We start from the raw sequence: 72,089 nt of genomic DNA, 5'->3' as shown, positions 1-72,089 counted from the left end.
TCACCCAAAGCTTATTGTAAATCAAGATTAAAATGCATGGCTCCACAGAGAAAATCAAAGGCCCATTCTGTGTCGTCTCATGTTAAATCACTGATCTAGAACAAGAGTGAACATAATCCCTAAACTGCTGACTTGTGCCTGCAGATATGGAGAAAATGAACTATGAAACAATTCTCTGCATCAGATGAGTGAATCCATAGCTGTTATTGATGTATCTACTAAAATGGTATGCTTAAGTGTCACATTATAGACTCTTTCATCTATCTATAGGTTATATTTTTTCTCTTTTCAATTAGCTAAGATGGATTTCAATTCTTTCTTCTTACATTAGACTTTATAAAAGAAAATAAAAAGAATGCGTGTGTGTATATCTGTATTCAATCCAGCAATTTCATAGTACTGAGCTTTTGGAGATGGATTTTTTTATGTAAACAAGTCAAAATCATCTTTATATTCACTTAGGCATTGTTGAGAATTTGTTAATATGCAATTAAATGAGAGTCCTGGGATCTTCCTCTATAGCAAATGGGATACAGACATCACTAGAAAAAGACATGCCATGGAAGCTTTTACTGAAGCTTCATGTATACTTATGAACATAGCTTGATTTCCTGGTCTAGTTTGATTTTAAAAAAGGAAATATTAGGGATAATTTCCATTGTGTTTATGCTAATATTAATGAACTAAGTATATCAAATGAATTCTTAAAATTATTAAGAGATTTGGAAAATCAAGACATCTTATCTGATAGTCACTGTTTTTTTAATTGTGTTTTCTCCCATTAAATGAAAAAAAAACATAAGTTTGGATAAAATAAAATTTGAATTTTTAAAATGCATTTGCTTCATTACAGGCCAAAACGAACGAGATTGGTGTGTATGTGTGTACATGTGCGCATGTATATGTTTGTAGGGAAAACATTAAAACACACACTCATACATGCCCTGAGGGGGGATGCAAAATTCGTGCCAGCTCTAGCTTTTTTAAAAATGATGATCTAATAAAATGCAGACATATTGTATTTTACTTATTTTTCATTCATCCACTTAATTTTGAGTATCCAGATAGGTGATTTCATCAGTTTAGTGATCTTCCAAAATGTAAACTCCCCTGTCCCTTTGCAAATTGGTCATTTGATCACACATATTTTGTGTTAGAGGTGGGACTGGAACTCAAATCTTCATGACTCCAAAGTAGGTTCTTTATCTACCACTCTATAGGTACTTCATCACTTCCTATTTAAGCAGAGAATGATGACTGCATGAGCTTACTGTGAAGTTACTTTTCGCTCAGAAAGTGATATGGTGTGCTTAAAAGAATTGACCAACAATGTTGAGAAATTTGGTTTCGAATCCAAGGTCTGCTAGAATTTAGGTATGACCAGTGGAAAGTTCATATTTCTTCATCTGCAAAATGAGTAGGTTGGACAAGAAATCTTTAAAATCATTCCAGATCTAAAATTTTATTGTCTATGACCTAAGTGGACTATGCTTTACTACTTGACTGTAGCCAGAGGACAGGTGATGAAATGTCACAGAAAGATATTTTGCCAGGCTCTTCAGCAGTATGTGAGACCCACCTCTGGGCAACTCCCTCCTAGTACTTACTCTCCTTTGAACAGAGATAGGCTGATTCCAAATGATTGAGAAAGGAAGGAAGGAAGGAATGATGGGAGGGAAGAAGGAAAAGAGAGAGGAAAGAAAAAAAGAAAGAAGAGGGCGTAGATTTAAGATGGCAGAGTAGAAACAGGACTTCCAGGTGGCTCCAGGTGGAACCCAATTCATGTAAATTCATGTAAAAAATGACTCTAGCAAGATGGCAGAGTAGAAACAGGACTTCCACAGGGCTCTGGCTTCCACCTCCCCCAATTCATTTAAAAGCGGACTCTGAACAAACTTTGCAGCTACAGAACCCACAAAATGACACAAAGAAAGTAACCTTCTGCTGAGGACAGCCCAGCAGGCCAGCAGGAATCGGCCAGCAACAGCAATGGTTTTAGCCCTAGGTTTTAGAGGTTTTATCTCCAGGGTGGGCCTGACCAACCACAGGCTGGAGGGACTTCAGATCACTAGCAGTTGGGGCAGTTTCCAGAATTATCAGAACATAGATGCTAAGGACAAAGTACGAGGTCAGTTCAGTGTGGACTTTGGGATCTAGTAGTTAGGAGTGCACTGGCTTTTGCCCCTGGGGCAAGAAGCCACTGAGGAGCCGTGGTCATGCAGCCTCTGCCAGTGGCAGCTTCAGTTTCTGGCCTGCAGTGTAGGGGGAACAAGCAACCAGTCTGAGGGGTAATTACTCTTGATTTAACCTGGTTGGATATGGATTGCAGCCTAGGGTGGAGGTCCTGGGGTATGCGACCAGCTTATCAGAGTGTGTGGAGGCTTCAGAGAGGGCACCCAACTAATACCTTTGGCAGCTTAGAAAACTCCAGTATTTGGGACAAACCTCCCCTGTCTAGTGGCAGAGTCCTACTGTGGCAAAGAGCCCAGGGGTCAAGTGACTGAGTGATGACATGAGCAGAAAAAGGAAGCAAAATAAAGAGTAACCCAACTTTCCTCTCCTATTTTGGTGACAAAAAGTATCAAAATATGGAACAGGAGGAAGACAGTGAAGTCAGAACTCCTGCACAAAAGCTTCAAAGAAAAATAAATTGATTACAGGCCATAGAGGACCTAAGAATCAAATAAGAGAAGTGGAAGAAAAATTGGGAAGAGAAATGAGAACGATGAAAGAAAATTATGAAATGAGAGTCAACAGCCCAACTGAGGAAAATAACACCTTAAAAATAGACTAACTCAAATGGCAAAAGAGTCTCAAAAAGGCAATGAGGACAAGAATGCTGTAAAAAGATGAATTTACCAGATGGAAAAAGAATCACAAAAGCTCAATGAGGAGAATCATTGCTTCAGAATTAGATGGGAGCAAATGGAAGCTAGTGACATTATGAGAAATCAAGATGCTGTTAAACAGATCCAAACAAATAAAAGAGTAGAAGGCAATGTGAAATATCTCATTGGGAAAACCACTGACCTGGAAAATAGATCCAGGAGAGATAATTTAAAAATTATTGGTCTACCTGAAAGCCATGATTAAAGAAAGAACCTAGAAATCATCCTCCAAGAAATTCTCAAGGAAAACTTCCCTGATATTTTAGAACCAGAGGGCAAAATAGAGGTTGAAAGAATCCACTGATCAGCTCCTGAAAAAGATCCCAAAAAGAAAACTCCTAGGAATATTATAGCCAGCTTCTGAAATACCCAAATCAAGGAGAGAATATTACAAGCAGCTAGGAAGGAACAATTTGAATATTGTGGAAAAACAATCAGGATAACACAGGATCTGGCAGCTTCTAAAGTGAGGGATCAAAAGGCTTGGAATATGACATTCTGGAGGGCAAAGGATCTGGGATTAAAACCAAGTATTGTCTACCCAGCAAAACTGAGTATCATGTTTCAGGGGAAAATATGGTCATTGAGTGGAATAGAGGACTTTCAAGTATTCTTGGTGAAAAAACCAGAGTTGAATAGAAAATTTGACATCAGATACAAGAAGCATGAGAATCTAAACAGGGAAAAGAAATCATAAGGAACTTATGAAAGTTGAACTATTTACATTCCTACCTGGAAAAACAATAATTGTAACTGATGAAACTTTTCTCAATATGAGAATAGTTGAAGGGAATAAAATTGTATATATAAATATAAATATGTATGTATATATGTATAGATACATATATATGTCTATATAGGAGGGTATATGGGCATATGAATACATATGTGAGTGTGTGTATATATGTGTACAGGTATACATAGATAGAGGGCACAGGACCAATTGAATAGGAAGGGATGATACTTAAAAGGTGAAATTAAGAGGTGAGAGAGGAATATACTGAGAGGAGATGGGGAGAGACATAATGGGGTAAACTATCTCATAGAGAAGAGGCAAGGCAAAACTGTTACAATGGAGGGGAAGAATAGGAAGGTAAAAGGGAATAGATCAACCTTATTCTCATTGAGTTTGGCTTAGGGAGGGAATGACATACACACTAAATAGGGTATCTCACCCTACAGGAGAGTAGGGGGGAAAGGAATGAGAAGGGAGATAATGTAAGGGAGGGCAGGCTGTCAGGGAGGGAAATTGGAAGCACTCACTTTTGGAAAGGGACCGGATCAAAGCAGAGAATAGAACAAATAGGAAGTGGGATAGGATGCAGGGAAATACAGTCAATCGTTTATAATATATCCACTATGGCAATGTTTTGCATGTACAACCTATATTGAATTGCTTATCTTCCCAGTAAGGGTGGGTGACAAGGTAGGAAGGGAATGAATCTGGATTTCAAAGTTTTAAAATCAAATGTTTAATATATACATATATACTATTATTAATATTATTTTACTTGCAACTGGTAAATAAGATTGCAGCACTGGGGAATAGAGATCCATCGTGCCCTACTGGAAAATTGGAGGAGGGAAGAAATGGGAGATAGCAGATTAGAGGTGGTGATATCCAGTGGCATTGCTATTTTGGGGTGGTAGGTAGGGGAAATTGGGGAGAAAATGTGTAATTCAAAATCTTGAGGAAATGAATAATGTAAAAAACATAATGTTGAAAAATGTTTCTATATGTAATTGGGGAAAAATAAAATACTAAGCACAAAAAAAGAAAAAAAGGAAAGAAGAAAGGGAAGAAGATTGGATGGAAGCATTTATTTTTCATTACCTATATGCTCTCTACTGTGCTAGGTAGTTTTTAAATATCTTTTTTGATCCTTTCAAAAGTCCTGTGAGGAGGAAGGTATTATTATCATCATCCTATTTTATAATTGAGGACACTGAAGTAGACAGAGGTTAAATGACTTGGCTAGGGTCACAAATGTCTCTCTGAGACCAGATTTGAACTACAGTGTTGCTCGCTTCAGACCTAATACTCTTCTAGTTTTACCACCTAGCTGTCCAAGGGATGAAGGAGGGGGTAAAGAAATGTTACTGCAAGTATTATGTAGGGATATTTTAACTCATTCTGAGGCAAGTCAGAATCCTCCCTTGAAGAATGAAATATGCAGCATTAATAGACATCTTCTAGGTGTTAAAGATTACATAGAGCTACATCAAAGATGAATTAGATTCTAAGAGCAAATAGATGAAATGAACGTATTCCTTGAAGCTTATCCTGCAAGGAGATAGTCTGACCAAGAACCAAACAAATTTCAGTGGCAGAAAAGGAGTTTGCTGATAATGTACCTTAAAACAATAAATCTAGGATTTTTAGCATAAGTAAACAGCCTAACCCGTGAATCCCAGAAAGTAACAATATTAGTTTACAAGAAGATAGGCATAGTGTCCAGGACCAAGGAATCAGAATTTAAAGAACTTTTGGATTTTTAACCTGGAGGAGGGGGATGGAGTGCTTGATGATGATAAATTTCTTCAACTTTTTCAAAGGTTGTCCTGGAGAAGAGGGATTAGACTTGTTCTACTTGGACTAGGAAAACACAAATAGGAACAATGGAGGGGGAACAGTTAAATAAATGTTGACTTGATGGCGTAAGAGGAGTGGTAACCAGGAGAGTAAAGAAATCACACCTACTGGAGCTATGAAAAAATGAAATGAGCTTCTGTATAATTCCAGCTCACTGACTGTCTTCAAGTAGCACCTAGACATTCATTTTGGAATGTTGTAGAGGGAATTCTTATTCAATTTTGAAGTTACTGGGATTATTTTAAATCCCTAGATTACCCAGAAGTCTATTGTAGTTATTTAAAGTGTCTAGGGCTATGATTTCTACCATCAGAGAACAAATATTTTGGAAGGGCTAATTGGTCAACAGACACTGAGCAGTAGAGAGATAATCTGCTCAGTTGTGAGTGTGGCTGGTATGGTATTCTGTTGTTGTTTTATAATTTATTTTTATCCTAGTTAAAACATTTACTATTTCAATACTATCCCTTGCCCCTAGGACTTTTAGCATGGTTAGTGATTAAATTAAATGAATCAGTGGCCTAAATTAACTATAAATGTTCCCAGTTTGTTTATTTGTTGCTATTGAAATTGCATGAGGGCAAAGAAATCTAAAGAGATAAATTTGTTATGCAAAATCAACAGGATATAAATTACTGTTTCTATGGGTTCAGTTCATTTATCAATTAAGAAGGTGTAGTTGGAAGTCATTTTCAGATATTTTAAAGACTTGATCGGGGCAGCCAGGTAGCACAGCAAGTAACAGCACCGGCTCCAGTGTTGAGAAGACCTGGAGATCGAATCCGGGGATCAGACACTTAGCACCCACCCAGAAACACCTGGCGCTGTAACCTTGAGCAAGTTACTTAACCTCAATTGCTTAGGGGCGGCCAGGTGGCTCAGCGAGTAAGAGCACCGGCTCCAGTGTCAGGATGACCTGGATCAAATCAGATACTCAGCACCACACCCAGAAATAATAACTGGCCGTGTAACCTTGACCAAGTTACTTAACCCCAATTGCTTTTAAAAAAAAAAAAAAAGACTTGATCAGCTATTTTTAAGTGATATGATAGACTTGGAAAGTCAGTTGTTTCAGAAGGACTACTAGTCAATAACATGAATTAGTAAATAAAAGAATTGAAGAAATTGTTTTTTATCATTCATTCAATGGTAGCTAGAAGCATAATTTCACTTAGTAATGCTATATTTCAGTAATCATGGTCAGCATTTGCCAAAAGCCAACATGAAAACAATTGAAACGTACCAAATGCTATTTCAGAGAATTAAAGAGCTAATTTTTTAATGACAAAGCTCTTTTATATCAAATCATCATCTCTGAAACTGCAATCTCATTGCAAAGGGTGACTATGGAAAACTATGTTGGGGAATATTACTAAAGAAAAGGGAAAGAGAGAGATCAAAGACATATAGTCCACACTGAAGTGTCAAACTTAAACATCAATATTCTTCCTAATGTAGCATAAGATCTGGGGATCCTGATCCTAAATCTTGCACTGATAAGTCAGATTTTACCAGATCAAATCTGGCATTTATGTGCCCTCAATTTTCTAGAAGTCTTCCTGAGGACCTTGAACTGTATCTTCCTTATATCATGAATTCTCCCAGTGATCAGCACCCCAGTATCATTTATCTAGTGAATGTTAATAGACCTTTTTACAAATGGACATTTACTTAGAAGGTATAGTAAGAATAGAAGCACAAAATATTCCTCAGTACCACTGACACATTCTCCCCTACATTATCCTGATCCCCAGAGGAAACAGATGCACATAAAGCAATTGCTACAAAGTATCCATAGCAGTAACTTCATTTGCAAATATAGCAAGAGAGATGGATGAAATTGCTCTCTTGGTCTTAGAACCTGGCATCAACCAACTGTAGCTCTCCTTTCTGGTTGCTTTTCTGGACTATTCTGGCATCTATCCTGGCTCAACTGGTGTGAACTCTGGAATAGATTCCATCATTCAATGACCAACACTTATATTTTTTGAAGTTTACAATGTAATAACCAACTTTAATATGCTTTCATATAAGTTCAGGGAAGAATAAATGCAAGAGCAAAGGGGCCACATATTCATGAGTCACATGTGAGCCTGGTGGAGAGAGCCTGCAGAACTCTCGCCATTCAGAATCTTACATCATATAATACACCACTTGTTGCCACAAAATAAAGAATAAATCACTTTTGCCAATTAGTGCATTGTGAATGTGCACCAGTTCTTTGTCAGCAGCCTATCAAAAATTATTCTCTTAACCATATGGTTAGCAGACAAGAACTAGTCAGAGAAAACATGAATATGCTTGTGGAGACTGTATCATCTTATTACGCTGATCATTCTTGTAAGTGCTGGGTGCTCTGTGGCCCCTTTTATGTTAAAAAGGAACCTGGAGGTACTGAACATAGCAAGTGCAAAATAAATAGATATAGTAAAGAGAAACAGTCCATTTCTCAGAGTATGGAAGTGAAAGATCAAAAACATTATCACATTATAGAGAGAAGCAGTATAGGATAACATAAGTTTAAAGAAAACAATGAGAAACATAACCAATTTAAGTCAACTTGAGGATATTTTAAGAATAATATTGAAAAGAAGGCAAAAATACATGAAAAGTGATAAGTAATCTCTCTAGTGAATGGCCATTTGGTGTAGAGGAGAGTATACCAGACGGGAGAGTAAGGAGGATTTGCATTCAAATCCTGCTTTCAGACACTTATTAGCTATGTAACTGGGAGCAAATCACTTAACCTTTATCAATCTCAATTTCCTCCTCTGAAAATGGGGATCATAAGAAGTTATACCTCACAAGACTGTTACATGGATCAAATGAGATCAAGTTTATAAAGCTCTTTATAAATCTTAAAGCTTTGCACAAAATTTGACTTTATGGAAAAGATTAACAAATTAAACAAATACAATTTCTATTCCCCATTTAAGGATAGCTTAGTCCCCACCTTTGAACTTTCATATCACAGTCCCTAGAGTACTACAGAAGTAGTAGAAATGGAATTGAAAAATATAAAGGCAGAAAAAGCACTTGGACAAGATCAAAAATATGTAGAGGGGGTCAATACAGGAGGTGACACTAGATTAAGAGTGCTGAGGGATTGATTCTCAAGGTATTGGACAGAGAAATAATAGGTATGAAACATCTTGATCCTTATTATTATAAAAATTATGACCAAGAATATATACTGAATATATGTTGAAAAATGTTTACCTTCCTGTCTGCGTAAAATTTTATGGAGTATATGTATAAATATATGTATATGTATGAGTGTATGTATATACACATACACACACATATATAGATGATAGATTTAGGTGTGTGAAGGTATAAGGTGGGATCAGATAGGTTAAAAACTAGATTCTATCACAGAATATATCTTCACACTCATACATTTGATTGAAAGGTTTTTAACAATACCAGGTTCAATCTATGTATTGTTTATTTTTTATTTCACAAAAGCAAAACAAAACTCACACTTGATTTGGTAAAGTGAAATACTATCTCAAAGATGCTACCTTGAATTTAACAAGATGTTTCCTATACATTTATCAAAATCACATAGTATTTTTAGAGTATAACATGTAGCAGCAAGCACCCCAGCGTTCCCACGGTGGCTGCTAGCACAGGTTCTTGGGTCTGCTTTGTTAAAGGAAAGCAACTCAAAATGGGTTAACAAGCTTACTTTAATCAGTCAGACATATATCATTTACCTTGTTCAGGAGAAAAGGTCAGCACCCCGAACTTCAAAGTACACAGACAGAATTATCAAGACAGAAACAGATCAAGTAGACAGATTTCCAAACTGTCCAGCCATTACATCCATACCCAGTCAACATCTGGGTTTCCACATCTGGGTTTTTCAAAGCCAGGGGGGCCCTGGACAATGGCTTCCCAGAATACAGATCAAATCACAGAACACTTCTCAAAGTGAGCCCCCAAAACAAAGCTACACATCAGGGCTTATATAGCCTTCTCCTGGCTCAGAGAATGTAACAACCTTTTGGACCCACTGGCCAATCAAAAAGTATCTACTGAAAAACAAGCCTCCCACCCCAGGCTTCAGGTGCACTTTAGCCTAGGGGCAGGGAAGACCTTCCAAATTTGCATTCCCATTACAAACAACAGGTAGCATATTATTCAGTGTCACTTATTAGTATAAACAGGACATGAAGTAGGAAGACATATGTTCACCAAAGTTGTCTGATACAGTATTAGTAGATATCTGACATAGTTCTTTTGGCACACCCAAGTTTCACCCTGAAACAAAGACCCATCTTTTTTACATTAACATTTTTTCAGGGATGTGTTATGGCTACATGTCATGGAATGCTAGAATCTCTGAAGAATAGAAGTTGAGGTGTACCTCAAACTAAAACAACAATAGAAAGATGCACAGTAAGTATACACATGCTAGAAACAGACTATAAATACAGAATTATTTGGGAAAAGCAGGGTAAATTATGTCAAAGCAAAATACTTAAGTAGGAAAATGGATGGGTTAGCCATATGCAGAAAGCATAAGATCATAGATAAGTCCTTTTGGTATCCATGTAACGTCAAGAGAATAAAACAGCCCAGAGAACATTGGGTAGAATCCTAATGGAGGATTTACAGGATCATATGGACAAATTTCACACATATTCTCAATCTACAACTTTTAGATTCATGTTATATCATTTAGATACAGCTCTAGATCCATTTGAGGATAGGAATATATATTAATTAACTCCCAACTCTGGGATATTTATTATATATAAAAGAAGTCATCACAACTGAAAAAAAACTTTGTCAGCCAAAATAGATATGCACAAACTTTGCCAGAGTGGAATAGAACTGATGGAGAATCAAACACAGAGTGAAGGAGGCCTTGTTCATGTCTTGTCTCTGTTTCATCCTCGCTGTTCAAACCTAAGTTGCCAAAGGTCACCTCTGGGTGGTGGTCTAGGCAACTCTCAAAGACTGTTTCTCCACTGATATGGGCATGGAATTTCCCACAGAGCTCATTCTCTTTAAGTGCCTAATAACTGCCAGAAAAAAAAAATGACCTCTCATTATTCTCTCAAGTAAAGAATTAAAGGCTTTATCTTTCTTTCCCCTTTCCTTCTCCCCAAACTTGGGGTTCTAAATATGAAATAGTAACTCAGATTTCAGGAGAATTTAAAATAATAAACTTCTAGTTCACAAAGGTGCTAACAAAGACTTTATTAATATAAATATGCAGTAAATATATGTGCATACTTACATTCATGCAATCTGTAGAAATACTTATTTTAACTTCTGAACATGATTTGATTCAATTCAATATGCTCTTATTATGTGTCTATTATGTTCAAGGCACTGTTCTAAATGGTAGAGATGCAAATAAGAAAAAGAAATATAGTCCCTTTCCTCAAGGACCTTACAAACTAACGAGGAAAGAAAACAGACAAAAAGAATCTGGAAGGCGGTGGCAAGAAATGGGATGACACCAGAAGGTACCTATGAAATTCAAACCAAGCATAGGCTTAGATGGAAAGTGAAGAGTGAGCTGACAAGTCCAGATCACTGGCTTCTATAAAGGAAAGTTTGGCAGGAGTTTAATGTTCTACCTCTGGGGGAGAGGAGGAGGTGAGGAGGCTGAGGAAGTTGGGAAGGAGTTAAATATTCAAGGCTTAGTTAAACAGCATGATGAGAAGATTTCAGAAGATCAGGACAGACCTTGAAGTAACAAAATTTTGTGAATTTTGTTATATGCTTTAATTTAAAAAAATTTAATCATATATTTTAATTTATATACTTAATTTTATATACTTTAATTTAAAGAAAAAGTCATAGAAATCACAAACCAGACACTGAAAAGAAAGCCTCCCTGTAGACCTTGTTGCTGAGGAAATAAAGGCACTATCTACTATCGTGTCAACTTTGTTCTTGATTGTACTCTGTCCAACCTTGTTCCCTGATTCAAGTGATCAGGTTTTTTATTTGCTCTTCATAATACAATCCTGACTTTTGTATCCAATTTGCATTTATTGAGTTCCTGTCTGACAAAATTGGCATCCCAGAATACTTTAGCTTCCACTTCAATACCCTAGTGCTTCCAAAATTATTTTATTTCTCATTCCTCCAGTCCTGACCCAAAATACTGGTGATAAGACTATCAATCAGACCAGAACTGGCCTCTAACCTTTAGGTGAGCAGTCAAACAAAACAGGCAAGAGTCAGGAGAGTCAAGAATAAAACAGAAGTTTAACTTCAAAGTGAAGGAAACAGTTGGCAAGCAAGCACAACTGTGCTGGAGTCCTGCCCTTAGTGGGAAAGGGAAACCCACTTTAGTGTGACTCAATCTCAATACTTTTTGTATGGCTACTCAGTGAGCTGTAACCCTGACAATGATGGGTAACAACAAAAATCAAACAAATCTGATTCATAGCAGTGTTTCATGACCAGAAACAATTATGGGATTTTGTTGTGGCTAAGATCATCCAGTGGGTAAAGATGAAGGATTGTTTTTACACCAAGTTCAGAACACTACTTGCTTACTGGGCCTTAGTTCTGAAAAACAGTGTCTCCTAATATTTTGACAAGACTGGTTTCCATATATCTGCTTTCAGACCTCCTTAATGCTAGACCAACCTCGATTTCTGTCTGTTTCCTACTACAAATCTCCTCCAGTATCACCATAAGACCACCTATTTCTATATATCCTTGATGCCTATTACCCAAATGTCTAGACTTTGTCAGGCTTCCTTTTCTTCAGTGTGTCTAGTTTCTGAATTTTGGTCATTCCTAGGCTTATCCCAACACATTTTATCTCATTGTCCATAGCTGTTGTCAATTGTTACTTTACAATCTTATGGCTATTTTACACCACACTGCTATGTAAAGCCAAGCAAGAGCAACTCTCCAGAGTACTGTTGCTATGAATAGCTTTAAGGCTCTGATCACAGAGTATAGTGAACTCTCTATTTATTCAGTAATAAACTAAGACAAAATTCACAGAAACCGAAGTACAGCATTCCCAATGTCATAACATAAAAATAAATAAATAAATAAATAAACTTTTCGCTAAGGTGGCCACATAGTTTTCACCAAAGTGGCCACATTGTTTCAAGCAAAAGATATCATTCAGTAAGACCCTAACTCAATCATCCTTAAGGAGCAATCTTCCTTAAGTGACACAAAGTACAAAGGTCAAAGTTCTCCACCCCTAGGTCACATTGTCTTAATCTCTCAGTTAAAAAGTCTTCTTTCTTCTTGACTGGAGATTAGTTTCCAATCATCCTTAACTCAATCATCCTTAAGAGGTACAAAGTACAGAGTACAAAGTTCTCCCACCCCTAGGCCACAGTAAATCATGATCTTCTCAATCAGCATTAAGTACTCAAGGAGAAGTCTTTTCATCTTGACTTGAGGCTGGCTCTCAGATTCCATGGTTCCTCTTTCATGGGTCCAGCTCTTACCTAAATCTACCCAACTGTCACCTGGATTCAAAGGCAGGTAGCTCTCAGCTCCTCGTCCAGTTGCTCCTCCAATTCCATATTGAAGTTCACAGTGTCCAATCCACCTCAAGTCCTTTGCAGTTTCTGTTTCTGGGATGACAAAGCTTAACAGAGCCAAAACAACACTTATACACATTGCCAGTACCACCATCAATTCCCTATCTGCCTGGGAAATCAGCAGAGACCCACAAACAAGGTTCCAGAAGTCAACACAAATCATCAGTGTAGAAATCAACACAGACCCACAAACAAGGTCCAAGAGCTCAACACAAACCATCAGTGAAGTCCTATGACCTTCAAAACCCTTCTCCAGGACTTCTGTAAACAGACAACAATAAAAGCTTCTTTCAGGGCTTCCAGTGAGGTACCAGGGCTTCTGTATTACATTGTATTTCATTACAAACACAAATCAACACAGACAGAACACACAGAGTGCCAGGATACCACAAGTTTTTGCCTTCTCAACTTTGCTACCACAAGAGTTCCCTCCTAAGTTCTGCTCTCTCCCGGCTTGTGCTCAGCTTTTTATCTGGTCATTAGCTCCTCCCCATTCCACCCTCCTCTTACATCCTTCTTGTTCCTGTCTTTGGCAAGTCCATCCCACTGTGGGTTTCACAAGCTCTGTTTCTTAACAAAGTCTTGATATAATCATGGACAAGGCTCAAAAGAAACTTGAACTGAAACAAGGTGTGCTAAATAATTAAATAGTTGAAACAAGGCACTAGGTACTTCTTTGCTTGCCATTACATGCTAGTGCCTCAAGCAAGTACATAATAACAGCTGATTAGTAATTATTAACTGTTAGTAATAGCTATTGATTGTTTCATTTAATGCTTTAGAATAGCCTCATTTTGATATGTTCTGCTGGCTTTATATGAATTAATAACTTTGCTTTCCTTGTAATAGCTGATATTTGCAAAAGAATCTTATTTCTCTTTGCAGGTTCATCATCTCTTAAACCCATCTCCTATAATTTATTCCTTTTTATCATGCTGCTTTTTATCATCAAATCCTAAAGGAAAAACCTCAACAACACTCAATTTTTTCAATGGTTATTACGGTTTCAGTTTCTTCAACCTCTTAACCTTCAGTTTCTAAATATTATATAATCAAAAATCAAACATAATGCAACAAAAGTAAATATTTTAGTAAAATAAAGCCCAGGCAATTGTGGGGCACTGGCAGATATGTGAGTGGCTATTGGCATATATGCAGAATCTGAATGAGAAGAGAGAATATAAATGTCTCCTAACTTTTTCTTTGTCCGTTTTGATGTGTATATTACTATAATTGAAAAATTCATTATTCAAATAAACTCACAATTTCTCAGTGTGACTCTCTGTCAGGGACAAACTATTTCTCGAAAGGACTTCTTCACTTTCTCAACTACTAAAACTTTTTTGAACACAATTATCTTTTTTTTCAGTAAATTGGCATCACTTTCTTGACTTTCTATTCACATGTATATTTATTTTTGCCTTTAATTAAACATATAGCATTTTATATTATTTTCAGCATGTGCTTTCAAAACATAGTTTATAGTTCAATGTATTTGGGCTAAAATCAAATTGCCTCTGCTCAAGTAGAAGTGAAGCTCTGAGGCTTTTTTGGCTGGTAAGGATCTCAGACACCTGCATGAGTTCTTTTTCTTTCTTTTTTTTTTTTAGCAGTCACTGGCAGGGCTTTGGAGGAAAGATCCGACAAAAATTTTCCGAAATCCAAATCCGAAATCCACACATATTTATTTTAAATATGATTAAAATTTTTGTCCCTTTCTCCAAAATTTTCTGTAAGGCAATCCTTCAAAAAGTAATGAAATTGATCAGTTTGAACTTTATTTTGTTCTCTATCCTACTATGTGTTCCTGGAATTAATGAACAAGAAACTGTCCATGGACCAATATTGCCACAAACAAAGGCAAAGAATTAAGTTATTAATTATCTCCAAAATGAATGAACTTAAATGATTAATATATATATATATATATACACACACATATATATATATATTGTTAGATTTTTCAGGCTGGATCACATTTTTATATAAAAGTATTTGCTCCTCTTTTCTGGTTCAGATTCTGTCCATATCCTAGAAATCAACCACTCATCTGCCAGTGCTTTATAATTTCTCAGGATTTGTCTTCACACAATTTTAATCAATTCAAATAATTTGATTTTTCTGCAGAAATAATGACATTCAAAGATCAAGTATTTCAGACAACTCTAGCTAATTCCTATATCATGAAAATTCCCCTAGTTCCTCCCTTGCTCTTTGAAGGTGCGGAGAGCTAATGAGTCAACAGAGGGAGAGGAAATAGTAAGGGAGGATCACTCAGTAAACCACTGAGCTTTAATTCCAACTGAACCTGTGCAACAATCTGAAAATATTTTAAACAGAAGAAAATATGTTGTTAAGGATAAATTGCAGAAGTCATAACTGTTCTAGTGATCAAATGAGTGAATGAGTACTGATTATGCTGGGTTGGCAGGTCAGTCAGCGCAGTTTTGATTATTATTATTTTACAACGGGTAAGTTTAGCAATAATGTGATGTTCAATTGCTTTTTATTTATAATTCTCTAATGTTTGAGTATAAGAATTGCTTTGGTGCCCTGAACATTCTGCCAAGATTCACAGCCTCATTTACATGTTGACTCAACCTGGGTTGGCATTTGTGATAATGATCCAGAAATCTTTATAGGCTTTACAAAGGAGACTGATATTACACTGGCATTTTGTTTGTTTGCTACTCTTTCCTGTTTATGGTATTTTAATGTTGGTAGATTATAATTGCCATTTTAATGGCTTGTGGGTTGGTTGGAATGTACTCCTTGTCAAAAGAAAAGAAAAATCACTGAGACATATCTAACACTTTCTTTAAAGGCATAGATATATTTATGAAATGTATACTATATTCATTATGTACAAATTCTTGGAGAAAAGTTTGTGATTATTATTTCAGAGCAGTTCCCATTATAAATTTCATTTCCTATGTCTTCCCTCCTTCCCTTGACCAGGTAATAAAACTTTTGATATTTACTTCTTGCTGTGATATTAATGTGCACCACAATGGATATAAAACTAATTATTTAAAATACCAATAATAAAAGTAATGATTTATGCATTGTGCACTCTGGCTTCTGCAAAGATTTTCAATAATGTATGTCAAGCACTAATTAGACTGATCAATAAAGGCATTAGACTTGATTTTAGGGGGTAGGGAAGAAAACTTATTTGAAAAATCATTAAAACTAGAGAAAATATCTCATATCTCTTCTGTATGTGTGTATGATGATGGCAAAACCAAGAATCTAGGTTGTGGATAAGAAAGAATTCTGAAAATTCACTGGGAATGTAATTTCATTCTCAAAGACATCTCTAATTGGAAAGGTTCTCCTTATGGTTAAGCAGACTCCAGTGTGGCAATAGCTTGCAAAGCCATTGGGAAGAGAGGAACAGTCAGACTCCACTTTTGTTAGGAGTGATCCTGAGTTAGACAGAGGAAGCCCTGAATCTTCATCTGAGACTATAATGGTTAGAAGACATGGAGGTGGACACGTAGTCATTTTCTGCTTGGAAAAGTCAGTCAGTTAATAGGAATTTATTAATCATTTACTAGTTGTGGATCTTCAGGAGTACAAAGACAGGCACATGAAAATGCCTGCCTTCAAGGAGTTCAGTATCAAATGATGTAGATAGTCCCCTGCAGAACAGCTGACAAAGACTACAACCATCTGTTGGGAGATTGTAGGAAGTGTCAGAATATGCAGATCACCAAAGAAACCATAGATGGTAGTACTACGATTTTGAAGAGCATTAGTAGAACACAGGTACAGTAAAGACACATTAAAGTCATAGAGGCAGCATCTGTCACATGGACCACAATGGTAAGTGACTGCTCACTTTTGGGGACTATTTCCTAGGAACTCTAATATCCATTCTCTCTCTCTCTCTCTCTCTCTCTCTCTCTCTCTCTCTCTCTGTCTCTCTCTCTCTCTCTCTCTTTTTCCCTCCCTCTCTCTCTCTCTCCGTACACACACATATGCATGCATGCATATATGTGTGTATGTATATGCATGTGTGTGTGTATCCTTAGCTTGCAAATAAATCCACTTATTCTTTAAGTCTTATCCTAGCAAAGGGAGTTGGAAGTAGTGTTTTGAATGGAGTTGGAAAAGCAGTTCTCACATTTTCTGGTTAGGTAGCAAATGAGCCAGAAATGTAAAGTTCACCAAAATTGTGCACATGAGAGTTCTTTGTGTCATAAGGGAGCCTTTGCCAAAAAAGCTTAAATAGATAGTCAATTAAAATACTTTAAAGGGCATGTATGCTATAATATCCATCAGAGTCTACAACTTAAATGTAAGAAAAAATCTTGTGGGAAGGGTGCCTACTGAGTGTCTTCTATTAATAGCCAATCTCTCTCATTTCATATGAGCTATTTAGACATAATATAGTTGATTCAGGACAATTTATTGCTATTAGAAAAAAATAAACTTATCGTTACTTCTTTTTAAAAATATTTGTTTTATTCTGAATTTAAGAAATTAAACAAATATTTCCATAATAAGTAGAATAGAAAAAAGAAAGATGATTGTACATGAAACTGAAAATTTATTATGTACAACTTCCTATTCCTTTTAAATATATAATAAAGTTGTCATGTAACTTTCTTTATGTCATTACTTCTTTTTCCAAATAAGATTTGGACAAAATAATGATAGGAAGAAAATTGCATAGGTGGCATTTGATCTAATGATATAAATTAAAGGCAGACTATAGGCATAAGAAATTTAAAGAATAATCTTCAGGACCTCACACTAGCCCAGTTTCTATTCTCATTCTAAAAGAATCAGGGTCAAAGACAATCCTAGAAGATATAAAGGGATTCAAGTGGATTCATGAAGATTAAAGAAGATTTCAGAATAGAAGCTAAAGAAGTAATCTCAGAACAGATAACTAGTTAGTAATTGGCCAGACAGACAAAGTAGGAAAAAATAAGTAGAACAATGGGAGGGTCAAGCAAATTGATGGAATAGATTGGAGAATGGAAAAGTTATGGAACACATAAAATTAGTGCATCGCTAAGGAAAAGCATGTAACTGTAGAATTGTTACAAGATCAGAAAAGGAATTTTAGTTCAGTGGTGAAGTTATTAAGAAATGATGATTTCCTTTAAAAAGTTTTATAAGATGCTTAGTTTTGAGGTATAAAGACCCACAGGCAGTTTCAAGAAATTGACCAAGAGACTGAACACTTCAAATTGTGGAAAACAGGGGAAATGTGATAGAACATAATTCATGCAGGTGTGGGGAACCTGTGGCCCTCTAGGTCCTCAATGCAGCCATTTGACTGAATTCCAATTTCACAGAACAAATCCCCTTAATAAAAGGATTTGTTCTGTAAAACTTGGCCTCAATAAAAAGGTTGCGCTCAAGGACCTAGAAAGCCACATGTGGCTACGAGGTCACAGGTTCCCCACCCCTGTGAGAGGCTTGGGCTAAAGCTAGAAAGATTATATTTAATAGTAATAAATCTAAATATTTCCACTTGACTACAAAGTAAATTTCACAAGTATAAAATTGAGGAGGTATGGATAGATAACAATTTATAAAAAGGAAATCTGGGCCTTTTATAGACTTCAAGTTCAGTATGTCTCAACAGTGTGATATGGCAGAAAAACAAACAAACAAAAAGCTAATGTTATCTTGTACCAGATTAAGAGGGCCATAGTGGAATAGTTACTAGGGGTGGAAGGTGATAGCACCACTGTATTCTACCCTCATCAGAAATATTTTCTTCAATTTTGAATGTCTTTTTTTTTAAAGAAGGACATTGATAACTGAAAGAATTTCCAGAGGAGAGATGCCAAGATGGTGAAGGACCTTGGGTCCATGACATATATGTACCAGTTGGAGACACTATGCATGTTGAGCTTGAAGAAAAGAATGTTGGTATAAATGACATGTTGCCTTTAAGAATCTTAAGGACTGTCATGTGGAAAAAGGACTAGACTTGTTCTATGTGGCTTCAGAAGACATCTCAGAAATGTGTGAGTATGCACATACACACATAGAAACATACACACACAAAATGCATATAGACAAACAGATGTATTCCTTTATTCTTCTCTAAGTCATAATTATTTTTTTTCTTGTATTTCTCTATGATGCACCAGAAACTTAGAAGAAAATCTTGTAAGCTCTTTCCAACTCTGAAATTCTCACACTGGAATTACCCTCAACCCTTGTGGCACTTGCTCTGACTACATGGTTCCTCCCAGAATTTTTTCCAATTTATTTATTGATACTTTTCAACATTAATTTCCACAAGATTTTGAGTTATAAATTTTCTCCCCATATTTCCCCTAACCCCACCACAAAATAGCAAGCCTACTGAATATTCCTTCCCCCAATCTGTTTTCTTTTATATCCTCCTCTATCCACCCCTAACTTTCTAGTAAGGCAAGATGGATTTCTATACCCCAGTGCTCGTATATCTTATTTCCCAGTTGCATGGAAAAAAAAAATTTTTTAAACAGAGGTTTTGGAAACTTTGAGTTCCAGAGTCTTTCCCTTCTTCCCTCCTAACCTACCCCCACTGGGAAGACAAACAATTCGACACAGGTTGTACATTTGTAGTTATACAAAACTTTTCCATAGTAGTTATATTGTGAAAGACTAACTAAATTTCCCTCCATCCTATCCCACCCCCCATTTGTTCCATTTTCTCCTTTGACCCTATCCTATCAGTTTTCAAAAATGATTGTTTCTAACTACCCTCTCCCCCAATCTGCCTTCCCTTCTATCATCCAACTTCTTATCCCCTTCCCCCTGCTTTCCTGTAAGGTAAGATACCCAATTGAATGTGTATGTTATTCCCTCCTTAAGCCAAACTCAGTGAGAGTAAGGTTGACCCTTTCACTTTCCTGCTCTTCCCCTCCATTGTAACAGTGTTCTCTTGCCTCTTTATTATGAGATAATTTAGCCTAATCCCTCTCTCACTTTCTTCTTCTTCCAATATATTCCTTTCTCACCTCTTAATTTTATTTTTCAGATATCATCCTTGCATATTGAACTCATCCTGTGTATGTATACATGTATACATATACCACATGTGCACATACTCACATATATATTTATACATATGTACACCCTCCTATACATACTCATATATGCATGTATACATACATATATATGTGTATATATATATATATACATATATTCTCTTCAACTCTCCTCATATTGAGAAAAGTCTCATGAGCTACAATTATAGTTTTTGTCCATGTAGGAATGTAAATAGTTCAACTTTGATAAGTTCCTTATGATTTCTTTTTTCCTGTTTATCTTCTCATGCTTCTCTTGCTTCTTGTATTTGAAAGTGAAATTTTTTCATTCAGCTCTTGTTTTTTTATCAAGAATGCTTGAAAATCCTCTATTTCATTAAATGACCATATTTTCCCCTGAAGCATTATACTCAGTTTTGCTTGGTAGGTGATTCTTGGTTTTAATCCTACCTCCTTTGACCTCCAGAATATCATATTCCAAGACCTTTGATCCCTTAATGTAGAAGCTTCCGGGTCTTGTGATATCCTGATTGTGTTTCCACAGTACTCAAATTGTTTCTTCCTGATTACTTGTAGCATTTTCTCCTTGACCTGGGTACTCTGGAATTTGGCTATAACATTCCTAGGAGTTTTCTTTTTGTGATGGGGGCAATTTTGCTTGATAATTTCTTGAAAGATAGTGTCTAGGAGTTTTTTTTTTACCATGACTTTCAGGTAGTCCAATAATTTTTAAATTATCTCTCCTGAATCTATTTTCCAGGTCCATGGTTTTTCCAATGAGATATTTCACATTGCTTCTATTTTTTTCATTTGTGTGGATCTGTTTTATATTATCTTGATTTCTCATAAAGTCATTAGCTTCCATTTGCTCCAATCTAATTTTGAAGGAATTATACTCTTCAGTGAGTTTTGAAATTCCTTTTACATCTAGAAAATTCAGCTTTTTAAGGCATTCTTCTCCACATTGGCTTTTTGGGCCTCTTTTGTCATTTCAGTTAGTCTGCTTTTCAAGGTGTTATTTTCTTCACTAATTTTTTGGATCTCCTTTAGCAGCTGTTGACTTGCTTTTCATGATTTTCTTACATCATTCTCATTTCTCTTCCCAATTTTTCCTCTACTTCTCTTACTTGATTTTCAAAATCTTTCTTGAGCTCATCCATGGGCTATGATCAGTTCATATTTTTCTTTAAAGCTTTTGATGCAGGAGTTCTGACTTCATTATCCCCCTCCAGTTCCATGCTTTGATCCTTTTTCTCCCCCAAAAAAGGACTGTATGGTCTGATTGTGCTCCCTCATCTTTCCAGTCAATTACTTGACTTTTGATCTCTTTGTCATGGTAGAACTCTGCTTACAGAAAGGAGAGAGCTTTGTCCCAAATTACTGCAGTTTTTTCAGCTGCTGGAGCTATTAATTGGTGCCCTCTATACAGCCCCCAGAAGCTCTGGCACACTGGCCACACACCCCAGGACTACCATCCAAAACCATGATCCAGATCGAAACAGATCAAAGCAAGACCAATTGCACTATGAATGGTTGCTTGGCACCCCTATGATCTGCAGGCCAGGAGCTCTGGAAACAGTAACATGGCAGCAGCTATATAGCCACTGCACCTCTGCCACTTCTTACCCCAGGGGGAAGAGGCTGGACCCTGCTCTTCCTTCACTCTTCCAACAGAGTTCCCCACTGACCTTTTACTTGCCCTTTGGCATTTATGATTTGAGAAGTTTGGAAATTGCCACAGCTGCTGGTGTTTCACTCTCCTGAAGTCTGCTCTGGCTTGTCTGGGCTGCCCTGGGGTTGAAACCGCAGCTCACCAGGGACTGTGCTTGGCTCCCAGAATGCTGTGATAGACCTTTCCTGTCAGCCTACCAGGCTACCTTCAATGGAAGATTTGTTTCTCTCTGTCACTTTGTGGGTTCTTTATCTTTAAAATTTGTTTAGAGTCATTTTTTTAAAAGTAATTGGGGTTAAGTAAATTGCTCGAGGTTACATGGCCAGTTATTTTGTGTGGGTGCTAAGAATCTGAGGCTGGAACTGATCCCGGGTCTCCTGACTCCAGGGCCAGTGCTCTTACTGTGCCACCTGGCAGCCCCTAGAGTCATTCTTTTGCAGGTATTGGAAGGGGTTGGAGCCAGAGTGCACACCAAGTTTGTGCTTTTCCTCCTCCATTTTGGCTCTGCCCCCAGCCCCCAGGATTTTCATTTTAAGACACACAGGTCTACCTAAGTCTTTATTCTTTTTAAGACTATGCTCCTGATTCTCCATGACTTTCTCTACAATACTCCTCCCCCATCCTCTTCATCCTTTATCCCTTCATCCCCCTCCCTGTCTTCCAGCTTCCTTTTCTGTCTTGTCCTCCCCATTAGAATGTGATCTCCTTGAGAGTAGGGATTATCTTTATTTTTTTTAATATTTGACATGTCCAATACAGTGCCCCATAATAAAAAAGTATTAATAAATGTTTGTTGACTGAAATATATCTCTTCTATATCCTGAGGATCATAATGATAATGGCATCTATGTTTCTTATTATTTTTCTTAATTTTCAGAACTAATATCATAGAATTATAGATTTAAAGGTAGAAGGAACCACAGGAACTATTTAGAGCAACTCTTTAATCACACAAATGAGGAAACTGAGTGCTAGAATAATGAAATAGTTTGTATACTGTCATTGAGCCAGTAAATAAGAAATGTGCGATTGAACCTAGGTCCTCTAACTCTGCATCAAGTGCTCTTTCCACTGACTGTGCTTATGAACCTGGAATACAGAATAGCTTTTTTCAGAGTAACAAAAGCTAGAAACTGTGGCTGTGCCTGCTTTGGGGAATAGATAAACAAATGATAGTATATGAAAGGAATGGAATGTTATGGTACTATAAGAAGTGATGAAATTGACAGTTTCAGAGGAAACTGGAAAGATGTTTGTGAAAGAGAAGCAAGTAGAACAAGAACAATTTAAACAATTACAAAAACTGTATAAAGGGAAAAAACAATGAAAGACTTTAAAACTCTGATCAACACAACAGCAAACCATCATTGCAGAAGACTAGAGATAAATTACATTATCTGCCATTGGAGAGAAAGCTGATGGACACAAGATACAGAACATTGCCAATGAGAGAATATGCTTTATTTGCCTATGTATCTCCCTCCCCCCCTTTCTCTCTCCATCCGTTTCTCTCCCTTTCGGTTTCTCTTTCTGTCTCTCTGTCTCTGTCTTTCTCTGCTCTCTGTCTGTCTGTCTCTCTCTATCTCTGTCTCTGTCTCTCTCTGTATCTGTCTGCCTGTCTTTCTCAATGGCTTCCTTCCTTCTTTTCCTAACAATGGTGTGTGGGGGGGGGTAGGAGGGAGATATAAAAATGCTTGTAAATTGGAAAATATTTTAAATTTTAAAAAAGTGATGTGAGGGTTTAAGTGGAAACCTAAATGTTTTACCTTTCATCCCTCCTAATCAGTTTTTATCTGTTTGCTAATAACTTCCAAATCTGCTGCTGATTCTAGTGACTTACTTTTTTTTTCTAAAGGGAAAAAATGGAAACAAACAGCTCAGTATTTTTAGGAGGTACTAGTGTACATATTATATAATACATATTGCTAGGTTAGTGACTTTTTAAAAAAATACGTTGCTGCTGGGTATCAAACTAATTGAATGTTTATCTCTAAGACTCCATTATGCTAATATTGATAAGATCCATCTAATGCAAGATTTCATTGGAGTGAGATGACTAATTTTCTCCTAGGTAGTTTGCAAAGCCCCATTGCACAGTAATATGAATTTAATGGCTGAAGGTCTCAATTAAACCTCTAGGATGCCTGGGAAGGTCTTATGTTACATTTGAAATGTTATTATCTATAGATGTGTTTATTGGCTGGAGATTATATTAAAAGTTAAAAGTAGATTCATTATGAAGCCATGGGTGAACGGGGCAACCATCAAGCCCATATTGAAAAAATCTGAAGCAAGTGCATTGGTATTTCTGTGTGTTACCTTTAATGATGCCAAAAGCTAATGTAGTTTAGACTGCCTAGTTTTAACATTCACGGTCTTTCCTACTGAAATGAGTTTCACACTTTATGATTTTGTCCTTTATTTTCTGGCAGAGGTCAAGTCATTCTTTCAGTCGTTAGAATTTTTTTTCCTTGCATATTTCGCCTGTATAGATTATCTTTTTTAAAAAAAATTAGATTAGTCACAGATATTAATACAGTGACACTCACTCATCCAGAGTTCAGCTTTCTGATAACTATGAACATCTAAAACATAGCTACAGACCCCTAGTTAATTGAGGGGCAATAGGAGGGAGGTGTCTAGATGGCAAGGGAAATAGTTAGAATAATTAATATATATGGACATTCAAAAGTTTCTAAAGTAATTTCTCTACATTACACATTCATTCAGCAATTCTTTATTAGCAATTAATATATGGAAGATATTATGCTAGATGATAGGGATATAACCACAATAGGAAAAAAAAAGACACAAGGAACTCATTCCATTATTTCATTTGAATCTACTAAAAGCCCCATATTATATTACTATCACTACAGTACAGAAGACAAAACTGAGGCTCAAATAGGTCACATGACTTGTCCATGACCCTACCATTATAATATATGCCAGAGCAGACTTGAAACCAAACTTTCTGACTCAATGGTCAACACTTTACAAATTGTGTCACACTGTTTTTCAAAGTCCAAATTCCTAACTCCATTAAGTAACACACATATCTAGCTACTGCTTTGCCACAATATTGAGTAGATATGTGTTACTGGGTCAACACAAACCAGCAAAGCAGCAAAATTATATAATTCAACTAATTTCACTGTCGGATTTGAGTTTCCAGGAGCAACTTTTTTGTTTCCTTACTTAAAATGAATCCAAGGTACTTGCTCATGGTTCTTCTCACTATTTTATTGGTATTATTCAGTCTTCTCACTCAGTTGTGAATCTACTCTCATCTGGAATTATAATTAATTAAGTGAAGTTTTATGTGTAATGGATGTACTCAGAAAGGAAACATAAAGATATTGGTTTATATCTACTGTTGATAAAAAGTATCAAATACACTTTGCAATATTAAAAAAAAAGATTCCCCCTACTAATCGAATGATGAGTGAGGAAAGGAAAGACAAACCCCCAAAAACCACAGGAAGAAGAGGAAGCAACAGACCACTGAGTAGCCACATTGGCTGTGGGAATAGAAAAGTCAGTCCTTAGCTAGAGTAACTGGATACATAAAACTTATATTCATAAGACAGATGTTAGGAATTCAGAGACTACCTCTATTTCATATTTGCATGATGAAAGAGTTTATTTGTTTTCTTTTCTTAACTCTTTACTATCCCTCCCATTCCGAGTCCATAGTTCTTTCTCTGGGTGTGGCCAGAATTTTCCATCACCAGTCTTTTGGAACCGTCTTGGAACATTGTATTGCTGAGAAGAGCTAAGTCTATCATAGGTAATCATTGCACAGTGTTGCTGTTTCAAGCTAATCTTTTTTTAATAAAATGTTTATATCTAGGTCATGTCCAAGGAGATCCCACAACAAATCAGTGTTGTGCACTTCTTGTTCTTAAAGAAACAGACTGGGGTCGTGAGACCCTCCCCACCCTCCGTGGTAAGCCACTGCGCTACTTGCTGCTCTCCCAGCCAGCGGGGGCGATAGCGGCGGCCTGGGTGAGGGCCCTTCCACCTCGGCCTTCGGGGTGCCTGGCCCAGTGGTTTTCAGGATCATGATGCAGCTGTGGGGGAAAAAAATCACCAAGAAAGAAGAGAGGCCCTCGCAGAAAGACACTGCAGGCTCCTCTAGAGGTAGAGAAGTTAACAGTGACGAAGAAAGAGATAAGACCAGCAGGCCAACCTGCCCTGAGGAGGAAGAGGATGATTGCTGGGGCAGGTCTGGGGAGCCTGCAGCAAAAGACGCAGTCCTGGATTGAAAAGAAGGTCTGTGAGGTAGTCCAGTACCTGCTAGTGAAGGATCAGACGAAAGTGCCCATCAAACGAAATGACATTGTGAATACTGTAATTAAAGAGTACAAGGAAATGACCACAGAGATCATCAGCCGAGCTGGTCAGATGTTGGACAGGTGTTTGGAATAGAGTATGAAGGAGATTCGTGACAAGGCTCCTGCTTATGTGCTCCTTAAAAAATTGGAGGCCCTGGAAGATGACTGCATGAGACCAAAACATGATACAGCAAAAATTGGGCTTCTAATGGTCATCCAGAGCCTAATTTTCATGAAGGGGAACTCTGCCAAGGAGACTGTGGTTTGGGACATGCTCAGGAAGATGCCACTTAAGAGATGTGAAGAAGCTGGTCACTTGATGAATCTGTCCGCCAGAGGTATTTGGAGTACAACCGGATTCCTGACACTGACCCTGAGGAATACGAGTTCTTCTGGGGACCCAGAGCTTTCTTAGAGACCAGCAAGATGCAGGTCCTTCGCTTCGTGGCTAAGATCCAAAGAAGGGACCCTCGGAGCTGGGCGGTCCAATACAATGAATCTCTCCCGGAGGAGGCGGCTGCTCCTCTTCCTACCCCTCTGCCGCCAGTGCTGTCTCTGCCTCAGCCTCGGATGAGGATGAAACTGAAACCGAAGCCTCCGCCTCCGCCAGTTTCCTGGAGTAGGAGAGTGCCCCCTGGAGGTGGCTTTCCCAAAGCATAAGAAGCATCGTTTTCCAAGAGCTATGTGCATAATAGTTGTGTGTTAGGACCCATCCCCACTGTAGTCCAGGTCCAATAAAAATTGCAAGTTGAAAAAAAAAAAAAAGAAACGGAGTGAATGGGTAAACAGGTTACATTTAGAAATAGATTGGGTCAAAGTTTTAACTTAGGATTCATTATGTATATAGTCTATTTTTCAAGAAGTGTTTTATAATAAATACAATTGAAAGTAAATTGCTACCTGTTCAAATAGGCCTTTAGTTTTTCCTACCCCTTTTAGATAGATAAGTTTGTCTTATGAAGTTACAAGTAGTAATGGAAACATGGAAATAGATATTATCTGGCTGCCTGACCCAAGTAGCGCTAGATTATTCATCGTATAAATCTAGTAAAAGATGACATAAGAGAATAGAAACAGCTTGAGTACAAAATTATTTTTATTCCTTAAAAATTACGTCATTATGTAGGTAGGTGTAGATTTAGAACCATCCCAAGCACTGTCACTTGTTGCCAACCATTAATTCTGCAGTAAAGGGGTTTTTTTGGACTCACAAAAGGTGAGCCTAAATAATATAAAGATTGATTCCGAAACTCAATAAAAAAAAAACACACACAATAAATGCTGATTTTATTTAATTGTTGAAAGTAATGCAATCACCTTATGTAACTGGATACATGGCCAGCCATAGTCAGGAAGACCTGCCTTTGAAAAACTAGAATCTAAAATCATAAACTACTTCAAAGTTACATCAGTAAAGAGAGTACACGTGCCAGAAACTCTGTATAAAGATAAAATCACAAGTTTGTAGCCCTTCCTGCCCCCCCAATGATTACAGAATTGGTCTAAATTTTGCTAATCATAGCAACAAAAATCAACAAAAACAAACAAAAAAAAGAGAAAAATTTCACTCAATGACTGCTCGGTCTTACTCAATTGAGGGTCACCACCTGAGAGGAATGAATCCCTAAAGAATATACCAATTTATATGGTGCTCCATAGATGTAAATTGACCCTTGCTATTTTATATTGTTTATTTTCCCTTTATATTTTGTCTGAATCTGGATGGTTTTCAGTAATTCTTTATTGCATGAAATGAAAGACTTTTTAAATGGTAGTGTAGGTTCATTAGGATATAATTCCACTTTCATGGTCCAATTCTGATTCTGATTCTATTATAAAGAATAATAACTTAATACATTTATTTATAACTCCCCTCAAATAAAGTAAAACAAAAACTAAATCTCAATATGGCAGGATATAGTGAGTCTATAAGCAAGCATACTAAAGAACAGAATGGCTAGGTAGAATGATCAAAGCAGTGGACAGATTTTATTTTTCAGTACCAGGCACAAAATCTAAAAATAACAACTGCAAAAAACCTTTATTTTTACAGCTTTAAGGTTTGCAAAACACTTTTTTTAAGCAATCGGGGTTAAGTAACTTGCTCAAGGTTACACAGCCAGTTATTTCTGGGTGTGATGCTAAGTATCTGAGCCCAGATTTGATCCGCAGGTCATCCTGACACTGGAGCCGGTGCTCTTACTTGCTGTGCTACCTGGCTGCCCCCTGCAAAACACTTCTTAAAAATCATCTTCGGAATTTCTCATCCAAGATGTTTTCTATGACTTACTTACTTCTTTGAACAGGCATATTGAATTGATTTCTAGAAAAAAAATTTTTTTCACAATTATTTAGGGGTCTGGGAAGCTGCTAAGTGTATTTAACTTTGATCATGACTCCAATTATAGCACTGTTCTCTCCTTGTAAGGACAAGTTTACTTTTATGATGCCATTTCTTTTTCCATCTCTTACTCAGGCAGAGGCTCTGAAGCACATCTGAAGGTTGAAGGAATACTTTTTCATCTTGTTAGAGAAAAGATCACAGAAGGGTTCATATTGCCACTGTGGTCACATGACAGCCTATCCTGACACAAATATATACATTTAATGAAGAAGAGTAAAGTATGTAAGATATCTAAGGGGCAGGAAAAATGTAAACACAACAAATTTTTTTTATCACTAATCTGGGAGAGAAACCCAAGTCAGAGAAATATTCCATGGACCAACAACAATAAAAGAAAGTATGACCTTCTTGATATCTGAAGGGTTACCTCATTCTGAATTTCTCTCTGAAGACAACCAAGTCAACCCCACAACTGTTTGTATCATCTGCTTCCAACAGCAGGCACTACTTTGTTCTTCTTATATATCTCAATGACCCAGCAGCAGCATGTACCAATAATGATGGTATAATGCAACCCCGCAGTTTGGAGGTTAACTGCTTTGCATAGTCATAATGCTTACAGCTAGCCCCATTGTTACTTCTAGATCCATGGATTCACATTATGTAATTATGATTATACAATGGTCAGTTTCATTTGGGAGGTGAATCAGGAAGATGGTGATCTTCTGAGTCCTATACTAGTTTTCCTAGCAATACTTACCTAATTATACATTAGTTTCTATATATTTCCCCAAGCTACAATGACAATGTTTCTGTTTGCCCTCACAAGGAAAGAGGTTGAAATATCCTTGAGTGTCTCTAATGAAAGTTCCTGATTAAGGAGGTCGAATGGACATATTTGATTAGTACCAAAAAAGATGGCATAAAAGAGGAATCTGTACAAAAACATTTATAGTTCATTTTGGGGGGGAACAGGGTATGCGGAAGTGAGAAAATAACTAAAGGCTGGCCATAAATTGAAGAATGGCTGAAAATGTTGTATATGAAGGTGATGGAGAACTATTATGCTGTAAGAAATAGATGATTTCTTTTTTTTTTTCTTTTTGTAGAGGGGAAGGCAAGTTAAGTAACTTGGGGTTAAGTGACTTGCCCAAGGTCACACAGCTAGTAAGTGTTAAGTGTCTGAGGCCTGATTTGAACTCAGGTCCTCCTGTCTCCAGGGCCAGTACTCTATCCACTGCGACACGTAGTTGCCTGGAAATGGATCATTTTAAAAGATATGGAAAGCTTTATATGTGAATAGATGCAGAGTAAAGTATGCAAAATAAAAACAATTTATACTATAACATTAATATTATAAGTAAATTAATAGTTTTAAGAATTTTTATAATCCAATAAAGAAATGAACAGAAGCAGGAGAAAATAAAATAACACCAACACTGACAAAACAAACAACTTGGAAGTTCAAAGAATTAGAGCTAAAAATTTGAAATGTTTCAGGTACATTCAGATAAGATCATTGTTACTCATTTTAATTCACACTTTTACTCTGTTAATAGAGACCTCTCATCATGAAAGCCACTACTATACTGAAATAATAGAAATTAGAGTAATCTGTAAATGTCTATAATGTAATATAAAAAATATTAAATAAATGAAAAACAATTATATATATATCCTTTGTTTCAAAATTATTACTTCCAAAAAAGGACTTAAAGTAGGGATTATTTTGGTCTTACTTGGACCATATGTGGTATATTCAAGTCCTGTTGATGGAAATCACTGAGGGGGGTTAAGTTATAGAAAGGTAGGTGTATGCACTTGCAATTCCCCACCTTCTCCCACCTTCCTTTTCTATCTCTGCTCAATTTTTTCCTTTTTTTCTCTCTCACTGGAAACTCTAGCCAGTGCTGTATACACAAGGCAGTTATTGCTGTTGCCTCAAGATTACACATCTTCTTCAAACAATGAAGATGTTTCAGCTGCATAAAGGCTTGAGAAATAAAAGGCCTGATACTAAGAATATGTTTGTCAAAAATTATTCCTAAGCTTCATTGATGTATAGGTCATCTGCCGGACTTGGTAATTGAAGACAGCAGAAGCACTTATATGGTTTTAATTTTGGGATTTTTTAAAAATCTGAATTAGTAATACTGGTTTTAATAGGATTTTTTGTTCTATGTATATATAACACATTTTTAAAAATTGGTTCCTTAGTTTATAGTATGTTGGACTTGAGATCAGGAACACTAACTTGAATCCTGCCTCAGATATTTATTAGTTTTGTAGCACTAGAAAAGTCACTTAGCTCCTCTCAGCTTTGGTTTCCTCATCTGTAAAATACAGATTAAAAATAGCACCTAATTCTCAAAGTTATTGTGAGGATCAATTGAGATTACATATTTAAAACATTTTGACAATATTAAAGTACTATATGAACACTAACAATTATTAGGATAAACCAGAAATAAGTTTCAGAATTGATTAGAGCAGGAAGGAAATGGATTTGATACACATATGGAAAGACTTAAATTTGAAAATATAAGAAAGCTACATTAAAATCAACATGAAAACTTCAAAAAAAACAATCATATATTAAAAACAAAAGAATCATGTTTAAACAAATTAATGATAAGTTCAGAAAAGTGAGAAATTTTCTCAAGCAAAAATGAAATAGTCAATCCTTCAAATAAGCCTTCATTACATGGGATTTCATTAGTGGGAAACAGATAAGTATGTACAAAATATATAATGAGTAATTTTATTCTTTTTGGGGAGAAGATGGGGAAACAGCTACAGAAATTCTAATACTGAACATTTGTAGAATTCAGGAGATGCCTCCTGTAGGAGGGGACACCTGAGCTATGTTTTGAATGAGGTAGAGGTTAAGGGGGAATGCATTCTGTGAACAGGATATGCAATGACTGGGAGGCAAGAGATGGAATAATATATAGTAGTAGACCAAGTGTGCCAGTACATATTGAATATGAAATACAGCATGGGGAGAGTAATAATTTGTGATTCATCTAAAAACAAACAAATCAACAACAACAACAACAACAACAAAAATGAAGGAGCTTAGCTGGAAAGTACTTTAAATATCTATCAGGGGAATTCCTTTTAAATATTAGAGACAATTCATTTGCACCAACATTTCTTGATCAATAGAATACTTGGTCAGAATTGCCCTATTTGAAGAATTAAAGAAGGGAAAAACTGATGACATAGAAATCAATTAGAACTATCACAATAATCCAGTCCACAGTTGATGGTGTTCTGAAATACATTGAAGTGGTGGTCATGTGACTAGAGAAAAAGTGACAGGTGTGAGATGTATTGTGGAGGAATAATTGATAGGAGTTGGCAACTGATTAGATATAGAAGGGATGAGGGAGAGAGAATAGTCAAGAATGATTGAGTTTGTGAACGTGGGTGCTCAGAAGAACTGTGGTTGCTTCAACATACATAAGTAAATTTGGAGGAGGAGTTGGTTTTAGAGGAAACAGAATGCATTTTTTTTAATTTGTTGATTTTGAGAAAAAAAAACCTATGTCATACCTAGCTAGATATGCATAGCATAAATGGGCAACTGGTTCATTGACATGTTCCTAACATCATGGCTTCTGCACTCTTTCAAATGGTTCCACCCAAACACATCTAAGACCTGACCTTTAAAGTGCATAAATTGTCCCAACAGAAGGTTCAATTCTTCCACAAAGAAGACTTATCTGGTTAAAAGGTGGTCTTTCTTAATTTCCTATTTGTTCCAGAAGTCTGCAGCTATGCTGAAATGATAGGGAACAGAGGAAAAAAAAGAATTTTTTTTAAATTTTTTAAATTAATTTGTTTGTTTCCTTTTAGTTTACAGGATTCAATTTCACAATTCCTTCAATTTCACATTTTGTCCCCCTTCCTCCCCTCCCCCACCATGGCGGCTTATAGTCAAGTATAGGATCTGTAAATACTTTCACATTATACATTGGTCAGGTTATAAGGACAGATTGTACCAGCTGGAATGAAAAATGGTAAAGAGGACATAAAACCAAATAAGAGAATGAAAAAGGTCAGGTATTTTGCTTCCACCTGCATATAAACTTAGTTCTTTCTAGTTCTTTCTCTGGATGCACATTTTTCTCTCCATCATGCGTCTTCTGGGATTGACTTATATCACTGCATTGCTGAGAAGAGTCCAGTCTATCAAAGTTGGACATCACACATACGTTGTGTCTGTAATTGTGTACAAATTTCTCCTGGTTCTACTCTTCTCACTCAGCATCAGTTCTTTAAAGCCTCTCCAGGTAAATATGAAGACTGCCTGCTCCTCGTTTCTTATAGCACAATAGTATTCCATAACATGCATATACCACAACTTGTTCAGCCATTCCCCATTGATGGGCACCCCCTTAATTTCCAATTCTTTGCTACCACAAAAAGAGCTGCTATAAACATTTCTGTACATATGGGTCTTTCTCCCATTTCTATGATCTCTTTGGGATATAACCCTAGGAGTGGTATTGCTGGATCAACAGGTATGAAAATATTTATAGCCCTTTGGGCATAATTCCAGATTGCTCTCCATAAAGGCTGAATCAGTTCACAACTCCACCAACAATGCATTAGTGTTCCAGTTTGCCCATATCCTCTCCAGCATTTGTCATTTTCCGGTTTTGTCATCTTAGCCAATCTGACTGGTGAGATGTGGTACCTCAGAGTTGTTTTGATTTGCATTTCTCTAATAAATAGTGAATTAGAGCATTTCATCATGTGCTTATAGATAGCTTTAATTTCTTTCTCTGAAAACTGCCTGTTCATATCCTTTGACCATTTATCAATTGGGGAATGACTTGTATTCTTAGAAATTTGACTCAATTCTCTGTATATTTTAGAAACGAGTCCTTTGTCAGAGACATAGGTTGTAAAGATTCTTTCCCAATTTCCCACCTCCCTCTTAATCTTGGTTACATTGGCTTTGTTTGTATAGAAACTTTTCAATTTCATGTAGTCAAAATTATCCATTTTACATTTTATAATGTTCTCTAATTCTTGTTTAGTCATAAAGTCTTTCCCTCTCCACAAGTCTGATAGGTAATTAGGAGACTGCTTACAGTATCAACCTTTATACCTAGATCATGAACCCATTTAGACTTGATTTTGGTATATGGTGTTAGATAATGGTCTATGCCCAGTTTCTGCCATACTATATACAAGTTTTCCCAGCAGTTTTTGTCAAATAGTGAGTTTTTATCCCAAAAACCAGGGTCTGGAGGTTTATCAAACAGGAGATTACTATAGTCATTGACTTCTGAATCTCGTGTGCGTAATCTATTCCATTGATACACTCCTCTATTCCTCAGCCAGTACCAAGTAGTTTTGATGACTGCTGCTTTATAATACAGATTGAAATCTGGTAAAGCTAGTCCACCTTCCCTAGCATTTCTTTTCATTAATTCCCTTGATATTCTGGACCATTTATTCTTCCAAATGAATTTTGTTACTAAAAAGAAATATTTTGGATCTCACAGGACCTTAAAGATTGGCAGAAATATGACAGGAAAGTTGGATAACAGTGAGCAGGTATTCATTTGTGGTATTGGATAGGTAGGAATCATGACAAGACATAGTCATTCTTGCTTACCCTATTGTTACAGTCATACCCTAAAACTCAGTCTTTCCTCCCCACCCCCAGTTTGGCAACATGGTGTAGCAATAGGAGCATTGGGTTTGATGTAAGAGGATCCATTTTAAATCTCACTTAAATTTCATAGTTTTCTCCTGTGTAAAATGAAGTGTTGGGACCAAGGGACAAATTACTCACTTTTTTCTCTTAATCAAGTCAAAAAAAGAAAAAAAGATTGTGTGTCCATAGTGGTGTTGGTGTTTTGTTTTGTTTTGTTTTTATAAGAGGTTTCTGCTAGTAACTGACAGTGTCTTTGGTTAAGTAACTTGGTTGGTGTTGACTTCAGTTTTCATATCCATACAATGTAGGGGGTTGATTGAGAGGACTTTTGAGATAGTTTCTAGCTTTAAGTTCATGATCTTCTCAAATCCATGTTAAAGGAAGACATTTTATATTTTAATAATATTTATTTTTCCCAATTGTATATCAAGACAATTTTTAGCATTTATTTATACAAGACTTTGAGTTACAAATTTTTCTATTTCCCTCCTTCTCTTCACCTCTTCTTAAAATGGTAGGCAATTGGATATAGGTTGTACGTGTGCTATTATGTAAAAAATTTTCCTATTAGTTGTAAAGTGAAGATAGATCAAGAGAAAAAAACACACAAAAAGTGTGAAATAAAGTAAAGTAAGTGAAAAAGTATGCTTCAATCAGCACAAATGTCATTCAGCTCTGTATCTGGATATGCATAGTGTTTTTCTTTGTGAGTGCTTTGAATTTGTATGGGATCATTATGTTGCTGAGAAAGTCTAAGTTATTTATCACACAATGTTACTGATACCATGTATAATGTTTTCCTGGTTCTGCTCATTTCACTTTACATTGCTTCACACAAGATTTTCCAGGTTTTTTTTTTCCTGAAATCTGCCTGTTTAACATTTATTGCAAAAAAGAATTCCATTACAATCATATACTACAGCTTGTTCAGTCATTCCCCAACTGATGTGTATCCCCTCAATTATCAATATTTTGCCACCACAGAGAGGGCTGCTATAAATATTTTTACACACCTAGGTCCTTTTCCATTTTTTATGATGTCTTAGTGATACTGACCTAGTACTGGCATTGCTGAATCAAAGTGTAGACACCGTTTAATTGGGGCATAGTTCCAAATTGTGCTCCAGAATGATTGGGTCAGTTCACAATTCCAACAACAGTGCATTAGTGTACCAATTTTCCCACATCCTCTCTGACATTTATCACTTTCCTTTTTTGTCACATTAGCGAATCTAATAGATATGAATTGGTACCTCAGAATTATTTTAATTTGCATTTCTCTAACCAAAAGTGATTTCTAACCCTTCTTCATATTCCTATAGATAGCTTTGTTTTCTACATCAGAAAACTATTTGTTCATATCCTTTGACCATTTGTGAATTGGTGGAATGATTTTTATTCTTGTAAATTTGACTTAGGTCTCTATATATTTGAGAAATGAGGCCTTTATCAGAGATACCTGCTGTAAAGATTGTTTCCCCAGCTTTCTCCTTTACATCTAATCTTGGTTGCATTGGTTTTATTTGTGCAAAAGCATTTAAATTAACATAATTAAAATCACTTATTTTACTTTTTGTAACTCTTTATCTTTTGTTTGGTCATAAACCTGTAACTCCTTTAACTTCTTTTTTTTTTTTTTTTTGCGTTTTCAAGGGCAATTGGGGTTAAGTAACTTGCCCAGGGTTACATGGCTAGTTTTTTTGTATGGGTGTTAAGTATATGAGGCTGGAACCAAACTCAGGTCCTCCTGACTCTGGGGCTGCATAACTACTTTAAGAATTTGGCTACTATACCACTTGGGGGCATATATGTTTGGTATTGATATTACTTCTTTTTTCTATGGTAACATCTATCAAGTTGTAGTTTCCTTCCTTATCTCTTTTAATTAGCTCTATTTTTGCTTTGTCTAAAATCAGAATTTCTACCCTGATTTTTTTTATTTACTTCAGTTGAAGCATAATGGATTCTGTTCCAGTCCTTTAACCTTTACTCTGCATTCCTCTGCTTCAAGTGTTTTTCTTGTAAACAACATATTGTAGGATTCTGGTTTTTGATCTACTCTGCTATCCACTGTGTTTTATTAGAGAGTTCACCCTATTTACATTCATAAATGTGACTATAAACTGTTAATTTCCCTCTAACCTATTTTTCTTCTTGTTTGTTCTTTCCTTTCATCCTTTCTTTCCTCAAGAGTGTTTTGCTTCTGTCAACCACCTCCACCATTCTGCCTTCTCTTCTGTCAGTCCTCCCCACCCTTTACTTAATCTCCTGCCCTTCTATTTCTTTTTTGGGTAAATGAATTTATATGTTCAACTGATTATGTATATTATTACTTTTGTGCCAATAATGATGAGAGCAAGGTCCAAGTGATGCTCATTGCCCACCCTCTCATCTTTCCCTTCACTGTAAAAGTTTTTTTTCATGCCTCTTCATGTGAAAGAATTCACCCAGTTCTACCTCTACCTTCCTTCTGCACCCAGGGAGCTCCTCATTCCTATCCCTTAATTTTTTATATCATTCCCTCAAATTTACCATATACCCACATCCTCTCTCTCGCTATATTCTTTCTAGTTATAATATTAGCATAATATACTACTGTACTAACATACTATACACTAGTATACTATTAGTGTATTAGAATTACAAGTATCGTCTTCCCATGTAGGGATGTAAACAGTTCCATTCAATCCCTTGTGTTTTGTTTTCCTATTTTTTATAACTTTTTAGGTTCCTCTTGCATCTTGATATTGAGGATCTTTTTGTTGTTATTTAGTTATAGTCTTCTCCTTATGAAAGCTTGAAATCCTTCTATTTCATTGAATATCAATTTTTTTCCTCTTGAAGTATTACACTTAATTTCTTTTTTTTTTTAAAGCAATCGGGGTTAAGTAACTTGCTCAAGGTTACACGGCCAGGTGTTTCTGGGTGGGTGCTAAGTGTCTGAGCCTGGGATTCGATCTCCAGGTCATCCCAACACTGGAGCCGGTGCTCTTACTCACTGTGCTACCTGACTGCCCCTACACTTATGTCTTCCAGCATGTCATGTTCCACAATCTCAGATACTTTAATTTTGTAGCTGCTAAGTTCTGTGTAATCCTGCTTGTGACTACCCAATATTTGAATTGTTTCCTTCTGGTCACTTGCAGTATATTTTTCCTTCAAATGATAGTTTGTAGTATAGCTATAATGTTCCTTATTGTTATTATTTCGGGATCACTTTTATTTTGGGTGATCAGTGGATTCTTTCAATGCCTATTTTGTCCTCTGATTTCAGAATATCAGGGTAGTTTTCATTGATAATTTCTTGAAAGATGCTATCTCTGTCCTCCTTTTGATTTTAGCTTTCAGGTAGTCCAAAGATTCTGACAATGTCTCTCCCATATCTATTATCCAGGTCAGTTGTGTTTGCCATGAAGTATTTTACATTTTCTTCCATCTTCTTTTTATTTTCTTTTGAATTTTTATGAACCCCTGTTGCTAACATAACAGGAAGGGGCTGAAGAGGGAGGAGCAATACTGTATATAAGGAAAAACCCCAGTTGGGAAAGTCAGAACTTCTTGGGATGAGCAACTGAAAGTTTGGCTGCTGCTGCTGGACTGGAACTTCGATGGAGAAAGTGACTTTTATTTTGTGAACTGGAAAAGAGTGATGTTGATTTTTGAGAATGGAGCTGCTGAAGACCTCCAAGGGTCAGCTGTATTCTGTACAAATGTTGTTGTGGCTTTGTTAATGTGTATGAATGTTCTTCTGGCTTTGTTAAGCCTTATCTTCCCAGGAACAGAGACTGTGAAGGATTTGAGATGGTCTGGACACTATGAGCTCCAAAGTAGAGCAGGAACTGCATGGAGAGCTGGACAAGGAGCTGGGAACTGTCTACTTTTGAACTCAGTTGGCAATTGGTTAGATTTGGGTGGGAGCTGGGACCATGGAAGATGAGCCATGGAAGCTGAAAGCCTACTCTGAGTCAAGATGAAAAGACCTCTCTGTGGGTACTGAGTAATGATGAAACTGGGATTTACTTTTGACCAAGGGATGGATGGCCTGTGTATTTTCCACTACTGAGTAGTGACTGATGATTGAATGGTGACTGATGACTGAATAGTGACTGATTGGTAACTTAGTGTGCTCCATGGGTGGAGGACTTTGACCTCTTGTACTTTATGATTTAATGTATGAGTTACTAAGTGATTGATTGAATAAATGATTATATTTTGTAAAACTTTGTGACCAATTTGGTGAAAACTATGAAGCCATTTTAGTGATAAGTTGTTGTGTTGTAAGATGGTGAATGCTATATATTGTTTTTCTGTAATAAGTTGTAACATTGTGAATGCAGTATTTTGATTTTCTATGAATGTTTTACTCTGATTTGTTATTGAATAAATATAGAGCTCACTATGCTATGTAACCAGAACCTTGAAATCTGTTTATAGCAGCAGCACTCTGGAAAGCTGCTAGTGCTTAGTTTTATATCCAGTAATCTGTCTAATGGAGATAATAAGTTCATTCCTGTTTCCATGACTTCCATCATACTTTTCCCTCTCTCCTGTAATGCCCTTTGTTCTCAACTCTGTATCACAAAATCCTAATTATATCTCATAGTTTAAGTTTTACCTCTCCATAAAGACTTCCATGAAAAACAGGTCTTTTAATTAAGCTCAATATTTGTTAAACATATCTACTATATAGTGGACACTATATCCTTCAGAATTTATAAATTAAAAAATAGCACTTAAACATAGGTGATTTTGTATTATTATGTTTTATTTTATAGTTATTAATCTTGTCTTCCAATTAAAAATTAAACCAATAAATTTTTTTCAGATGTTTATCAATCATTATTTGTCTATCTGGCAGAATATCAATTCAATTATTTATATACTGAGCACATCCTATGTGGTCACCATATTGTTAACCATGTATGTGTGTCAAGAAGGAGCAAGAACACAGAAGCAGCATAAATATAATGTGGATTCTGGTGTAAAGGACCACTCTTGAATGCCAAAGACCCTTCATGGCAGTGAGCTCACAGTTTATATGCCCTTTAAAGAGTGGATGTTCCTGAGGACAGCAATCAAGCTAGATTGGTTAATAATGAATGACAGAATGAATATTACAATAAGAGTTAGGCTATATTTCAATGAGAGTTTTGAGACATGACACTGAGCACCCAAATTTTGGTCAAAGAGACTTATTTCCATATTACCTGTCTGACAAATGAGAGAATCTGCATTTTCCTAGACCTCTCTGAGTAAACACAATGTGCAGGAATACACCCATTCACCTAAACTTAGAATTTATTTTACTCTTGTTAAATAGATCTTAGCCATCATGGATGGGCCAGTCTTTGAGAAAGATGTGCCACACTGGTTGATTTCTGGATAAGGAAGGGGTAAAGGAGAAAAGCCTTGGTCCTGATTCAATATTTAGTTATTAATACAAGAAAGAAACAATCATTTTAAGAGAGAGAGCATTGAACATAATTTTAATTATGAGTTGAGACAGACCACTATAAATTCGGTTGATTATATAACATTTTCCAAAATTTCATGGATATTTTTACTTTTAATTAATTTTCTTTATTACGGGCAATAAATACTAACAAACGTGAATAGTATAATATATAAGAAAAACAAAAAAGTATTGTGTGTGGAACTGTAGACTTATGTACAGCTTTTTTTTTTTACTATGTATCACTTTTTTGTTTTGTTTTGGTGATCTTAAATTTAACCTATTTCTAACACTTATCTGCTTATCTATGCCTTTCTAAAATTTCTTATCAACTTTTTAATAAAGTTATATATAATAAATATAAAAATTAATAGACATCAATGTGTCTTTATTTCTTTTCTTCCTTTTTTATTAGTATTGTTATCATTGCTGCAGTCTTCCCAGAACTGATCCCATCTTCCCAAGAAAAATCCTACCTTTGAAAAGATTGATAAAATTATAAAAAACGATCAGACACATTGATTCTGACAATCCTGTCTGACCTTTCAGCAGAGATATCATTTGTTCAATCTGAAAATGGTATGACTAGATCCAAAGATGATTTGAATTATATTTATTTACATCAATGATTTCAAAATGTCCATTAAGAAAACTCACAGGCTCTGTCTTCATTTTTATTTCTTGTCATATAAAGAAAGAATCCTTCATTTAACCCCAATTGCCCTCCAAAAAGCAAAAAAAAAGAATAAAAATTAAAAAAAAACAAAAAAAAATAATCGTTCAGGGAAAATAAATTGTTCATAGACCAAACTCTCATTTTCCTTTCTGAGAAGTCAATGTCACTACTGGTACTGTCAGTAAAATTTCAACAGAATATAGAAGAAGCATATTTTTGGTAATTTCCTCAGATTCTATGCTGCAATAGACCAAATTATCTTTTTTTTTAAAGCAATTGGGGTTAAGTAACTTGCTCAAAGTTACACAGCCAGTTATTTCTGGGTGTGGTGCTGAGTATCTGAGTCTGGATTCGATGCCCCAGGTCATCCCGACACTGGGGCTGGTGCTCTTACTCACTGAGTCACCTGGCTGCCCCTTAGACCAAATTATCTTTTAAACAGAGAATACTTTTGGGGACATTTGGGTGCTACAAACCTGTGACAGATACCATTTGTGATTCTTAATAAATGGATGCTATTGGCAGCCATTGTCATCACTTCCCTTGATATGTTCTTTATGTCATTGATTTCATATATCTATCTGACTTTCCTAGAAACTACTTTGTCCTGTGGAGTTGTTTTATAGTGTACCAACACCATAATATTCTTGCAGAAATGGACTAACATCATATTTGCTTCTTATTTTTAGTCTCTTTTCATAAGTCATCTCTGGAAGTTCTCTTTCTTCCCTCATATATAACCAACAAATACTTGTTGATCACTTACTATGTCTTCTGCAAAATGACAATTCCCCCCCTTCTTTTTTCTTATGTCACTGACTTACTGCTCTTTTGATAACTCAATTGCCTAAGGTACATATATAATAGAATAAATGTGTCATTTCTTTTGGAAAGTTCATCACTTAGTCTGACATCAACTATTCACACAATATTACCTAATGACGCAAAACCTCATTTCAAAATAGTAACCTAGAATGTTTCCTTCACTTTAACAGTTTTCAGACCAAGTTTTAGAGAGCCTTAAAAAATCCATTCTAGTGGTAATAACTCATCTCTGGTAGCTACCAACAACTGATGTATGATATAGAATTAGTGTGGAATGAGCATCACAATTTAGAATCCCCTTATTCAAGAAAATTAACATTCCATATGTTCTCATGTTATTTTTAAGTATTTAAAATAATGATTGCTTAAAGCAGTGCTTCTCAATCTTTTCTGATCTAAGGATTTTTTTTATGTTCAAAAATGAATAAGGATCATCCTTCCTTATCCCTACAACCAGCTTTTGCTTATGTGAGCTCAGAGAGACAGAGACAGAGAGTCAGAGAGACAGAGAGAAGGAGGGAGGGAGGGAGAGAGAGGGGGAGAGAGAGAGAGAGAGAGAGAGAGAGAGAGAGAGAGAGAGAGAGAGAGAGAGAGAGAGAGAGAGAGAGAGAGAGAGAGAGATTTATTTCTTAAAATGTGTTAGTATTACTATGAAAGTGATTCTGACCTCACAGCTTTCTGAAAGGGCCTAGGAAATACCCAGGATCCATGAACCAAACTTTGAGACATGCTAATTTAGAAGAAAAAAAATAGGAGGTTGATTAATTTCTTTTTTTAAAATATAAGTTTGAGACATTCTTTTAACCTTGATTTTCTCTCATATGTTAATTATTTGATAAATTCATATAGGTTGGTAGTTGAAGACTATGAACTATTTGTTTGATGTCTATTCTAAATTACTTAAGTTAAAATTACTAGTACAAACTTACATACATACACACATATACATAAACATTTATATACATATATGAAAAGAGGGTAATTTGTAGTTTTAGTACATTTTCAACTCAGTGATTTTCTTTTCATATTAATAACTTACATTTACAAAGGCAAAGCACTTTAAACAATCTTGAGAGTTATATAATACAAGTATTATTTTCATTGTACATATGAGAAAACTGAGGCTAAAATAAGGTCTAGGGATATGTTCAAGGTCATCCAAATAGAGTTATCATACAAATTCAGTTTTTCCTAACTCCTAATACAATTTTCTTTCTACTTCCCTATAAAATCCTTGGCTAGTTGCAGCTAGGTCTGGGGGAGAAAGAGAAAATAGATGTAAAAACCACTGAATTAGGGGTATTTGGGAAGCCTGGAAATCCTTAAAGTCAGCTTTTTTTGCCATTAAAGTTTTAAACTTTTATGCTAAGAAGGAGTTGTAAGAAAGTGATAATGAGGTAATTATCACTTAAAGTCAAAATAACTAACAGAATACCTGAGGCAAAAAGGCATTAAACTGTGGCTATGGTTCCAAAGTGGAAAGGAAGATACCAATTTAACATGTTAGATAGGAAGTAGAATTAACAAGAACTGAAAAAATGTTCCAGGCAAAGCACTCAAGGCAACATTAGAGATCATATTTCCTTTGTTTTTTGCTCTAACTGGAATATTTCTTAGTCTAAAAATCAGCTTGTGAAGTTAACTGATTTGCGGTTACTTTTCTTCTACCTTTTATTTAAAGTCAGTAAATATATTGAACCTTTTTTTTTTCCTCTTCCATGAGGAACTACATTGTCTAGGAGAAAAGTTGATGAGGAAGAAATGGTATCCCTTTGTTACGTATGACTAATTAATGTATCTCTGGTAGGATACCCTAATTTGTTTTGTGATATGTTTTTAGTGGAGCATGATCTCTCTGAATATTTTACACATCTCCTTAATTGAAATATAAGTTGATGAATGGTGAAAAGAGGGGAGAAGTCTTTGTAAGAACTCCTTTAAAAAATGGAAGATATTGATTTTCAGTTTTATCACTTATAAAGCAGTGGGGGAGGAGGATATTGAACTAGACGACTTCAAATTTCATTTTAAGCTCTAAATTGATGTTCCTGTGTTAACCAGTATATAATAGAAGAGATACTCAAAGACTTAGCAATCAAAGAAACATGGCATGATAGAGAGATGGCCTTTGAGTTGAAACAGCACCAAGTTACACTTTTCAAATGTATAGGCTGTGTTATCCTGAGAAGCTTTTTTTATAATCTCTCAGTATCCCTGAAAATATTTAAAGACCATAAGTTATAGAGAAGTTGCCAATCTGTACCTGAATATAAGTTCTTTATTAGGAGGTGCCTACAATCAAAAAATAATACAGAAAAGGGGGGAGGGAAGGAGAAAGGGAAGGACAATAACAACACTGGTGTATTTTATCACTCCATTGAGGCATTAAAGGTAATTATGTCTAATTTAAATATAATTCTAACACCCACCCCCAAAAAAGTCCATTCCAATAGCTGCTGAGTGAATCCATTAAGGAAGGTTAGTGAGTGAACTCATGAGCTTCTCTCCTTTAGTTTGTTCCTTAAGTCAGATACTTCATATTAGTACTGACAGTGAAAGACAAACTCTCTCAAGAGGTCTACTACTTTCTGATATCTGTATACCTGTAAATGAGGTATAGACCTTGATGTCTAAGGTACAAAGACATCAAGAAGAGTACTAGACTCTGAATCAGAAGGACCATGGTTGACATCTCAGCTCTACTATGATTCCTTGGGCAAGTGCTCTAAACTCCTTGAGTTTTAATTTGCCCATCTGTAAAATGGGAATAGCGCTTGCACTGCCTACTTCTAGGGGCAATTGAAGAGAAAATTCTTTAACTGGCTAATGAGAGTTATTACCAAGGGAAATCTACTATGTATAAGATGTGTATAGCTACTAAAACCACAAAGCACTATCCTTTTACCTGCACCCCTTGCTAATAAGGAAACTAAATAAAAAAGTTTACAGGCTTGGAGCTACTATCAAAGAGGGTTTATCAAACATATAATTCAGGTAAGAAACTAAAGTTAAAAGAATATTTTGAAAGTGGGGCTTGAAAAGAAATGTTTTTTTCTCCTCTGGGCCAATTCCTAAGGAAATGGAAATTTAAGCTTTTTTCTGGTTTCATTAAATGATTTATATTATCTGATTGCAATAGAATGTAACTCTTTATAGACAAGGAGTATTTCATTACAGCCTTTGTATTCTTGGCATACTAGTACAATGCCCTGAACACAGTAAGACTGATGGTTGCTGACTGAGTGGAATTATTAGAAGATTTTATTAAAATATCCATTTTCTTTCAAATGAGGTATGTTCAGAAGTTTACTGCATCCTAAAAGTGTGATTTTTTTTAGCCTTGAGATGACTTTTACTTTTCACAAAACAAAATATTTTCAATTCCAAAATTGAATTGCTGGGGGAAAATGTTTATTTCTTTTTTTAAAGCAATTGGGGTTAAGTAACTTGCTCAAGGTTACACAGCCAGTTATTTCTGGGTTTCTGGGTGTGGGGCTAAGTATCTGAGCCCAGATTTGATCCCCAGGTCATCCCGACACTGGAGCCAGTGCTCTTACTCGCTGAGCCACCTGGCCGCCTCGAAAATATTTATTTCTTAACATAGTTTCTTTAAAGTGGACTTTCCAACATTTTATCTATTTGATAAAATTTGCATTCAGCTACAGCTGAATGCAAAAGTTTGAATATACTCTAAAGAGCTTTTTTTTGGCAGACAAACTAAAGATGTCAGCCTCATTTATATACAGTGCTTTTCCTTATGCTCCAGGAAAATCACTAGCCTCCCTCAGTACAGTGTTTGTATTTGAGAAGGTATTAAACCAAAACAAGTTGGATCTATGTTCTCTACTAGAAAAATGTCTAGCTTCCCATAGCTACTTAATGAGGCAGATTTTATAGACCTCACAAAACTAAGTCTCAGCAAGAATACCATTAGCTTAAGTGTCAGCTAAGCCTCTTTTCCCCCATTGGAATGTGGTTACATGTTGATAACATTAATAGAAGAGTAGGAAATAGACCCAACAGTTATATAGTAATTAAAACCAGCTGTAACTCCTTCTGTTGTTATAAAATCAGAATGCTGATTAGAGTAATGCAATATGAATGCAACTGTAACTCAGTAAAAATCACAAGGCATGAAACAGTAAGAATGTCTACCATTTGAAAATACAAGGTCAGTTTTGCGATTATGAAAGATTATCACCAGTGACCTGAGAGATAAATTGTGTTTGTATTTTTTTTCAAGCATGTTCTATTTGGCTTCAATCTGTTATTAACATAGAAAAAGACCATAAATAGTGAAAAAAAACTCATAAATTTGCAATGCCAATAATTCAAGAACTTAAATATATTTTCCTCCATGGATTTGTTCCCCACATATTGGGATGCCACAGCTGTACATACACACATATATGCCATATATATATATATATATATATATATATATATATATATATGTATATATATGCATATATATATTACTTCATTTTGTTTCTATAGAAACTTAATATAATAGTTTTACAGTAGATAACTGACAAACAAATTGTGCTTTAAAATGTTATATTTTATGTTAAAAAATGCAGTCCTGTGTTATTTATCTAATTGCTGAAAAATTTTCATTGTTCAATAAAGTTGGTAATAACTGGTCTTTACTTCCCATATACACATGTTCCCAATAACCTATTAATTCTTTATTCATTGTAAGAAGATTTGAACTGTGAAAAAAAATGTGAAGAAACTGGTTGAACTATTTTCTGCTGAACAAGAATATTCAGAGGATGTCCCAATTCAAACAGACTCATTGAGGGTAGAAAATAGTTATGCCAGGTTCCAGGTAGATCACATACTCAGAGATAGCCAGTGATTATAGAAGATGAATGTTTGCAGGAAAACATATCACGTTAATGCTAGGGCAAGAAGTCAAAACCACATCCCTACTTGGAGTTATCACTGTGAAGTTGAGCAGATAGGAAAAAAAAGGAAAAATAATATTTTCTATCTAGGAATATGCCACTTCTTTTTAGTTTTTACCTGCTCCTTTACTGTTGAAGAAGTTGAGATGAGTTATATTTTTCTATACATTTTTAACACAGACTGAGCTACTCAGACTAAGAATCATTATATTGCTGGTGTATTTTCATTCAGCAAGTATTTATTAAGTGCTCTACTATATGGTAAACAATGTACTTGGAAGCAGAGAAACAAATATGAAATCAAAACAATTCTAGCACCCAAGAAGTATACTTTCTTTTGGAAGAAAACCACATGAACAGCTATATTTATCCAATGTAAATACAAAGAAATGTAAAAGGAGAGAACAAACAGTACCTACAGGGAAACCAGAAAAGCCTCACAGAGTAGGTGAAACTTGAACTGATCTTTGAAAGAAGCTATGGTAATGCTAGATAATGGAAGAACAGCTTCAAGTCTAATACCTGATAATTGTCTCTCTTTTGCAAATCAAAATAAAAAAAGATAAATGAATTTTCTAACTTCCTTTATATAAATGAGAAAAGTACAATAAACTTGAAAGTATAGGTTGGAGTCAGACTAGCAAAGTATTAAATGACAAATAGATGAATTTCCAGACTCTATCATGGAGTTAGCTCTGTCTGTGGGAAAATCCTAAATTTTGCTAGGCTTCCAAGGATGACCCTGTTTTCTTTTTCTGTTTGTCATAATCTTCCTATAAAGGAACTCTGTTGTCAAGTATTAGAAATAAGGACTCTCCCATATCTCACTATGACAATTGATCTTTAATCTCATCAATGTAGGTACTCCTTCTAGGGATATAGATTTCAGTTTACCTATGTCTGTACATCTCACATAACTCTTATCTAAGTCCTTTCACAAATATACCACATATAGTCTATATAATGTACTGGGGACCTTTTTCCCGATATTATATAGCCACCAATACAATTTATTGGATCTTGATTAGTATTCCTATTTCATGTTATAAGATTTTCCCCAGTCATACAATACTCTGAAATCCTTTATACTGATTCTCTTATGTAATTACATATTTGAAATGCTTTAGTCTGGTCCTCCCCATAATTTACCTTCAAAATTTCCTATTCGATATAATTAATATTTAGAGTTGCTAATTCTATTCCTTCCAGTAAGATGAATGGGCAACAAGTCTTACTGTCTCCCCTCGTACTGCCTCCAAAGTCCTTCAATGATAGATTGTGGTGGCTCACCCACTGTTAATAAAACTCTGATCTGGATTAGACTGTTCCTTTGAAAGACACATATAATCTCTTGCCAGGCCTTTAGTTAAAGCTTTTCCATTTTGGTAAGATCTGTTAGAGCTTGTGTTCACTTAGCATAACCTTCAAGAAATCAGGTTCAACACCATGCCACAATGAGGCAATATTTACCTGATAGAATTTACTTTTAAAAATAATGCTTTACATTCTTTCTAAATATAAAAACAGCAATATTTTCTATTTAAGGAAACCTATTTCAAATAAAAATCATTGCACTGCATCATCACACTCATCTACTACCATTATTGATTAATTATAATACCATTATACAATACTTATTTTTTTCCTGATAATGAATTTTATAATTACAATGTACCCATAAGATCCTTTAGTCTAAAATCCTCAGAATCTTACTTTGTCTTTTAAAGTAAAGCAGCAATTTAACTGAAACAGAAAAAAAGATAGTATACACATACATGCACATGCACACACACAGACATGCACATATTTGTGAATGTATGATGTTGACATTATCAGTCTGACTGGCAAAAAGTTCATTAACCTACAATTTAGTATTCAATGGCAGCTCATTTTATGGAACTCATGCATTGCTAATGTATTGGTTTTAAAGAAAAAATTTGTGAAAATTATATATAATGGTCTCTTATATAAAATTAAAAATACTTTCTTTTGTGAAAAAAATGGTCCCAAGATATAATAAAAATCACAGGAGTAATAACAAGAGTGCCATTCAGCATTTATGAAGTCTACACTATGTAGAGAGAGCAATAGGCTGTCCCAGGGCTGAAAGTATGAATGAAATTACAGTTCCAAAAGATAGTACTACCCAAGGGAGACAAGCACTAGTTCTGGCTTATTAAGTATTTCTTATCACTTCATGGGATTTATGAAAAGATATATGAATTATTCTATTTTATGGGGTTTTACATAAAAATTATATTTTATGGGGTTTTATATAAAAACCCCAAGATTTCATCTATCTAATAGCCAAACAGTCTTTGGCTTCTGTCAATTTGATCAAACCACACATCAGTGAATTATGGAATTCTCTGCTGGGATCATTAATAGCAACTTAACTAGTGGATCACCTGGACAACTCATCAGACACTCAGTTAACTACATGAACACTTGTAAAAACAATGCAATATTCACAATGCCTACGGTAACTATAAATATGCTGATATGGTTATTAATCACAAAATATACCAGGCTCTCTACATGGGGAATAAAGCTAGAACATTTATTAAAATACCAGAAAACTGAGTCCCAAAACCAGAAAGTCAAAGCCATCACAGTAGTTATGAAGTTGGAATACATAGTTAATTTAGTAAACACCCACATTCTTCAAAACAGAACAGGCTACCTCAGGCAAAGATCCTGCTCTCCTCACTCACAGCAACTGCTCAGAGTCCAAGAAGCTAGCTCCCAGCAGCTCTGCCCTCCCTCCCCCTGCAGTTCCCATCCCTGGCAGTCCTCAGCAGGAGTCCTTAGCAGAAATTCTGGCTCGCTCAAAAACAGGAGTTTGCTCCACCACTGCTGCTGCTGCTTACGCTGCTGCTGCTGCTACTGCTGCTGCTGCTACCACCACGCTTCCAGTCACCACACTCACTCTAGCTTGGCTTCGACTTCCTTTTGCCCCACCCCTTCCTGCTATGTCAGAAAGTTTCAAGGGGCATGGAAGATCTTTAAATCCCATAACCCTTACAACACTTACCAGTGTCACTGCAATTATGAGATTATTGGCAGTGATTACTAGTTAGTTGAAGAAGGATGAAGCTTATCAAATACACTGTATTTTAATAGTTCCCTTATTTTCCCTATATAAAATATTTTCATACATATGAATCTGCATGGCTATACAGAAGCTCTCAATTCTCTTCAATTTCCCTTTCAACTTCAAGATGAAGCCTCAAGAGGAAAGCTTTTTACCATTATTATTCTGTCTATAACTGTCTTCTGTGGCATAATTACAACTAAGGTTATGGTAAGGGGTGTGAAAGGAGGTGTTCAGCATTCTAACATGATGATTTAATTTTAATTGATAATTTATTATCAATTTGATAATTTATTATAATATATTTATTATTAATTTGATAACTTATTTGATAAAGTATTAAATAAATTTCATACTAACTAACATTTAAATGTGAACTATATTTCCTTAGATATAGAACCACTGCATCTCAAAGTTGAAAGGAATTTCAGGATCCATCTAGTCCAGTAGGCTGTAAACTCCTTGAAGGTACAGATGGTTTCAATTTTATCTTTTTATTTCTAGCATGCAGTATAGTGCTAAGTTCATAACAAGTGCTTAATAAATGCTAATCGGATAAGTAATTGTTTAATTGAATGACTATCCAAACAACAATCTCCTCCCATAGTTTATCTGACATCCGATCATTCAACCCTTGCTTGAAGATCTCAAATAAAAGAGGAACCACAACTGATAAGAGGATCAAGAACTCACAAAGCCTGAACTTTACTCCAGAAACTAAAATCTCAAAGGAAATGATGCCTTCTCCCAGGATGTGGGCATCCTCCTTCCCTCCCATTACTATCCATCCCAAATGACTATTCCCATACTCAGGGCCTTATGGCACATGTGCCCATCTTTTGTAGCCAACACCATATGGCATTCATAGTCATCTTCCTAGACCCAGGTTTTCACTGTGGCAGGGTAGAATGCCTCTCCTCCCCTTTCCTTATTCGACTATGTGCTAATGAGCAGGGGGAATCTATCCTGCATTAAGAACCTACCCGAGAGAAAAGGATCCATATATACAAAAATATTTATAGCAGCTATTTTTGTGGTGGCAAAGAACTGGAAATCAAGGGGATGTCCATCAATTGGGGAATGGCTAAACAAGTTGTGGTATATGAAGGTAGTGGAATACTATTGTGCTATAAGAAATGAGGAGCAGACGGACTTCATATTAACCTGGACTTATATAGACTGATGCTGAGTGAGGAGAGTAGAACCAGGAGAACTTTGTAGACAATTACAGGCACATCATATCTGTGACAACTTTGATAGACTGGGCTCCTCTCAGAAATACAAGATTAGAAGACAACTCCAAAAGACTCATGATGGAAAAGGCTATCTCTCCACATCCAGAGAAAGAACTACAGAATATGAAGGAAGATTGAAGCAAACTACTTGCTCTCTCTCTTTTGTGTTTTTTTTTTGTTTCATTCCTTCTTTCTCATTGTTAACTCCATTTGTTATATCCTTCTTCACAACCTGACTAATGTTTAATGTGAAGGAATTTGTGGAACCTATATTGGATCGCATGCCACCATGGGGGAGGGGAGGGAGGAGAGGGAGGGGGAGAAAATTTAGAATTCAAGGGATTGTGGAGCGTAATGTTGTAAACTAAAAGTAAATAAATATTTGTTTTTAATGTAAGAAAAAAATTTTTAAAAAGAACCTATCCCACAGAAGGAGAATGGAATTGGATGGGAGATTTAGCTATGAGAGCAATAAATGGTACTGACATATTCTCACCTTCTTAAAATATGCCACCTAGAACTAAATTCAGTATTCCAGATTTAATCTGATCAGCGTAGACTAGTGTACTGCCCTTATCCTGGACACTCTGTCCTTCTTTGTGAAGGCCATGTATGCATTAGGTTTTTTGACCAATTCATGCTAATGTCTGTTGGAATCACAGACCTTCAAGTCAAATAGCTTTTATATTTTAACAATGTGGAGATTTTCTTTTAAAAAAATCATTATGAGTAAGGGGAAATATTCATTGCAAATTCACATCTTTTTGTTGGTTTCTAAAGGAAGACAATTTATCTGTCATAATCTGACTGACCAGGTAGTGAAGTATTTGACTGTAAATTATACTTTATTACATTGCAGGCCTATTTATCACTTCTCCAAAATAGTTCAATCTTCTTATAAAATATTTCCAATTATGCAGTAAAATTCTGGGTGAAGCTCATTCCCAGGCTCCAGCTGGGAAGTTGATGACCTGAAGTTCATGCTTTAAACTTTAGCAAGTGTCTTCTGATGAAATTATTATTGCTACTATCAACCAAAAGGGGAAGAAAGTTAAATCATCCACACTCTGATAATGTAGCTATTACTGTAAAAAGAAGGAAAATCCTTAAAACTCTTCAACTTCATGCAACTTTAATACTTAGAATGACTGCAAGCTATATTACTATTTATTTTCACATATATCCTGCTTTCTTTTTCCTTAGACACGATTCATTCTTGATGATTCATTTAGGTGACCAGCTTTTCCATTCTTTACTATTACTGAATATCCTAAATAATCTCCACCTGAAGACAAATGTTTAGATAGAGACTAGTACGCTGACCTTCTAATGAAATCAGGGACAAATACATTTTTTAAAAAAATTAAATTTTTGCTATTGTTATTGATTCCTGATTGCAAGTTGAAAAGTAGCAACCCTAGGGCCTAAAATATCTGAATTAGATCTCAATGACACCTTCACTCTATCAGCTCAAATAATTCACATAATAGATAGGGCCTCGACATATGATTTCATTGTTAATGTGAACTCTCTAGTAAGGAAACTTGCTCTACCATTGCAATCTCATACTTTTTTTCTGATATTTTAGTCTTAGAGAATTTTCTAGGGCACTGAGACAAGAGTCACACAACCAGTATTTTTCAGAAACTGGACTTAACCCCAATCTTTTGCCCCCCCGCAGCCATTTTTTTTTCCTCCTCTGTAACGATGCATCTGTATTAGAAATAGCATTTCTCAACAATTTGGCTATCAAGCCACATTTTTTTTCAGACATCCGCTTGCTGGTCAGGAAAAAAAGAGAAATCTCTTCACAGACATCCAATTACTCACTTGTGTCAAATTTCAATGAATTATAGTACCTTTCTTTCAAAACTAAACTAATAGTCCACACCTCTTCTGTGGCAGATTTAAGGGGCACTAAGAAGCCATCCAGTCTAAAAGGCACTCTTGTCTGAGCCTACCCTGGTACTTGAAGTGCCTACCATTATATTGACTTTTTATAACACTATCTATGAAAAGCTACAAATGAGAAACTGAAATACATTACCTGGGAGCAGTAGTATATCAATTTGACATTAATATGAGCTTGACTATTAGTTATTTCTCAGGGACCAGAGCTCTGGAATGGAAAGGACACAAGTCACATCTATTTCAAAAAGAGTAGAGAACCAATATAATGGGAAGGAGTCATTAAGAATTTCTGAGAGAGTAGGTCCAGGTCTCAGGTCTAATGGGAAAATGTAGGTAGTCAGACAACAATAAGACTTTGGGTACTTGGGAGCAAGGCTCCAAATACAGAAGTATTTCAAATCTCACCTACTTGAATCATGCTTGAGTCAACCCTAATGTTAGTGCCATTTTTTTTTCTCCCAAGGGATATGTGATTATAATATAAATAACTTGCAGATTATAATGTAAAATTTTTCACAAAATTGAATTTGAGGAATTTTAAATTTAAAATGTACTAGAGGCACAGAAAGGATACAGTTTCTGTTGTGCCAAAGAAATCTTTCACATAAAAGTTAGGCCTGCAATTGTTTCAAATATCATGATATTATTGGAAAGAAAAGAAAGTGCAAGGAATAGAGAGCTTTCCAATTATTATTTTTCTGTCCATATGGGGGCAGTAGAGCACCACTATAGAGTCTGAAATGAACTTTTAGAAAAATGAAGTTCTTAAGAAAAAGAAGATATATGCCTAAAATATGTGATTTTTTCATATCTTTTCAATTCAGAGAAGCAAGGAATTTTCAGATCACCTTCCCCACTCCGCCGTCCAACGAGATCTATAAGAACTCCTTTCTAATAATATAATTTGTACTAGAATTTGGTATTAAATGATCAACTCTCCAGTTCAGGAATGAAAAGTTCACTTGACGATTATTTTTTAACTATATAATTTGTCACTGTTAGTGAATATTCACTTACCATATAACTATCCAGGTGATACAAGAAGGCAGGTACATAAAATCTCGTATTTGCTGTTTCATGTAATTAATCCTCACTGTCAAATGTTTTGATGAACAAAACATTTAGCTTAGATGTCTCAATCCCCTCTCCCCCCAACTCCTCCTAGAATATATGAACCAAGTGCAATCTACCTCCCATCTAGTATAAAGCAGAATGGAACCATAGTACCGAATGCCTGAAACTTTGAACAAATGACTTCATTATAGAATGCAATATTAATCTGTTATAATGAGCCAATAGAGAAGTTGTCTCTTTCTTTATGGGTAGAGTGACTTTCTTTGAACTAGGTATAGAGACAGAAAGTCTCTAACTAGAGAAGAACAAAGGGATGGAGAAGAAAAGTTGAATTAAGACAACAAATAAAGCCCCACATCTCCAACAAACTCTGTGAAAAAGGTATTATATTTATATTAACATATATATGCACACACATGTTGTTCTATATATCTCTATTTCTATCTTTATAGATCATAGATATGCATATTAATATAGATATAAATATACAATATTGTATGCACAGTGATTACATATGTTATCCCTTCCTTCTTTTACTTTCCTGGATGCCTAAATATCACCTGATCCATTTTTTCCATATGTAATTACAGTAGAGAAACTTATGTGAGGAAAAAAAAATCTCTATAATTCTCTGTAATTGAAAAAGCATATCATTAATCTTCTTTACTTGTCATCAATGTCTACTTTATTATATCATTATAGATTCCCCTATGTACTCTATGGATCCTTAATAAATCTTAGAATTTTAAAGGATCTCCAAAGTCACCTAGGCTAGCCCTTACCTAAAAAAAATCCTTTCTTCGTGATTTCTCAATCTAGTGTCTTATTGAATTTTACTCATGATGGAAAACTTGCTAAATCTTGAGGAAACCCATTCTATCTTGGGAGGTCTTTAATTGTAAGAAAGTTTTGTTATTTTTTCCCCTTATATTGAGCTAAACTTTACCACTGTCTAATTTCAGTCACCATATTCAACCTTATAATTTTGAGGTGAGGAAACTGAAACTCAGACATGTGATGTGACTTGTCTAAGATCACATGATTTGGAAATGGTAGGTAGCTAGGATTTGCACCCCAATCTTCTAACTCAAAATCTGTTACTTTTTCTAATATACACCATTGCACTTGCCTTATGTGACCTAGTCTAATCCTTCTTCAATTTAACAGTCCATTAAATACTTGAAAACAGCTACCATCCTCCTCATAAGTCATTTTTACAGGCTAAACACCAGATTTCCTTCAACCTATACTGCTCTATGGAGATTCCCAGTACCCTTATCACCATGGTACAATACCAAGCTCAACACCAGTCTGCCATGCTCTTTCCTAAAATGTGGTGTCTAGAACTGAACATTAATTTTCTAGATATGGTCAATCCACAGCAGATTACAAGAGGCTGCTTTTCTCAATGCAACCAAATATTATATTATTTATAGATGGATTTTTATAACAAACTGTCATCTAAAGAATAAATTGATTTGGGATACAGACCTAGTAGTGGTATTTCTTGATCAAAGGGTATGCATAGGTTTATAGCCCTTTGAGCATAGTTCCAAATTGCTCTCTACAATGGTTGAATCAGTTGTATATTTCACAAATAGTACATTAGTGTTTTAATTTTCCAACATTTTCTCCAACATTTGTCATTTTATTTTTCTGTCATATTAGTTAACCTATGTATGTATGTATGTATGTATGTATACACAGTAGGTATACCTTGGACCTTCCCTCTTTCAATTTCCAGGATGACTAAGGTGTCACCTGGTTCATTCTTGCCATATATTCTTACAGTATTGAATCCTATGTTAAAGAAAACTCTATGGTTTTTTGTAACAGAGAAAGTATATAATTAATCCTCTTTATATTTCAAACTTTATGTCTCTTAAGCATCTCAAATTCTATACGAACAAAATTGAACTGACTACATCTTTCTCCTCAATCCACTCCTATTCTAAATTTTATTACTGTTGAGGAAATTACCACCTTACCAGTCACCTAAGTTTACAGGCTTGATATCTGTTATAATGAGACAAAATATAAAATATAAGTAAATCTTCCCAGGTCCTTGGAAGAAAGGATTAAGACACCCTCTTATTAGTATGCTCCCTCAATCCTGAACCTATTCTGGTTCCAAAGGAGATGTCCTCCTTATTGTAAAACGAGCAGACCTTCCAAGTCCTCCTAGGTTCAATAGCAGTTCTTATTGTTAGACATATCACACCTTTATTAGACATCTTATTCCCTTCAAAAACTCAATGTTCCATAACAACCTACTGAGTATTTCACATACTTCATTCTCCAATTTCCAGCTTCATGTTTTTGCACTGGCTATTTCCCAGAACTAGAAAAAATCATTCTCATGTCTGCCTCTTTAGTTTAGTGGTATTTAAAAAAAACTTTTGAGAGACATAATTTCTGGGTAATTTAATGATTTTATTAATATGCCAGCATTTAAATAAAAGGAGGGCTATTTGGCCATTTTTTTAGACCAAAGAATCCTCATTGTGGTGGTGATTTCACAACTATTATGATTTGGGAAGAGCAGGTGTTTCTCAAGGTGTCAGTCGACACTGATTGGTTAACAATTAATTGAGAGAGACCTTCAAACCCATGGTCCTCTTTGAGAACAAAGAACAACAACCAAACAACAATTAATTTGAAAATGAATATTACAATGAGAGGTTGGGCTACAAGGAGGGTTTGGGAGTATGTGACTTGGAACACAGAAATCTTGGTGAAAGAGACATCAATTTTCATATCATCTGAATGACAAAAGGGACAATCAACACTTTCCCAGACCTGTCAGAGAAAACACAACTAGCTCGACTATAGCATCCATTAGCCTAAACTTAGAATTTCTTTTACTGTCTGATTACATATTGGTCTAGATAAATCTCTGCCTAAGATTTCCCACACTGGATGATTTCAGGATGAGGAAGTAGTTTAGGGGAAAAACCTTGGTCCTAATAAATAATCAGTTGCTAAACACAAGAAAAAACAATAATTTCACTCAATCACCTTCAGCATGAAATCTTTTTTGAATAACCCAACAGCTTATATATTCTCTCTCTCAAGTAACATTAATTTTCTTTATGCTTATGTATGTGTGTATGTATGTACATGTATATGTATGTGTGCGTGTGTATACACATTCTTCCATGTTACAATAGATGTTTATTGAGGGTGGAAACTCTTTCAGTTTTACACTTTTATAGCCAGTCATAAGTACAGTGCTTAGTATAAACTAAAAACTTAACAAATGTTTTAATAGTATTTTTTTTTCCAAAATACATATCGAAGTAATTTTTAGCATGTTTTCCTTCCTTCTTTCCTTCTGTGATATGACTAATATGGAAATGTTTGCATAATTTTACGTTTATAATTAATTGGTTTCTTTTTGCTTGCTTGCTTTTTTTCCAAAAATTGTATTTTAGACTCAAACGCCAGAACACAAATACAGAATAGAGAGAAGAAACAAAAACTTATCAGAAACTTAAACATTGGAACTTAAATACAAAATTAGAAAGGGGAAAAAAAGCATGTCATGGGCAAAAGCAGAACATAAGAGAAGATTTCAAAATATGTAACAATAAATTTTCATTTATAGAAAACCTATATGATAAATAATATTCATTGTGTTGAAAATTGTCCATTTTTTTCTTTGCTTCCTTGTGAATTTTCTTTTGTTCCCTGCTGTACACTTTTTTAGTTTGTTCTTTGTTTCCCTCCTCCCAATCACTACACCCCCTTCCCCCCTGCTCCCAGGGCCACAATAAAGTTTAGATATGTTTCTTTAGAGCTATATATATGTGTGTGTGTGTATATATATATATATATACACATCCTCCCCCATGCACCTGAGGGCTACAATAAAGTTTAGATATGTTTCTCTATAGCTACAGATATATACATACACATATACATGTACATATATACATACATATATAGACATATACTTTACCAAACCGATTCTTCCCCAGATCTTTTTTTTATATATGTGTATATCTTTTGTTTTCTATCCCTTCTACCTCTTCTACTTTACTTCTAATCACTACCTTTCCCTCCTATGACTTACCTACCCCTCTCCAAGGATCCCTCCCCTATTCTCCCATTCGCATAAATCTAAACACCCTTTTATACCCCTATTTTACCTTTTCCCTCACCCTCCCCTCTAAAGATCCTTCCCTTATCCTCTCCACCCCCAACCCTATGCCCCAAATTCTTCTGAATTTGGGAGATGTTTATACTCTTCTAATTATATATGTATTGTTCCCTCTTAACCCCAGTCCCATTGAAAGTAGTTTATCAGAACTATCAGCCCTCCTCCCCCATCTAATTCTTCTATATCAGTTCTTCCTCTTGTACCTCATTGTATAAAATAATTCATCTTTTAAACGATTCCTAAATGGTTTTGTTTTTAAAATTCATATCAGGTTTCCCCAATCTTTCTTATGAACTACCTAATTATTGATAAAACTCTTAAACATGCATTTTACATTTTACATATTTAAAAAGTAAAGAGTCTGTCCTTATGGATTCCTTATAATCAGTCTTTATTATATATCTTATATTTCTCTTGGTTCTTGTATGTCAAATCTTCTATTAAGGTCATGATTTATTTTAACAAAGTCTTAAAAGTCTGAGAGTTTATCAAATGTCCTTTTTTTTAAATTCAGGATAATACTTGGCTTGGCAAGGTATGATATTTTTGGCCAGAGCCCCAGTTCTTTTGCTCTTCAATATGTTGTGCTCCAAGACATGCTGTCCCTTAATGTCTATGCTGCTAGGTTTTGTGTAATTCAAATTGTGGCACCATCATATTTAAATCGTTTTAATATTGATGATTTTAATACTTTTTTTTTCCCCTTGAGCTGGGGGTTTTGGAATTTGACTACGATATTCCTATGCGCTTTCCTTAAAGGATTTCTTTTAAGTGCTGATTGATGGAGTTTTTCTTCTTTTTCTACCTTCCCCCCTTATTCTAATGCTTCAGGACAATTTTCCTTGATTATTTCTTGTATTATTTTATCAAGATTTCTTTTTATCATAACCTTCAGTTAGTCCAATTATTTTTATATTTTCTCTTCTTGATCTATTCTCCAAATCTGTTTTGCTTTCCTTATAAGATGTTTCACTTTCTCTTCTATTTTTTTCATTATTCATATTTTCTTTAATCATTTCTTGATCTCTTATTAAGTTCACTGACTTCACTTTGCCCAAATCTAATTTTCAAGGTATCATTTTGTTCCTCAAACTTCTGAATTTCCTTTTCTAATTGGTTGATTTTCCTTTCATTCTCTTCTTGTTTTTCTTGTATCATTCTTATTTTTTTTTAGTTTTTCCTCCATGTCTGTCACTTGATTTTTTTTCATTTTTCTTTTTTTAGTTTGCATCATTCATTTCCACAAGATTTTGAGTTACAAATTTTCTCCCCAATTTTCCCTAACCCCCACCCCAAAACAATGTTCCCACTGAATATCCCCTCCCCCAATCTGCTTTCTCCCATATCTTTCCCAATTCCCTCTTTGACTTTCTAATACAGGACAGTGGATCTCTACGCCCCAGTTCCTGTATATCTCATTTCCCAGTTACATGTAAAAAATTAATAATAATATGTATATATACATATACATATATATATATATATATATTTAAACATTTGATTTCACAACTTTGGATTCTAGATTCTTTCCCTTCCTCCCTTGTCACCCACCTTCACTTGGGAGATAAGCAATTCAATATAGGTTGTACCTGAGTAGCTACGCAAAACATTTCCATAGTGGATATATTGTGGAAGACTATTTTTCCCTCTATCCTATCCCACACCCCACTTTTTCTATTCTCTACTTTGATCCTTTCCCTTTTCAAAAGTGTGTGCTTCCAACTTCCCTCCCCACCAGCCAGCCCTCCCTTTGATTATCCCTCTCCTCTTCCCCTTGCCTTCTACTCTCCTGTAGGGTGAGATACCCTATTTAGTGTGTATGTCATTCCCTCCCTAAGCCAAATTCAATGAGAATAATGTTGACTCATTCCCTTTTGCCTTCCTGTTCTTCCCCTCCATTGTAACAGTTTTACCTTGCCTCTTCTATATGAGATAATTTACCCCATTCTGTCTCTCCCCATCTCCTCTCATTATATTCCTCTCTCACATCTAAATTTCACCTTTTAAGTATCATCCCTTTCTATTCAATTGGTCCTGTGCCCTCTGTCTATGTATATCTGTATACATATCTACACACACTCACATATGTATTCATACACCCATATACCCCCTACATAGACATATATGTATGTATACATATACATACATGAATATATACACATATATACATGCACACATACATAAATTTCTATTCCCTTCAACTATTCTCATACTGAGAAGTTTCATAAGTTACACTTATTGTTTTTCCATGTAGTAAAATAAGTAGTTCAAATTTGATAAGTTCCTTTAGATTTCTATTCCCTGTTTACCTTCTCAAGCTTCTCTTGCTTCTTGTATGTGAATGTCAAATTTTCTATTCAACTCTGGTTTTTTCATTAAGAATGCTTAAAAGTCCTCTATTCCACTGAATGACCAATTTTCCCCTTGAACATGATACTCAGTTTTGATGGGTAGGTGATTCTTGGTTTTAATCCCAGCTCCTTTGACCTATGGAATATCAAATTCCAAGACCTTCAATCATTCAGTGTAGAAACTGCCATGTTCTGAGTTATGCTGATTGTGTTTCACAATGTTGAAATTGTTTCTTTCTGGCTGCTTGTGATATTTTCTCCTTGATCTGGGAACTCCAGAACCTGGCTATAATATTCCTAGGAGTTTTCTTTTGGGGATCTTTTTCAGGAGGTGATCGGTGGACTCTTTCAACCTCTATTTTGCCCTCTGGTTCTAAAATATCAGGGCAATTTTCCTTGAGAATTTCTTGAAGGATGATTTCTAGGTTCTTTTTTTAATCATGGCTTTCTGGTAGTCCAATAATTTTAAAATTATCTCTCCTGGATCTATTTTCCAGGTCAGTGGTTTTTCCAAGGAAATATTTCACATTACCTTCTACTTTTCATTTGTTTGGATCTGTTTAATAATATCTTGATTTCTCATAAATTCACTAGCTTCCATTTGCTCCAATCTAATTCTGAAGGAATGATTCTATTCAGTGAACTTTTCAGATTCTTTTTCCATCTGGCAAATTCTGCTTTTTTAAGGCATTCTTCTCATTGACTGTTTGAGCCTCTTTTGCCATCTGAGTTAGTCTATTTTTTAAGGTATTATTTTCTTCAGTCAGGTTGTTGAATCTCATTTCATAATTTTCTTGCATTGTTCTCATTTCTCTTCCCAATTTTTCCTCCACTTGTCTTATTTGATTTTCAAAATCCTTTTTAAGCTCCTCTATCGCCTGTAACCAGCTCATATTTTTATTGGAAGTTTTTGGTACAGGACTTCTGACTTCGCTGTCTTCCTCCTGTTCTATGCTTTGATCCTTTTTTTTTCCCAAAAATAGGAGTGTAAAGTTGGGTTGCTCTGTTTCCTTTGTTTCCTTTCCCTGCTCATGTTGTCACTCAATTCCTTGACTTTTGAGTTTTTTGCCACAGTAGACATCTGCTACCAGAAACAGGAGCTTTATTCCAAACACTGGGGTTTTTGCAGCTGCTGAAGGTATTAGTTGGGTGCCCTCTCTGAAGCCTCCACACACTCTGGCAAACTGGTCACACACCCAAGACCTCTACCCTAGACAGCAATCCAGATCCAAGCAGGTTAAAGCAAGAGAGATTACACCTCACAGTGGTTGTTTGGTCCCCCTACAATCTGCAGACCAGGAACTGAAGCAGCCGTGAAGCAGAGGCTGCACGGCCTCGGCACCTCAGCCTCTTCTTGCCCCAGGGGCAAAGGACAGATCACATTCAGAATTCCCAGGTCCCAATGTCCACACTGCCCTTACCTCTCACTTTGTCCTTGGCATCTATGGGTTGATAATTCTGGAAACCACCACAGCTTCTGGTGATCTGAAGTCCCTCCAGCCAGCGCTGGTCAGGAAGCCCTGGGGCTAAGACCTCTGGATCAAGCATAGCTGGGGTCAGCTCCCAGAGCACTGTGCTGGCTGTTTGCTGCCAACCTGCTGGGCTGTCCTCAGTGGGAGGTTAGCTTCTCTGTGTCATTTTATGGGTTCTGTAGCACCAAAGTTTGTCTAGAGTAATTTTTTACATGAATTGGGAGAGGTGGGAGCCAGAGCTGTGATGAAGTCCTGTTTCTACTCTGCCATCTTGACTCTGACCCCTCCTCTGTCAATTGATTTTTAAAGTCTTTTTTAAGATCTTCTATGAATTATTTTTGGGCAGGTGACCACTTGATGTTACTCTTTGGGGATTCATTTATTTCAATATCTTCCTCTGAGGATAAACTTGGTTCATCTCTTTTCCCATAATAGTTTTCTATGGTTGTATTCTTTATCCTTTGCCTGTGCATTTTTTTGTGGTAATAGCTTAATTATTTGTAATCACTCCTAGCCCTGGGGTTTGGGAAATGATGCCTCTAACCTCAGATCTTCAGTTCTCCCCTCTAGCCTGAAACTAGTCAAATTTATAGTCTCCTGTAAATGCCCACAGCCAGGAACTTTCTGCCCCACTGCTTCTGCACTCACCAGGCTAATGTGTCCTGGTTCCTTTTTGCACCTGCTGCTCTTTGCTGCACACCTTGGTCAGATATTCCTTGTCAACAGAGGTTCCACCAATCTTCCCACGTTTAGATATCCAACTCCCCTCACTATACCTGGGTGAAAATTCCTGTGGCTGGGACTGAGGCAGCCTCTCAAACCAACTAACCCCAGGACTTGCCACTTGTGGTTTAAGAGGTTTGTCACTTGCTGTTAAAATGGAACTTAGCCTGGAGGTGTTTATTCTTCACAGGGTCCAAACCTAGTTCTGGAATTTTTCTTCTGATCTTCTCAAATTGTCCTAAGAGGACCCCAGTTATTACCCTGTTCTTATTTATTTCCACCCCCACTTTGTTGCCCTTGTGGTGCTATTTTAACTCTTTTGTGGGGGCAAACCTCGAGAGCTTGGAATTTTCTGATCTGCTCCACCTCTCCTTTTTTTGTTTTCTCAGTGGATGAAGGAGGGGTAGAAGATAGGGAGATACTTTAGAAAGCAAAATTTAAAAAGAAAAGAATGTTCAAAGTAAATTAATAATTATTAAAAAAAAACAATCAGCATTGAGAAAAAAAGATAATACCTAAAATTCTCTATGTGTATCTCTATTTTCTGTTTTCTCAGTGATCCTTCTTGGCACTTCAATAAGATTAGAACTAGAATTTCAATCTGCAGACAGATTGAGAGGTTTGAGCAAAGGTTAGAAGCTAAAGGAGGGAGATGAGTAACTTAGTCCCAGATAACAGTTAAGATTAACCAGTTACTGAAAGAAAGAGATAAATGATGGCAGAGGTGTGGTGGAATATAATTTGCATTTAGGCTTGAAAATTGGCAAACACTAAAAAAGGAGGGGAGTTAATTTTTTTTGTTGTTGTTTTGTTAATTGTCTAGACTTTAAAAAGTGGTGAAATGTTAATGATGCACATTAAAGAAGTATGTCATATGTGAACTTTTTTTTGGAGAGTCAATTGTTAACCGTTTACTAGCATACCACTGGATGGTGGCCATAAGCTTTAATAAAGACCACATTCTTTTTTCTCCCTTCCTTGGACATATTGATGAAACCACAATTGATTACTCTATAATTTCTGCCTAGCTACTTAAAGAATTGAAGTAAAATGCAGCAACTAAAACAATAAAAAGGATACAAAATTTAGAAACAGCATCTTGCTGAAAATTTAGCAGTCTTGCAGAAAAGTTAAAGCTAAGCATAAAGAGAAAAAAAATTAGGATATAGAATAGTAGTAAGTATCCTTAGAGTATCTTAGCAAAGACTGATGGGGGAGGGGGAGGGGTTTATGGGCAGTGCCATGGTTGCTTAAATGAATATGTATAAGTTTGATGGGGTGATCTCCATATAAGGCCATGGGGGTGATCACCATATGAGGCCATAAATGTAAAACTGCGATGTGATTGGCTCGGATTCGCTATATATTTTCTTGTGTGAGAGGGCGCTCTCTCTCTCTCTCTCTCTCTCTCTCCGCCATGTAACTGTTGAAGAATAAACCACCCCGCTTCACTCCTCCGCCTTCTGTCTGGTGTTTTTTCCCCGTGAGGGGCCGGTGACGACCGAAGACCCGGGATGGGTAAGTGAGAGGGCCGTGGGGCTAGTCGTCAAGATCTGTTGTGAGGGCAAACGCCCGCAACAAAAGACATTTTAAAAAGCATAACAAAAATTCTATAAATAATAACCTTCACTTGAGAAATATTAATTTTATTGTATTACAAAGACATGTTGACAAGCAGTAAAAAATAGACATTATAGGGGGACAGAAGGTTCTGTGCTTCCAAGGAGCAGGCTTTGGATGTAACATACTCACCATGACATAATCCATGTTTGAAAAAACCAATACTTATTTAATTTAAGAAAAATATTGTTTCCAATGTCCCTAATTGTGTCCTATATTAACCACTATATTTTAATACCCTTCAAAGACAGACATTCCATCACATCATTAACAAAGATAAAAAAAGATATCAGCATATCAAAACAAGCTCTCAGTATGATCAATGTCTTACACCTTGTTGGAAAAGCACAAGTCAGGAAAATTTAAATGAGATAAAAGGATGTGGAATGAAAATGAAACTGTGAAAGAAAAAAAGAAATTAAAAGAGGGAAATAAAGTGGGGTTTGTAAAGCGTGAAAAAGAGGTGAGCTAACAAGGTTGCTAAGAAGAAATACAACATCTGGAATTTAGAAAGAATTCAAGTTTTAAATTTATACCTTGAGTGAAAGAATATAAATTACTGCGAAATGAGTAATTTTGAGGTGTAAATTATGGCTATCTCTGCATCTAAAACAATATAATGTAGAAGAAAGAATGCTGGATCAGGACTCAGGAGATCTGACTATAGCTATGGTCTCTTATTTTACTTTATTAAACTTTAAAGTTGAACAAGTCACTTTACTTCTGTGGGCCTTTGTCTATAAAATGAGTAACACAAACTAAGGCAATTTGGAGATTCTGCTTCAAACTGCTAGCCAGAATGGCAAGGATAACCCAAAAAAATTATAAAAGTTGGAGGAATTGTGGGAAAAAGAAGGCATGTTGCTGTACTGTTGGTGGACACATGAATGGGTACAACAATTCTGGGAAGAAATTTGGAATTTACATTCCAACTCAGTAAACTATGTATGTCTAGTGTTACACTATCCCCTCCACACCCCTCCCCCAAAAAAAGAAAAATGAAAGAAAAAAGGTTCTTTATGTACAAAAATGTTTATAGCAGTTATTTTTATGGGAGAAGGGAGGTAAAAAAACAGGAAACTAATATCATGTCCATCAAAGGGATGAATAAGTTGTGGTATCTAAATGTCATAGAGGACTATTGTGCACCAAAATGAAGAAGTGAGGAAACAAGTGATTTCAAAAGGGCATGGTAAGATGTAAACGAACTGATTTAGAGTGACATGCAGAACTTGTACTGTATGAATGAAAATGAAAAACTTGTACTGTAATAACAATATTACAAAAATGAACGATTCTGAAGACATAAAATTATGAAGACTAGAATAAGCAGAATCAGAACAATGTATATAATAACTAAAATACTGTAAAAACAAACAATTTTGAAAGCTGTAAGTATTTATGATCAATAAAATGACATTCACAAAACATGCTACCCATACAAAGAGGTGATGGATCTAGGATGCAGAATGAAACATACATATTTCTATATACAGCCATGGGTGAAATATGTTTTGTTTGACTAGACATATTTGTTTCAAGAAATTTTTTTTCTTTTTTTTTAATCACCAGTGAGCTAGAGGATGTCAGGAGGGAGAGAAAATGGATTTCTGTTCCATAAAAATGGAGGTGAGGCATGATACAGATATGAAATATTATATGCACTATCAAAAAAAATCACTATTTTACTTTTTTTTTGGCTAGAGATCTCTTATGAAGGAGGAGTAATTTGTAATCCTCTAATGAAAGAACAAAATAAAGAATAGTCTCATGAGTTATTATTAGACAATGAGAATTGTTCTCAAATTGTTATAGCTTTTATTGAAACCATTCAGCTCCAATGATGAGTAGTGAAGTTATTGAGAGAAATAGAGCAACTTTAATGGTTCCATATGAGTCAATAAACCACTGTAGAGAAAAACTATATAGTTCATTCTTTCAAAATAAATTTGAAGGCTGAGGAATGAATGCAAGCTCCCTTCAGTATTTATGGGGGAAGAGGAAGAGTGATATTTCATGAATTTTATTCCATGGGAGAGATTATTGAGAGGGGGGAGGATTAGTCTGGTGGAAGAAAGGACTACCAAAATGTTCCCCTGCTGAAAAATATCCCTTTCCTACCACCTACCACTTAGAGATTAATTTAGATTAACACATATTTCTTTTAAAATGCAAAATAGACATTGAAGGCTTTAAGCATATCAGTCACTTACTCTCAGTTAAATTACATTAATCAGATAATCAAATTGACACCTATCTGATATCCATAAGTCAAGGAGTGATTTGTTTCTCAGATAAAGACAATTTGAAGAAGCCCAGAATGGAATAGGGGATTTAGGACCAGTATGGTGTCACCAGGCGCCTATCATTCTGGGAATAAAACAATGGTCCAGTAATTGGGAAAGAGAAGTGAGAAGATATCAAGGACATTTTTTTTCCTCTTTTTAACTTTGCTGAGAATCTTCATAGCAGTCAATGACTGTAGGATACCAATATCTGAGTTAAGAGATATTATTTGTGAATAACAAGTGTAAATGTCAAAGTGAGAACTTTATGTTCAAGGTAAAGGGCTTTAAAAAATAGCTAATCGAAAGTGGAATGACCAGTATTGTGAGGTAGTTGATTCTCCCTCAGTAGATTTCTCTTAGCCTAGTTTGGAGGATCACTTGTCAGGCATGGCAAAGTGGGGACATTTTTTCCAGTATGGGGTAGACTAGGTAACCATTACTATCTCTTCTAATGGAGATCCTGTGATTCTGTGAATACTACTTTATTTTTAGTCTTCTATCATGAGATTCGGTGTTCAGAACAATGACCTCAAATTAGATACTGCAAAGTCTCTTTATTTACCTTGATGGTGAACAAATTACATCCAACATTTGGTACTAAATCAGTAAAATGGACAATTACATTATTATATTTTTCTATTCTTTTTAATGATAATACTTATAGATACCTTTTCTTTTATGTCACAATTAAGTGAATACATACCCAGCAACCTCTCCTCCTAGCTTTCAGAAATGAACCTTTGATTTTTAACAAAGGAAAACACTTTTAAAAACTGATGGAATGAATGGGTATTGAAGAGGTTACCCATAAAGAGGGTTAGGGTTGCTCTGGAGACCCCAAAATACCAACATGCCATGTCCTGTCAAATGAATTAGACTCAAGTCTTCTCAGCTAAAGAAAAGTAAAGTTTATTAAAAGTTTGCTTGTATTGGACATAGAGTACTTCTGTACTAGGTCATTATATGGCACTCTCACAAACATGGAGACAAGATGGGGTCTTATATACAGAAGGCTGTAGGAGGAATCTAGGGATGGTCTAGCCCAGGAGTTTGGGAAGTGTCTTCAGGAGGAGTTAATGAGGTCAATGAGTGATTAAGGGTGGGAAGTTGCTGGAGGTTACCTGGAGACTACAGACAATAGTGGGCTAGGCCAGTTGAAGGGTAGATTGATATTTTGATATTTTGATGCTCAAGGGTGGGAAGTCTAGTAACAAGAGTTTTGGGCCCAGCCACAAAGTAAGACTTATAGCCTCATGCAAATGCCTCATCAAATGGGACAATTTAATCAGAGTAGAAGGGGAGTTCCCAGAGCCTGTACCTCAAGGACTCAAGGAGAGGACAAGGGGGCTCCCAGAGCTCATACCTCATCAGGTATGACAATGTATTAAGTATTCTACCTCTATTCACTAATCTTTTGATTTAAAGTTGAGGTGTATTTCATTATTTATTATCTGGAACCATGAGAGGGTATTACAATTATTCACAGATTGAATTTTTTGTAGTGTTTCTCTTTAAAAAAAATGTTCATGGTTATAGTCTGTCTACTGTTCTGTCTTAATGGATTTTTTTGGGGGGAGGGCTAAAATTTTTTTTTCAAAAACTACTTAAGCTCTACTATATATGGGGTATAATGTCCACATGAGGAAAGACAGAGATCCGCAACAGAATGGGTTTTCTCTTTAGCCATTAGCTAATCATAAAAGTAAATGAAACCCAAATATTTCATATTCTGGTTAATAGAGGTTTTACTATTCATGAAGCTTTCATGACTATGGTATAGTCCAAGTAATACTGTCTATCCAAATAAAACATCCAGCCTGTGATTTAGGATACACAATTTTACCTAAGCATAGTGAAAATGTTAAAGGTATTTTAAAAAATAATGAAACAAAATTTTAATACAAATTTTAGTCAGTTGAAATAATTCATATTTCAAATGCAACTAAACATTTATATAGCGTTTTATTTGTAACAACTATGTGAGGTCAGTAGTGCTGATTCTAAACTCCTTGAGGGCAGGGACTATCTTTCTTTTCATTAATTACATTACTAGTGCTTAGTATAGCCCCTGGTATATAGCAGGTGTTTAATAAATATTTATTTGATTGGATCAGATTAGTGCTACTGTCACTCTTTTAGAGAGGGTGAAACTGGGGTTCAGAGGGATGGAATGCTTATCGGGCATACCATAGCTGATAAGTATGAGATCTATGATGTAAACTAAGTTTCTCCTGACTATATGTCTATTCTGATATACTCTACTACCAATAAACTCTGAATTGATAAAAATGAAATAATACATTATTTTAATGAACCTATTATTCAACAGTTGTAGTTTCTTCCTTGACTGAAGCACATTAAGACCTATCCATGTTATTCATTTCTTTCTTTCCCTAAATTCTTTATGGAATGACATGACACAATGGATGAAATTTATAACCTTTGTGATTATATACCTGCCTAGCTTAATTTCTCCAGGCCTCTTTTGTAGAAAGGGGTGATACTTTAAATAAGTTTTAGGGAAAGTATTACATAAAGCCTTAGGATGATAAGAATATATGTTGTTACCAGTAAAGAAAAGAATAGTATATCCAAGAAGTTTAGCTATTTTGTTGGGGGAAGGACAGTTTTATTTTGTGAGTATAAAGATGAACTGAATCACGAAGAAAACTATGTAATTTTCAAAAATTTATTTTTCTGTCCTATTATATGAAATTTATGGTTCTAAGAAAGGAAGCATATCTATAGAAAGAAAATAGATATGGAAGTCATATTGTTAAATTATTTCCCTCTGATTATTTCACTATCCAAACCATTAAAAACTTATTGTTATCTATTTTACTTTTAAATATCTCCATTTAACAACCATTTATTAATCATTTATTCTTCATTAACCATTTCCCAGTTTTTAATACAATTTTACTAAACCTTAAAGACTTTATGTATTCAGATTAATCTCTTTATTTGTACTTTAAAAGTATCCTCCTTATTCAGAAGTTGGAATATAAATGGGTAGCTTTATCCTTCACATATACTTGAAGATAGCTTGTACTTTTCCAGGATAAAAGAAAAGTGCTTATGATTATTTCTATAAGTAACATTTATATAAATATTCTTCTGGCCAGTACAAGTTCATTTTGTTTGTTTGTTTTATTGTTTTCACATCTGTTCCTATTGCTGCTAGAAATTATACAAAATAGAGAGAGAAATATAATACCAGTTGGGTAGAGAACAGTGAAGTAGCATGTTGGTACAATGGAAAAAGCAAAGGATTTTGTTTCAGAGGAATGTAGCAGCAAGCACCCCAGCATCCCCAGGGTGTCTGCCAACACAGGTTCTTAGATCTGCTTTGTTAAAGGAAAGCAACTCAAAATGGGTTAACAAGCTTACTTTAATCAGTCAAACATATGTATTGTTTACCCAGTTCAGGGCAAAAAGGTCAGCACCCTGAACTTCAGAATACACAGACAGAATCATCAAGACCAAGAAACAGATCAAGCAGACAGTTTCCAAACTGTCCAACCATTACATCCATACCAAATCAACATCTGGGTTTCAACATCTGGGTTTTTCAAAGCCCATGGGGGCTATCAACAACAGCTTCCCAGAATCCAGATCAAATCACAGAACACTTCTCAAAGTGAGCCCCAAAACAAAGCTACACATCAGGGCTTATATAGCCTTCTCCTGGCTCAGAGAATGTAACAACCTTATTGACTCACTGGCCAATCAAGAAGTATCTACTGAAAAACAAGCCTCCCACCCCAGGCTCCAGGTGCACTTTAGCCTAGGGGCAGGGAAGATCTTAAAAATTTACATTCCCATTACAAGGAAGTACATTAAAATACTAATTTTGCTAATTTGTTGGAAAGATCACTTCCCTTATAGGATTCTAAGCTTACATAAATGTAAGATGAAGAAACTAAACTAAATGTCCTGAAAGGTCCCTTCCAGCTTAAGTATTGCCTGCTTCCATTACTTTTTGTTCTTGCCCAACTTCATTTACATGCAAGTAGGGCAGGATTTTGGAAACAAAATCTCCTTCCTCTCCCCACCTCCACACAGATAGTGGGTGGGATTCAAATCAAGGGTAAAAAGCAAATTATAAGGAAACTTCTAAGGCATTGTTATCTTGTGCCTTATACTTCAAATCATTGCCACATAGTCATTCAAAAGAATAGAATTAATCTTAGTTTAAAAATATTCTTAGTGGCTTTCATCCGCTGATCACCAGTAAGTGTGGTGTTTGATAGACTTAGTGTTTCTCAAACTTTTTTTTTGTCACAAACCCTTTTGAACAACTACAACAAAATATATTGTGAATTCCAAGAACAATTTAATATACTACTGATATTATTTATATTAATTTATTAAGTACTAGCAATAAATATAAGGATTTTTTTTTGCCAAAAAGCTCCAAATTCAAACTAAGGGAAAGTGTTTAATTGAATCAGAAATATGTTTAAAGTTCAGTTGCATATATTGTGATGTTTTTAACGAGTATTTATTTACAAACTATCCTTTGTAAGGAAAGAATCTCTTCAGACATGATTTTCTTCTCTTTTATCACTTTATATAACAACTATAGTCTCACAGAACTCTACCATCAGCTTGACCAGTATTGCCAACCAGTTAATTTGAAGTTCTGCCAGATATAAGAATAACATAGGAGGATGAGTTTAAATTCTGGAATGATTTTATATTGCAATGGAAAGCAATACAAAATTTTATTTCTATTGAACATTTCTGATGATCTTTTACAATTTCAAGATGACTTATAATAGGTATTTCCAAATGTTCATTATTTTCAAACAACCTGACATTAGTGTTTTAAGAATAAAAACATCTATAACATCTTGAATAGTATTTGATAATTCATGATTAGACAAGAATGAGGTAGTTTACTGATGCAGTGCACAGAATGCAAAAGAAATTATATGGCAGAATCTGACCATCCATAAGGAATCATTTGAATGTTTAACCCTTGTGACAGTTTGGAAACAATTTGATAACAGTTATAGAAAATGCAAGAAAACTTTATGCCTAGTTAGAAAGGATCAGAATTTGACACAATTGCGGCAGTAACAACAAAATGATTGTGTTCAATGCTTCAGACATGTTCATGATTTTCACAGGTTAAAAAATATGTTTATAACATAACTGGCAATATTTTACTACTTAAGGTACCATCAAAGAATTTTTAATATGATCCTCTTTTATCATTGTCAAGAACCCCATGAGCACCATTGGCCTAGATTATGGACTAATATAGTCATTAGTAGTCAGAGAGGGGTTTCTAGTAACTAGACCATAACTTAAAAGTTTAAGATATGATCTTTCTAACTAAAGACTAGGGAACATTAGCAGAAGCAAATTTAGTGACCACTAAAGGCATCATAATAAGAAAAGTGGTCAGCATCAGTATTAGGATATTACCAAAAGATACTGGCAATCCTATAATATTAAAGATGCAAATTCCTATGAACAACCAAATCCTCTAGTCATATATCCTCTACATATGTGCTCTCTATATATGTGCCATGACTATACCAGCTTCTGCTATGTTCATGTTCATGTATGTTCTCAAGCAGTAAATTTTAATGACATGTATGCCCTCCATGCTCATTCATTACACCAAGTTATACTTGGTTTGTATATGTTTCCTCAATGCTGGAGAAGTAACCTGTGGTAGAGTATACTCCATATGTAAAACTACATACACTTTTTTGCTTTTTGTTTTTGGTTTAACTATGGCTTTGAGCAAATATTGATATATAGAGTGCCCTGAACCTTGGGTATATTTTCTGGGAGAACACAAAGATGTGCCGAAAAGTCTCCATTTATATCCTAACTTGAACTCGTGTATAAAAATCATTGTTTTAATAGCAATATGAAACCTTAAATTTCATTTAGTAAAACTCTTCAGTTTTACTGAGATTCCAAGGTTTTGACACTCCCAAAGTCATACAGCAATTAAATAGTGATCATTTTTCTTGTTTTCCCATCATATTTTTTCTATTTTCTTCATTTCTCTTTGAAAATATAAAAACAAAAACAGTATTCTAATTAATGTATGACCATTGCTACACAAAGCAGAATTTTAGAAGGAGAGAGACTTAGTGGCTTTTATGCAAGGTCTAACAGACAAGGGGCATTTCCTGAGTATGGGTTAGGAGAAGAAAGCCCTCTTATAAACCTTTGGTTTATGGTTATGACTGGAGAAAATAGAGGCTG

The 72,089-nt window shown here is 35.5% G+C and overlaps 1 pseudogene; it reads left to right on the top strand.

The window, feature by feature from the left end:
• Window positions 1–25,916: 25,916 nt before the first annotated feature.
• On the top strand, window positions 25,917–26,664 carry LOC138174913 (non-structural maintenance of chromosomes element 3 homolog; annotated as a pseudogene).
• The last annotated feature ends 45,425 nt before the right edge of the window (window positions 26,665–72,089 follow it).

Source organism: Petaurus breviceps, unplaced genomic scaffold (assembly GCF_028583685.1).
Source record: "Petaurus breviceps papuanus isolate PSGF00001 unplaced genomic scaffold, PetGlider_PUasm1.0 76, whole genome shotgun sequence".
Taxonomy (NCBI): domain Eukaryota; kingdom Metazoa; phylum Chordata; class Mammalia; order Diprotodontia; family Petauridae; genus Petaurus; species Petaurus breviceps.
The sequence above is the reverse complement of the archived record's forward strand: the minus strand, read 5'-3'. Positions and strand labels throughout refer to the sequence as shown.